Here is a 70,797-nt window from a genome sequence, read left to right on the forward strand (position 1 = left end):
CTAGCTGACAATACCTAGCTCATCCCATCTCTAGACTACTCACAATACACACTCCTGTTCTTGTGTAATAATAAAACCAATGTCAATCTGTTCTGCTTTCCTAAATACATTTTCACTCGGTAGCGAATTTCTCTCCATCTAATCTCAGGCTGTTGCATTTCCTTTTGTGTTTGATTGCAATTAATTATTGTGGCACATCAAATGGAAACCGACACCTAGAATAAGGCAGAAAAAGTGGTTGGACAGACACGGAGAAAAGGCTTCGCTATTTTTTCCGCTCCGTCACCAAACATTTTCAAATGAAATTACAGCCAGTGCTATTTTCCTCTGACATTTCCCTTATGCTTGTAAAATAAATTTATAATTCCCTGCTGCTGATCTGCCCGTATTTGGTCAAGAGTCAAGTGCTTCTGCAGTGGCTGTCGTGTATTTTGTAACGACACGCCGTATAAATACCTCGGTAAATGTTTGATACACGCGTCCCGTTTGCGCTCTGTGCCGAGATTCTTTTTTCTTCTTCTCGATTCCTTTTCATTTCGTTTTTACGATCAAACATCTCGTTCCGTAGATTTTTCTCTCTGTATAGCGCGTACTTTTATTATTCTACCTCCGCGGGCGTCCTCGTGACGGACGTAACAAATTGACCAAGTTATGTGCAATGACAAGCTCATCAAAAGAATGTCAGAGTTAAATTGTAAAATGCATTTTGATATTCTCTCCTAAGAACGAGGAGAAGAGAGACTCAGACTTGTTTTTAAAAGAGATTTCAAACTCGCAACTTTCGATTCAAATAAGCCAACTCGCAACAAGCGCCGTCGGTCGTTTGCGGTACAGTTGAATGGTCCCTGATAACAGGCGTCACACCGGCGCTGCTAACGAGTCGTTTACTCGTTGCCATTTCTAAACCTGAAATGAGCCGACCACCAAACTTTACAACCATTTTTAATATTCAAATTTTTTGAAGTAAGAGGGGGAAATGATACGGCAACTGGTGGTCGATATGAAACTAACTCGTAAACTTGTCTAAAAGACGAAAAATATTCTTCTCCGTTCATTTTTATGTTCGAAAATATAAAGTGGCAGAGTAAATTGATTCGACCTCGTCCAAGTCCTAGCCCGTCACCGCCAATTCTTCTTGCTGGTAAAAAGAAGAAGAGTGTAATCGGGTAATCCAGGTAGTCTTGCCCATCAAACCCAAATATGGTCAGACTATGCTAATGCGAACAAACGCACAAGTTCGTCTCCTTCTCTTTCATGCGGTTTAAAATTTAGCATCGAAGCGGAAGCCATCCAAGGAATCCCGTTACCAGTTGATGAAAAATTTGTTCTGGGTCCTTGTCTTATTCCCGCAAGAAGAAGAGAAAACAAACCCGAAATGATGGAGTCGTGCTGGGTCATCGTCGGACATTACCTTTATACAATGTCAAGACTTTGTTTTTCTCATTTCTCTGTCGTCTCTACAAGGAACTGGATTTTATTTTAATTTCGTTATCCCAACTTTCAAAAAAATGTACGACGTGCTGTGGCATACGTAACAAGATCGGCTGCGCTCACCATGCACCACTCTGCTGATGTCGGAAGGTGTTGCTTTTCATGCCAAGTAATTCTTCCGACTTGGAACTAATCCATTTTTTATTATACGAACGAGTGAGCGAGCGAGTGACTGAGTGAGGGGAATAAAACGTTGAAGAAGAAAAAGAAAAAGAAGAAGAAAGAAAAAAGAAGAAAGAATATATAAGAAACATGCGTTTCATTTTGTTTTTGTTTTTTTTAAGGACGTGTTTCGAGGGGGGAATTAAGTTTTGGATGTCTCACAGGTGCTGACTGTTGGGGTCCTGCTGGCTTGCGTTCCAGCTCCTTTTGCTGGACAGGCAGACGATGGGAATGAAGTACAAGCGAAGGAGAAAGATTTCTTCTTTCACCCCTCTCATTTTTCTCGTGAATAAATTATGTATGAGCCATCAGGCAGCCAGGGTTGAAAAGTGAGCTTGATGTATGCCAATGTCGGCCGGCCGGCCAGTAATATTCTATATACTCGTGTGGCAGACTGGTAGTCAGTGAAAAGGAGTCGACGAGGTGCCCCATCTTACGCGTGTCAGAATGCATGAACGCCCGAGCGCGTTCAGTCGGATAGATTTTTTTTCTTTTTCTTGCCTTTGCCCCGTTACACCGGTACCTCCCCAAATGACTAGTGATTCATATAAGCAGTTGATTAATAGATATATGCAGCTGTATAAACATTTATTTCCTTGGCCTTAGTCCGCCTTAGTCTCTTTAGGTGGCTCCAGGGCTGGCTGACTGGGCAACAGCAACACACTCGTACACGCACAGTGAAGCCGACACGCACAGACGCGCGCGGAACTCATCAGACGGCAACCCAAAAGACTCGAGTCAAAATTTCTGATCAGTCAGAAACCAAACCGATGCTCTGAGCTCTGGGGGTACGAAGTAACTATGCAAATGTCATTCATTCCCATTCGGCGTTCGGTTCTTCTTGGCTGCAGAGGAACGTTGTATCATTTCCCCGACGAAATGAACATTCGTAAGCTGACATGATTGTTGCCTTGAACGGCGAATCGCAATGAATATTCAGCAGTGCATACAGGAAATCGGTGAAGACCCAAATTATGGATAAATTTTTAAAGATACATGATTTCTGTAACCCCAAATTATTTTTTAAAATATCGAAATTTTATTCAGTAGTTTTTATTTTGGGTCAGAATCAAATTTTGTTAAAAACTTCGACAGTTGAAAATTGTCAAACAATTCCCTTTCCAACGCAGATAAAACACGATGACCAAATTACAATAAAACAACAAAGAAAGAATAAGTAAAGAACATGTCGAACACACGTACGGTGGAAGTGCTGCACTTGCCATCGACCAGACATGGCGCGAGCCGATACACTCAGCCTCACTCGCATCACCGACCAGCTGCTGGGCACGGGAGAAATGAATGAGAGCGGAGCACTGCGCTGCTTCCATCAAGTGATGGGAGACATCAGTCAAGTCGATGGAACAACATCCTGAGTGGAGATTTCTTGCGGGAGACCAGCACAGCCACTGCTCTGTCTCTTGTTCTTCCTTTTTGGCACGAGAGATGAGGAGAGAAGCGATGGACCGAAACGGTCGGCGGTCTCTTGCCAGTCAGTGCCGTGTAGCGGGGGCTAGACGCCCCGTCGACCCATCAACGAGGTCCCTGCCAAAAGTTTTTTTTTTCTTTTTTTTTCCAGTTTGGGAAGGAAAGAATATGAAAGAATGGTGAGTAGAAATGAGCAGAAGAAGAAGACTGGCTGCTGTCAAGACATTTTCTTTCGTATAAGGGAGGAAAACGAAACCGCGCCCCACCCAATATGGTTTGCCTTTTGCCTTCGCTTTTTTAACCAAAGGAGCGAGAAGATCCCCTTTTTCCGACCTGTCACAGCAGCACCGCAGCGGAGAGCCAAGCCGCAGCCCAAGAGGAACCCAAAAGACCCCCAAGTTAGACAAGAACTCTGCCGTGCAACACCTAACCGGCCTATACCTTATGGTACGTGGCAGAACGGCAGATCGAATCGGGCAAGTCGTAGTCTTCGGGGGTGAGGGCCAGCAGCGAGTGTCAATAAATGAACGAGGAAAGAAAGAAAAGAAGAAATCCGCAGGGAAGCCATCAACACCTTCCGAGAAAGCAATAACATTCTTTTGACTTTTTCTCTTTTTATTCCATTCACTAGTAACTTGGGCCCGGTCGAGACCGGGGAACTTAGGTCTAGCTTAAATTTGAACTCATTTGCTTTTCACCTTTTTTAAAGGAAATGAACGTAAGGGAACGTGAGTGTCGAACGTAAAGAACAAAAACGATGGATGCAACTTTCACTAATAAAATGATCAGCAATTTTCACTTGTGTTCCTAATTTCTATAGTAAACATAAAAGTAGTCCCGTTGACCACCTGCCCTGTTAATTTTTCTCGTGAAAATCTGCCCCTGCCCAGTCAATAGATATTTTGGTCTTGCGTGGAGGCTTTTCTTCAAATATAATCTTTTTTGGCAACGTCCGTTTCTTCATAGGTAGTTGCCTTGTGATAGCAATTCGTATTACTTAACCATGTAATTTGATTGCGACTAATTAATTTCCTATGATTATTTCCCAGGTTGTTAAGCAAAATGGGTAAATTATAAATATGGATCATTTACTACTAAATTCTCATGGGCCGTTGCCCATCTGCCCGTGCCAATGTTATCGTAGAAATCTGCCCCTTCCCAGACAAAAGAAATTTTTTTCATGCGTAGTGACAGGCTCTTCTATTGTTGTGATTTCGATAATTATTCGTTTTCTGCCTGGTGCCTGCCGATTGGAATTCAGTTGATTTCTTTTTATAAGACAGATATGTCCGTTTACCATCTGCCCGCCAATTTTTCTCGTTGAAAAATCTGCCCGTGCCAAGTCAACAGATTGTCATTTTCTACCTATATTTTTAAATTTTAAATCATTCCGTGGATATCTCGCCCAAAGTTATTCTGCCCGTGGGTTCCTATTCGTTATTCTACCCGCCAATAACTACATTTTTGCGTGATAAAAAATTGCATTAATTGCTTAACTTTAAATAAGACGTGACTTGATCTGAGGGGAAATCTATGGGGGGAGGGGGGCGGAAAACAGTATTTTTCGAACAGAAATGCCGATTTGAATTTGGTGCTATTTGACATATCGATATTTGCCGCGTAGAAATCGATGCACGTACTGCGTTGTGAGTGTGAGCCAGTACGTACCCACCCTTCTATTTGCAACGGCGCGGAAATTTACCCCATTGTCTTTCCCCCCTTTCCCCTTTGCAGCAACCCCCCCTATTTGACCATCAGCAAGGAGGGTGAAAACCTGCGGCGGTTTTCACCCCTCTTGATGGGCGACTGGACTGACCAATCACAGCGTGTACGCATTGGCACAGACACAGGCTCCTCCTCAAAAAGCTTGTTCTTTTATTATATATGGATTCCTCATTCTCTTTTTTTCCTTTTTTTAAAACATTTACCCACCAGCAACTAACCCTCCGCCCCCCACTTCCAACCAGAAATTTCGTTTCGTGGTGGTTCGTGGCAATGGGAGGACATTACACTTGAAAAAATTTCAGCATAAAACACAATATACACCTGCTGGTCTTGTCAGGTACTGTAAGAAGACGTACGTGACTGTACAACAGATCCCCCTCCCTCCCCCGAAAAAAAATGCATAAAAAGTCAAAATGGAAATAGGAATGAAAAGTAAAGGAGAGAAAATGACTTAAAGAACACAATAGGTTGAAAAACGGTCGTTGGACTAAATGGGCTATGTAACCCATCCATTGACGGACACAAAAGCACAGCAAGTGTGGCGTTGATTAGAGTTGCGGCAGAGGTTCACTTCATTCTCCGATTCTTCTTGACCCCCCGTGAAGGCGAAATATTGGGTCCGGGTGATGAATGTCGTCGGTCTATCCCTGGTCCCTTCTTTTAGCACACACGTGCCCTTATTGCGTCAGCCGGGCGCTTTGTCTCGTTGAAGGGCAGCACCTTCTCCCTTTTTCTTTTCCTTGGCTCTTTGCGATATGGAACCACGTCAATCGTCTCTTTTACGGAGAAATGAAAAAGAATGGGGTCGAAACCAAAAAAGAAAATAGGAAAAAGGGGGGCGAGGAATTATTGGGGGAGAAGCCCGTCATTAATCAGCCGCGATGTCTCGGGCTCTCAGCGTCCACACCGAAATCTACTCACCTAATGAAAGCATTTGGCTGCAAATGGTTCGATCGTTGTTATTCTTTCCCCCTATAGTCTCGGCAATCGAAAGAAATGAAGATCGCCTCGATGGTTGGCTCATCGTTTCAGTTAGCGGCTCGGCGAGGCAGTCGATCACCGCTGATCCACGGCAGCAAACAGCGACGGACGCGGACCAAACGCCGAGGGGAGTCGTCGTCGATTACGAGCCCAAAATCACCGTGGCTCACCGAGTTGAAGCAGAAAGCCAAAGAAGAAGCAGAGGAAGAATCAAGCAACTCTTTTTCTCCATATGCTAGGCCGATTTTTTGGTGTTGCGCGATATCTATAATCGATCGGGCATGTCCTTTTTGTTTTTCTTGTATATAAGAGACGAGGCAAACAGCCGAGTCCACAGTAAAGGAATCTGCCGTTATACCTGCTGCCTTTACCTGATAAAGGAAATAAAACGTTTGGTGGAGATGCCCAGGTATTTATATCGCCGTCTGACGTATTAAATCTACTGGGCCCCGACAGGTTTTATACACTTTGACTGTCAGTCATGTTTGCGTCGTCCAATGTTTCTCTTCTCCGCTTCTTTATTTGCGCCATGTTTAGATTTATTCCCCGACTGTATACATGCGAGCTTATAGTCGTCGAGGCATAAGGTTTACACAATCAACGGGAAGTTTTGGACATGAGCCCAATGCCCACAACACATGTGCAACTGGCCGTCTCTCTTATTTTCTTGTTTTCTTATTTTCTTATTTTCGGATCGCTTTGGGTTTCGGTCGTCCGTTCTGTTTGTTGTTCTTCTCTTCTTTTTTTCTTTCTTTCCTTTTTCTTATTGTTTTTTCATTTCCTTTTGTTGTGGGTGGTGTCGTTTCCTTGACTTTTTCATTCCCCCCCAATCGAACCGCTTCTGCTGGTAGACGTTGCACCAAGAGTCGGATCGAGTCCATCACATCGTCCATATCTGTACATCATCCAATAACGTTTAGGCGGGTAGACGTTATTTCTTTACGTGTAGGCCTATACATAACAAATGGAGAAGAAAGGAAGTCAAGAAGAGAACGAGAGAGAGAAAACTCGCCCGGTCTATGATGGCCGTCGAACCCACCCGGTGCAATCGATATCGAATAATACTTTTGCCCTTCTTTTCTTGTCTTGATATTTTCCCATAAGATTCCCTTACTCTTCTTTCGTCTCTCGGCGTCTCCCCGCTTATTCTCTCCCGGTCGTTTCGCTTTTCTCCGATGAGCTGCGCCCACTCTGGCGCACACAACGCGAGTCAACGACGGCGATATTTCTCCTCGATTATTATTATTATTATTATTTATATTTCTGGATTTTTTACGGGGCTCGCTCGCTCATCGCTGCGGGCCATTGACGAAGGAGAGAAAACGACTCGAGCCCATGGCTTCCCTCTTCGACTATGCGAGTCCCGAGTCGATGCTGTGCGCGCACACACACAACACACACACAAGGAGGCCTTCTCGTGTTGTTAACCCAACCGTCTGCACAGCAAAGGACGTCAGTAGGGCGGCAGCAGTCGAGCTGTTCACAACGTACGTCTCACGTCTCTCTGCTTCGTATCTCGTCGTTTGCAAAGTTTTCCAAGTTTCGGGTTTTTTGGGGCCAAAACAAAATAACAAACAAAACAGACAGTCACTTTCTTTTTCTGTTGTCTTATTCGAGTTGAATATTTCACCGTGTTTTGTGCCGTTTCCTATCAAAGTGCCGATCCGAGTGAGTGAAATCCGCCAGTGCAAATTGAAATATTGGAAAGAGTTGCGCGACGGCTGTTGTGAGAAGAGAAAACCGAAAATCAAGGAAAGATAAAGAGAGTGTCCAAGTGACCCCGACTTTCAATTAAATTTGATTGAATGGCTGATTTCGCAGCATGAAGAGAGAGAGTCCAAGTCAACTGTCAATCCAATTGAATCCTTTCCACTTGGCAGTCCAAGTTGAATGATCAATTGATAATCTATTCGAATTAAGGACACAGTCGAAAAAAGGAAAAACAAAGGTCTTGTTGTCCTTTTCCCGGTCACTTTGCGGATCAATTTCGACCGTCGTGTCGTTTTCCTGTTTTCCGCCCGTGTTTTTGCCCGTGTCTGGTTCCTCGCCAAATTGGTTCGTTGGTGCATCGACAGATCGGATTAACTAACATCAGTGTGTGTCGGACGTGATCTCTGGTTGGATTTTCTGTCATCGAGTCTCCGGACCGGTCGACCGTCACACCCATCGTGATCACCTTGGTTTCCTTTTTGATTTGCCAAAAGACGTTGGAAATAATCGTCACCAACTTCGGAACCAAATCAACTAGAACAACCGACATCAGATTTTGAATAAAAGGTGAGTCACCGGGACTATTTTGTAACGTCGGCTTTCATTGTCATCTACAATGCTACGTGCTTAGAGAGAGAGAGAGAGTTGATGCAGTCCCTGTCAGCTGATTTTCCAAATAAAAAAAAAAACTAAAAATTCCAAGTGAAAACGAAAGAAACGAAAATGAGCTTAACACTGTGATGGATTGTATAATGACCGTTTTGGTCAGTTGGGTTGTGTCCTGTTTTGTCCTTTTGTGGTTCTTTCCTGGAAAACAATTGCACTGTCCGGCTCTGTCCAATTTTTTTTATGATTTCCAATTTTCCAGGGACGCAACAAAAAATCGCTAATCTCTGCGTTAGGCAGTCGAAGGACTTTTAACTCATGGAATTGTGTAGCCAACAACTTGCAACAATAAGAAGAACGACAATAGCAAACAAATGTCCCGCATTCTGTGGGAATGAAAGTATCCGATTTCTGATTGAGAGATGTCGCGGCCACGCGAAGGGCGCGCATGTGAAATGTAATGGCCATCGTCGGCTTCATTCTCTTCATCTTTTGTTTTCTTTGACGACGAGGTGTTAGTGCGACATAAAACCAAGAGACTGTCGTAAAAGCCGTGCGACTATATGCAGCTGTCATGGCATTTGCTTCACATAAGTAAAAACTGAAAAGAGAGAAGAGACCGTGACACGTCGGGAAAGAGAAAAGGTGAGACTGTGAGAGGTACACTGGGAGGGAACCCTGTTTGTTGTACAAGAACCCAGGTAGTCTGTGGTGTTCCTCTTCTTCCAAATGAAAGGCGAGAGACCGTGCGAGGAGTAGTTGAGGGATTCGTACGAGTCAGAGGGTTACACCACCAAGTTTAGAACCCATCGTCGTCTTCTACTTCTCATTCTAATAAGGAAAATCACATGAATTACGAGCTGGGGTGGGTTGGGGGGCTGCGACTTGTGACGACATCGTCCGTATTTCTAGTTAAAACTTTGTAAATCAAAGTCAGCTTTCCATCGGCTGACACTTTTAAACCGTTTTCTTTTCCCAAAAAGGCAAAAGCTGAAACATAAAACAAAAAAAAGAAACTGACGGAAAGAATCTGCTGTAAGCGCGGTTCGCCCTTGTGAGGCTCTGACGCCATCGGGACATGTGCTCCACATATTATCACTAGCCTTGTCGTCTGATTAGTCAGTCCTCCCCCCTCTCGCATCAATGTGACTTGAGGATCTTTTCAAGAAAAGAGAAAGGGACAGCGCGTCTACATGCCTCGTTCAATTTATTTTTGAACCATTTTTTGAGAGCAACGAATTTTTTTTCCGTTTTGACTGGTTGTATAATTAATTTCCGTTCGCCGTTTTTCCCCGAGACTCTGGTGATTCCATGGTTTGTCGTGGCAGCGCCAACTACTTGCTTTTTCTTGGTTGCAGCCATGCAGCCATGCTTTGGTCTCCGTTCATTAAGGGCTCATCATCGCTTTCCTAATTCCCTTCTCTCGGTAACGAGCCCAAGACTGGGTCCCCAGCAGCACCGCTGATTGGAAATGAATGACCTTTTCTTCTTTTTATTTTTTTTAAATTTTCCCTTTCAAGTTTTTCTCTTTTCATCTTTTTTGTCTCCTAGCTGCTCTTGTTCTCTCGCTCCCCTTGACTTTTCTTTTGTTTAGTCGACTCGGGGTCGTTTCGTTGTCTGGTGATGATGGCCTTCCTATGCAATTGGTTACATCATCACATACACAATCGCGGCAGTGTGTAAAAGACTTGTAGTTATATGTTATTCTATTCAACGAAAACTCAATAGAAATGCTCCGAAATTAATTAATTGCAATTTTCTAGCTCATCCCCAGAAAGGGAAATATCCTGCGGTCAACAAGAAACGATGTGAATAATTAGCAGATAATAAAATTGTCTCTTGTAAGTTTCCTCCTGTACATCCAAGAGGATATTATGTCAGGGTCGACAATCGGGTAACTCATCTGATGTTGTTTGAAACGAACGAGCGGACAAAAGAAAAATATAAAGAAAAAAGTTTTGAAGCCAAAACAAAAGAACAAAAATACGGAACCCATCTCGCACTCGGAGCTCACACTTTCTATATCCACAACAATTGTTGTTGTTGTTGCTGTTTGTCGTTTATATTTATATCTGCCATACGCGTTCCACACAGACAAAGTACAGACGGGCTCAGCGATGCCTGACCGCCAGAGCCGAGAGAGAAAAAGAGATGCGGTACACTGCGGGTCATTTCCAGTCGACTGATGGGCGATGGATGGTGTGTATATTGGTACACATGGTAGTTTTGTAGTACTAGTGGTAGTCAAAGTACCACACTCTACTCTACCCTCTAGTCATGGCTAGAAAAGAATTAGATTCCACAGCGAGGAGAAAAACAGAGAGAATGGGGGTTGTAGTGGGACAGACATTTCGCCGACCGACAGAGAAGAGGAACGTCAGGAACCGAAAAGAGGGAAAAAACCCGATCCATCTTCGTCTTTTTTTCTTTTTCGTCTTCTATTCCGCCGTGCCGCGCGCGCGCCCGATGAACCTCTCGCTCTGTCCGTTTTTTCTCTTTTATTCTTTGATTCTTTGATTCTTTTTCCCCTCATCTTTCAGTCAAACTCCGATCTCGTGAGAGTGGGACCCTGGTGAGGAGAAATCAGTGCCCCATCAGACTCGACACATCACCGAAACAAGCTCTCCTCCTCCTCGTTCTCTTCTTCTTCTTTTTGAATCTTCTTTCATGGACACCCTTACACACAAGTACACGAAAATACTGGGAAATTCATTTCAACCTGAAAAGAAAGGAAGGAAGGAGAGGAAAAAAAACAAATAGGGAAAACGAATGAAAATGCTGCGTGCAGTAAATGCACGTACGTATTGAGTCGGTGCAATGGAGGAGAAGAAGAAGAACCCGCCGTGTTTGTAACAAGATCCGATGAAAAATTTCCCCTTTTGCTTTTCTTTCTTTTCCTTTTGATTTGATGATGAAGGGAATTTTGTTTTTCAGTCTGTGGAATTCAGGAGGGCCAGTTAGAAGCGGGTTGGAATCCATTACACCCACTACACACATTGGAATTGTATATGCGCGTTGTGAAATTAGATGAGTTTGACGCTGAGATCGTCACGTCTCGGAGAAAATATTTTCTTGGCATTTTGAAAAGCGGACGGAACATTTCATCTTTTAGTGCTTGGTTGAAATTAACTGGAAGCTTTTGTTCTTTTTCCTTCGCTTTTGTTGGTTTTCCTTTTTCATGCAATCCGTGTTGATGTTTTTCGGTGGTGAAGCGGTCGTGTATTAATAGGCAGGAAGTAGCAGCAGCTTATGGATCTGTACCCACACGGCGAGGGGAGACGAGAACTCTTCAAAAAAGGCGAGACCCGCTGTTCTCTTATTTGATGTTTTACAGCTCGAAAGGTCCACTGTTCCGTCTAGCTGCTGCTGGTCTGTCGAGGGATGATGGAAAAATATCTTTTTCCATCGTTTTCTTCACCTCGCATTCATATTATTTCTCGCCATTTATTTGTTTTCGTGAGGATACGTTTTCCACACGGTCGTAATATATCTTCACATTTCCGGTAAATTTTAGTTTATTTTTATTTTTTTTAATATCAATTATTTAAATTTCAAATCGTTGATTTGGTTACTTTCGTTCGGTCTATCAAACCGTTCCGTAACGAAATCTAACCATTGCCGTGTAAAATCCAAGTCGATAATTTACACGACAAAATAATCACACAAAATGAAAATGTTTCCAAGTTACGATTTTACGGGGTTAGACCACTAGAGAAATATCCCGTTGATCGTCATCAACTTCACCAGTCAAATCTATCACTATCGGATAAAACGAAACGCAGTGTCTCATTTCTTTCTTTATTGAATTTTCTTAAAAGTAACCAGAAAAATACAAAAAGAAATAAAAGAAAAGAACATGACGTCAAAGGGGTGACTGATCCTTCTCGAATAGCTCACGATAAAACAAATTTCTTTTCAGACAAAAAAAACCTTTTGTAACCGTGGATCTCTGTTGAAACTCCAACGCGGGAATTTTAAAAACATTCTGAAAAAAAAGAAAAAAGTAAAAGAAGAACTTTGGTGAAAGAGAACAGATATCGCAGAAGACATTCTTGGTTGGTTAGTCTCATAGCTCAACGGGTTCCAGAACGTCGACTTCAAACCGAAAAAATCTCCAACAGCAGCAGCCAGGCGCACTTGGCGGTACGAGCGACGCCACACGACGCCAATGTATTTAGTAAAGACTAAGGAACGCAAAACAAAAGAATAAGAGAAAAACCTGACCAAAAAAGTTGGCTAACGATAATACAATCTGAGATCTGACACACATGGTCAGCGTGTGTCTGTTTGTGTGTGTTTAGCACAGGACACAACAGAGCGAGCCGAGGGATGGAAGCTGGAACTTGGAAGGGCGAAAAAGATCATGTCACTTTGGCCGGGCCATATGTGACTCCTCCCAGAAGCAGCTCTCCTCTTCCTTATTCCATTTCTCCTTTTGGTTGCCCCTCTGTTTCTCTCTTGAGCCTCGCCGTTGGTTTCGCGTGTCAAGTCGCCATGTAGTACGTGGATTGTCACAAGGGATGGAAAGAGGCGCGCAACTAAACAAACCGAAAAAGGGAAAGAAATAAAGAGAACCCGAGAGAACCCATCTCCTACTCTATGGCTTGCACATGTTACGCGCATTCACCACCGCACACAGACAACACGACAGCACAGGCAAAAAAGTGGATGGAAGGAACAAAACCACAACGAGGTGGTCGACCGTTAATCCCGAAACCGCCCGACCGCTGCGCAATCATCACCGGCACAATGCAACAATCAAATATGGAAGAAAAAGAAACGAATCTGCTTGTACACACATTCAAGTACATCCGAGTACATCCATTAACAAAGGGGGAATATGAATAACGACACAACACGCATACGCCGCTCAGGTTCTTTCTGCTATTTTGCTCCTTTTCAACTTGAAATCGCATTCATCTTTGAACGCAACACAAACAGCGCGCCTGTGGCGGGGTTAGTCCAACCTTCTCATTTCGTTCGTTCGTTCTTTTTGTTGGCCGTGATGGACCTTTTCCATCTCTTGCGTTCAGTTGCTCTACTGTAATTTCCTCCTTGCTTCGTATAATTGAAACGGTTCAAATTAGAGGGTCTCTCCTTCTCCCTTTGACTCTTCTTATTTCTGGCTGGGATGTTCATTTTAATTGAGTGCGGTTGAATCACGAAGGAGAGAAACTCAAAATATTCACAAGACAATTTGATTACCGGTCTAGATATAGGATTTCTTGGTAGAACCAGCGGCCATTGGGAAACCGTTTGTCTTCATGTCAAATTCCAAATTGTGAACGAAGTGGGTCGACTGGGTGTTTCCTTTAATATTTTATATCGCGTTCACGCTAACCGCTAAAGAGCCAAATCCAGAGAGAAGCGTAAATAAATAATTCAGAGGAACTCAAAATCAGGTGAAACTCGTATTTCAATGGAATACGGAAAGTCATTAGCTCGAATTTGTGGATGGAGCAGTTGACCGCCCTCGGTGAAGCGAAAACAAAAGAAAGAAAAAAAAAGTAAACAAATAAAATAAAATAAATGAAAATCAAAGTCGATGAACACGTCACATCAGTCCTGGTGTGCCTGAAGAGGTTTCGTTTGGGTTCCTCCGCCAGTTCGTTAGCACTACCACGTGAGCGAGTCGTCCTGTGTGAATAGCGGCAATCAGGGCCGTGCCGAATTCGTCATCCCGTACTTGATCACGGCCAACCGCACGACAGATCCATCTGTGCGATAGCCATGTGAGGGGGAAACTGCCGTTGTCGTGGTGAACGGCCCGACTGTGTGATCATCCATCAGTCAACGGGTGAACGGTCACGGTGGCGTGAGCGGCGCAGAAAAAAACCGAAAAAACTCCGAGCGGCTATCATAAATCAAATTTCATCCATCTCTTTTCTTTCTTTCTTTCTTTCTTTCTCTTTCTCACTGTCTCACATCCCATTCCAATTCCATCTATCTCTCATTCCTTCATTCTTTGCCTCTCAAAACAGCTAGGCGTTAGGTGCGTAGAATAATGGATTTTTACATCTTGTTCGTGACATTGTCTTTTATTTTTTGTTTGTCTGAGTGCCGTTTCTTTTTCTTTCTCCTTTCGGAATTTGATAAAATAAAGTAAAAGCCGGTTCAAACATTTCTCTCCATTTTAGCTAGTAGTAGTAGTAGATGACGTTTTATAGGGAACGCCTCTAATGATAACAAAAATGGCAGATTTTTAAATCAATTTTTTTTAAGGCTAAAGAGCAAAGGGATTGACATAATCCCTGTGCCACTTTGCTCCGAGATTGACTTCGACGCAATCACTTTGCCTTAAAGAGCTCAATGTGCGCATCATAGATGAAGGCCGTCATGGCAGGGCCGTCAGATTGTCGCTGTCGTCGCTTGTTTCTTAAGAATAAGAGATCCATCGGCTATCCGGGGAGCAGATGGCACGTCTTTTTTGCTTTCAGATGCTGCTGTGTCCTCTTTAGCGTCACATAGCCTCTTCTCTGTTCCCAGCAGAGAGAGACTCTACACGCCAGTCGTCTCTCATCAGTTAAATTCCGCCGCCCATCTTTGCGTCCTCTACCATTACCGTTAGGGACCCCTCGTTCTGATTTCTGACGTTGTTCTCTGTACTCTGGGGCTGCTGTTTGTGTTGTTGTTGTCTCACACGAACGGAGGCCACCGACATTGCCTCGTTCACCCCTCCAGTCTTCTGATACAACCGATTGGAATTGTTTACTAAATAATCCAATACCTCCCCAGAGTTTTAAAAGTGGTTGGGTGGTAACTCGCAAGCCACAATCCAGTCACAAATATTTACACTACTTTTCCTGAACTCGGTTCAGAAACGCGGCAGAAATGAATTTTCTAAATGATCAAAAATTTGGTCATTTCCAGTCGGTTTTAATATAAGACCCCACGATTCTGGAACAAGAGAAGCACATTTACCATAATTCTCATAGCAGGGCAGGTATAATAGAATGCAGCATAATTTTAAGTGTTATTCAATACCGTTTTCCCATTTTTTCTCCTTGTTTCACTTCTTCTCCCCGTTCTCCCCCCCTTTCACTTCATTATCCCTCGACCCCACCGACTATCGCCTCCCTCTCGTATGTGTTTGTGTGCGGGTCGGATGACGAGAGGATTCTCCGCTGTGGCTTTTATTGTTCGTCCGATGCAACGTGAAGGTTTTGTCTCTGTGCTCCCTCACACCGACCAGACAGGCAGACACACAAACATCCTGCTGGTGTTGCCTTGCCTGGTCCCCCTTCTTCTTATTCTCTGTCCACTTTGAAACTGCAACACTAAGAGGGAGGAGTAGCCCAGCAGAGCCCCGAAAAGGTTTCCGAATATATGATTACTTTTTATCTGGTATTTCTGGTTCTCTTATAATTCCTCCTATGGCTGGTTCGAACAAAAAAAAAACAAAAAAAAAAACGACCTGCTGGCGAGGGTGGACATTTCATTTTGTATGGCTGCTTAATTAAATCCCACCTACGCAACCCATCCACTCCCTTCGTCCGCCATCGCTCTTGTGTTGCGCCTCGTCCTGTCCCGATGCGCACGTTCGTGACGCTCGTCGGTGCAAAATAACAAACACACGACGGGCAATGCCGGCAATGATTGTGCAGCCCAAACAGACACAGAGAGCGAAGGCAATATAACGCAGGAAAAAAAAAGACCCCACAAGAAGTTAACACCACCACCGAATGGGCAACGCGTTTAACACGATAATAATGTCCGAAGTTTGAAACTCTCCAACCCTACTGGATAGGAGGTCACTGCGCTTCTGGTCCGCTCCTTCTCAATTCTCATGTGCACACACACAAGACACAGACGACCGCCGAGGAGGTAAAACAAACAAAACAAGAGATGATGAAGTTACTGGGTGCAACCGCACCTTTAACGACTTTGCCTTCTCTTCTTTGGCTCTGCAAGGAAAAAAGAAAAGATAAAAGTTGTCCTCTCTTATTTCGTCTCAAGACTCACTTGACTCCCCTTGGTGGACTAATCTCAAAAGTCGGGAAAAGTCGCAAGAAGCTGAGAGACACTATGCAAGAGAGGAATTTCCAGAAGAAGCGCAGCAGCAGTGGAGATGAGGACGTGGGTGTCTGTTTCATTCACCATTCTTAATTCTAAACTGAGCCTCGTCTTCTTTTGTTTTTGGAAACTTCAAACTCTCCTTCCCATTCTTCAAACTTTCCTCTTCTTGATTTCAATATTTTTCAAAAAGTCAAATCGTCCCCGACAATGAAAAGCTTTTGAATATTATTAATAGGTCTAAATTTGGGTTCGAATAAGTGTTCGCTCTATTCTGAGACTGTTGAAATATTAGGCCACTGACGAGAATGCGATCAATAGCGACTGCATAAATTTAAAAAAAGGCCCGAAAAAAGGAACTGAAGTCTTTAAAATGACGCAAGGTAGAAACAGCATTAAAAAGAATTAAAAGCGGATCTTTGCCTCCTGCATACTTATTAATGAGACTCGGTTGCATTTCCCCCCTCCCGGGTAGAAGCTTAATGAACCCTAAGCGAACTTCACTGGGGAAGAAGAGATGGACACACAATAGATTTAGAAAATTCATTCCAGCCGATGAAAAATGGGTCGTCGTGGACCTTTTCTCCTTTATTTTATTTTTTGTGGGGGTTTTTCTCGCTCGGTTTCTGTTCTTTGGCTTCAGATCGACTCCGCCCCTTCGTTGTCTCCTGTGTCTATGTGTCGATCATTGCCGCCGCTCCTGCTGTTGCCGCCTCTTTCTCGACTGCAGTTGAAAACAGGAAAAGACCCAAAACTCGTCCGTGTACTATAAGCTTCTCTCCATCCATCCCCGATCCTTTCCATAGACGGTACGGTATCATGCTACACACTGGATGGAATAATATATCGTTCCAGTTCCAGTTGCCTAATGAACCCTCTACGCCTTTTTGTTTCTGCCTCTCGCTCTCTTACGAAAAACAAAATCTTTTATTTATTTTTCCTTAAAGGAGGATATTACCAGGTCGTTGAGGAGGTTGTTCCATTTCTCCCTCTCTTGTTCGCTCCTTCTCGACTCACAGTCGAATCAAAGTCTAATAAATTTCGATATGGACGTCATAAATCCTCGCATTGAGAGAACCCCAAAAAGCCAAACATTTCTCTCTCTCTCTCAGTTTCACTTGCTCTCTGCTGGGTCTCCCCCTTTTATTCTTTTCCGTCTTCTTCCCGGCCGGAGCTGCTGTGTGTCTCCATCTCCTAGCACTTATACACGAAGAAACAACTCCCTTTCCATCTCTCATCTTGGCGACCTTAAAAGCTCTCTCTCTCTTCTCTTATTCTCTTTTCTTCCATGTCTCTGCCCTCTTCTGCTCTCTTATTTATTCCCCTACCAGCACCACAACATGGCCAGCGATGGCCAAGACTCTGCAGTCAGTCCACATGAAGCGCCCACGAAAGGTCGTGTATATTATTTCAAGACTTGTCTCTCTCTTCGTAGGGTCGGAATATAATATCTCATCGTTGGGGTCGGCTATTATCTCTCCTCTCCCAGAGTCTCCGCGTTGTTGTTACACGCTCCTTTAAGCGACAGCCACATACCAGCAGCAGCACCACCGTCAATTCTTTTCTCCTCTTGGGTCTCTTGCTGGACAAGGGGGGAGTGGAGCTAGCCAGGATGACCATCATCTCTTCCCTAGTTCCCTGTGAAACTTATTTGAACCCCGCAGTTGTCGTGGTGACTTTGATTCATCAGGAGAAACAATGGCTCGATATGAAACTCGTTGGCCGCCCCTTCTAGCAAACGACAACCCCATAATAGGGTGGCAGACTGACAGAAGAACTTGAGGATTCTAGGGCTGAAGTTTGTCACGACGTGGAATTGTGTATTGGACGGGCGCAGCTCCATCAGAGTTTTCATCGCTCCAGCGATGTGGATAACTGCCACCGGCCAGCGACTGTGATTTACGGCGGTCGACGACGACAACATTCTCCGTTCGTTTTTAGGGGGGCAACTGAGTATAAGGAAATTCAAACAAACAACAGTTGTCATAAAGGGAATCAATCGTGGCAGCGTCGGCGTTGAGTGGTGCCATCGAACCTTTTTAGGAGCGACCCCCTTCTACTACTCCTTACTCTATGCGCACACGTAAATTTTCTCTCTCTCTCCATGTGACTTTTTGTCGCATTGATCAATTTTCCAGTCGACTCGACACCATAAAGGATGATTTCAAAGAGAGTAGGAAAAAAAGGGGGAAAATAAAAAGAGTCACAAAAACGCAGCAGATGTTAAACTCGTGATGACTCTTTACTTCTCTTTTCTCTTCTCTTTGACTCGAATCATGATGCCATATACACCGGAATACAATATCAAATGGGTTTTGAATGTTGAGATTCGTTTCCCGGCTGTCATTCGAGACCCATTCGACAGAGAAAAAATTGTGACTTGATATGCGCTGCACTACGTGCACGTCAACCGAAACATCAAGTCTTGGTATCCGCACAGGCATCTCAAAATTCTTATCAGCCGAATCAATCGCGACGAGTGCTGTGCCTCATGCGCGTGTGGCTTTCTCCTGATTTGATCCATCGCCGCTCTTTGTGGAAAGATAAAAATCGAGTCAAAGTTGAGAGACAGAGATTGCATTCAACCAAGTCTCGCATAACTGCTAAATTTGGCATTGGAGTGTAAATGAGATAGCTACAACGGCCAATGCACCAGTGCGAAGCTGACTTTTTCACAAAAAATACAAATGATAACTGCGGCAAGGGGCCGGGACTGAAGTAACTAAAAACCGCATGGGCCCGGTTCAATGTTGGTAATTTTCTATTCATTTATATTCTTGACGCATCCATTCATGGACCTATTGGACCCCTCAGTTTCTGTCTGCCGCCCGTCCGAGTCCGCCAGTTCATCCGCGCTCGTCTGCCATGTGTGGGACTATGTGAACTGTGGAGGTATTTAATGTCGCGCTATAGATCTCTCTGAGAGGTTATATAGCGAGGCGAGGAGCGCACAGAAAAGACTCAAGAGGGAAATGTGGGGTTTGCAGCGCTCAAACTACTGGGAACTGCTATGGGAAGAGACGAGAAAATGGAGAAAAGGACGTCGACGAAATCATACGTGGAGGGAGACGAGAGAGTCTTCCACTCTATTCCTCCATACAACAGCTAAAAGCATAAAAGTAGTCGTAGTATGTGTACATATATCTCATGTCTACGTGAATTATGATTCGAGTCAAAGGACTGAGAGTCCATCCGGGTTGAAATAGAGAAATTGTAGATTCAGTTAGACTGTGGGACTCGTGTGTGTGAGGGGCTGGAAAAAAAAATGAAATGGTTTTCACTCCTTTTCTTCTTTTTCTATTCCTTTCAGCTTCTCCTTTTTGTTGTGTTTGTGTCTGTGCATATTTTTACCTTTGCTCGTCGACACGAAAGGAAAAGAAAACGGGCCAGAAAAAGTCTTCGAGGGGGGAGCCAAAGTCAGTCGGAGAGAAAAGCGGAGAAAAGAAGAAGAAGAGACTAGGCGATGAAAACGGAACAGAACAGAACGCTCTTGAAGCTCAATGCTGTTGTAGCCTGTCTACCCCGTCCGCCACTCTCTTTTCTGCCTCTCTATGGCCTATGCGTATCCATATAAATAAATGGTGGATGTTGAAGGATGCGTCCATTTCTTTTGCTTCCGTCTCTCTTAAGAGAGTGAGAGAGGAAAAGGCGGAGAATGACAATTTCGCACTCGATGGACTCGATGGCTGCTGCTTCGGTGCCCTTTTGAAAATGGAATTGACGGAAAAACAGCAGGGCAGAGTGGACGACCAGAACTTTTTTTCAGGCCGAATAAATAAACGAGTACGCGCTTTCGTATTATTTTTTACCCTTTTCACCGCTTTTCACTGCGTTTAATGGAGAAATGTGTCATACGATTAAAGCTGACCGCATCCAGCTCTTAACATCGTCAAACGGTTCGCGATAGGAGAGAGCGGAAGACAGCCGGAATACTTTGATGCTCTTTCGGATGCATAGAGTCCCGGTGGGAAAACTTTGTTGCGCATTCATTAGTCGCTTGGTTTAACGACCTATTAAAATGAGGGAGGCTCGACTGTATAAGCGAAGGGAATAAAGGACCACAGTGGAGCAAAGTTACTGTACGTCTGTCCGGTACACGTCGGAGCAAAGGAGCGAAGGAGGGATGGAGGGAAGGAGGGAGCGGTTTTGAATCGACCATCTCTCTTCCAGCTCTCTTCAGTCTCTTGACATCATGTCGATCAAGTTTAACGTCAAATGAGAGAGAAAACGACCGTCGTCGAGTGTTTCGACTGCGGGGGTTACGGAAAATGGGAACCGGAGACGCAGGGGGAAAACGGTCCAGGAGTAATAGCGACTGGCCGGTCATAGGCCAGGATCTAAACAGCCCAGGGAGGAAAGAAAAAAAAAGGGGAATAACTTTACCGATTATGTAAAAAGTTTATGTATAAATGCTGGAATATTCATTGGCACGTCATCGAAAGATACGACGACACACGGTGGAAAAGTCGGACAAAAACCAAATAAAAATAAAATACCTCGCGGGTCACGGATCCATGGAGACGACCATGGCCCTCCTCTCCGTCTCTCCCTCGACCGCAAAAAGGGGTCCAGCCTCAGGAATGAAAGGAGAAAAGACGAGAAAAGACTAAGAGGACACGGCGACTATTTATCCCGACTGCATCTTTTAGCTGACACGGGTCGCGCGCGTTTCAATTTCCATCGACCGCCACCAAGTGCCGGCCAGGTAACAGCAACCGACGACGAAAATGAGGGGGGACAGATGCACCACCACCACCACCACCAAAAGGAGGGAGACTCTTTCTGGTCGAAGGTGCACAACACAAGGCCGTGCATAGACTTATAGATGCATATACGTGGAATAAATTATGAGAAGTCAGCCAAGGGAAACGATGAACAGGGACAGGCGATAGAAATCTCCGGCGACGTTCTCTTGTTCGGATTTTTCCAGGATTTTTCTTTCCCCTTTTCCCACTTTTATTGAAAAAAAGGGGCGATTGTGAGTTTCTGTGTGTTAAGGTGCGCGCGCGCGCGCATGGATCAATCAAGGGAGGCTCGACTCGTCCGAGTAACACGAGAATGTCCATCGTCTCTCCGCCTTGGCGTCAATAAATAATGACCAGTCAGAAAATTCTTGGCCCGTTGATATTTTTCCAGAAAAGATTTTCAGAGATGACGAGGAATATTTCAGAGAGAAACTGGACAATTACAATCGTGAAATCCGACCGCCGCCAAGTTGTGTCGTTATTTGACAAAAAAAAAAAAAAAAATATTTCTCCTCCAATTTTTTGCCGAAATGATTAGGTTCATCTTATCGAAACTTATTCGTCTTTTTCTTTTCATTTCTTGAGCCGACTGATCCGCTCTCCCGTGGCTCTCACATTTTCCTTCGGCTAGAAATCGGATGTTATAGCCCATAATAGAAATAAGAAGGATCCCGTTGCTCCTTTGTACTATTCTAGCGAAACTACGTGAATAGGATTCCAACTAGTTTGGATTTTTTCTTCTATTCGTTTTTCATCTTTTTCTCGTGGTCGTCGGTTTGTTGTCGAGGATAAATGGCGAGATTCAGCACCTCGGGGATGGCTGTCGGTTGGGCAGCCCACTGTTATTTATTATGTCTGTGCTGTATTAGATCGCGGGAAACTCTGGTCCATTCCACGCACTGCATCCAGCGCGGCATAGTCGGTCCACCGTCACGTGGATGGCGCAATTGGTGCATATCCAGGGGGTGGGTGGGTGGATTGATGGAAAGGGACGCGGCGACAATAAGAGAATAAGCGGAGGGATTGCTGCTCTGCTGCTGTACGATCCATCTATAAAAATCGGGCTTTCCGCTTTCCCTAGCACGTCAGATGTCGTGGATCCCATGCGGGCTCTTTGGATTCTCGCCTCTTTATTTCCTTTCGTATTTTCTTATTTCTTTAACGCGAATGGATACGACCGTGCCCTATACATACGCACGTCTACTATCCAGAAATATACGGCATCTAAATCCATCCTCTCGAATAACACACGCAAGTAAATGTGCTGCGACGTATAGATCCAGGCAAAGGCCGTGCGATGAGGGGGGAATGTACTACTGAACGGAGAACCTTTACACTCGTTTCTATTCAGCACAGTTCCCGTGTGTAACGAGGGATCAGTTCTTTTCGTCTTTTTCTCTACTTATTTTCAGAGAGGGAAAGATATCCTCGGGTTTCACCCATCAAGCCTCGTCGTATCTCTCATTTAAAATCGTAAAAAAAGAGAAACCATAGACGCAAATTGTCAGCTGAAACAGACGGGGAAATTCAAGCCATAACCAACCGACGTCTGCTCCCCCGTTTCTCGAGTCTATCTGGATTCGATTGCGGCGGCGGTTTCAATAATACACTCCGCCGCGTATCTCTTTATCCGAAAACACATGGGCAATTAAAAGTTTGTTGGTCGCTGCTTCATCTTGGTTCTGTGCAGGAAATACTAGTCCTTTTCATACTGGATAATGACCTGGATGAATAGAAGACGAGACTCACTAGTAGCGGACGGGTACTAGATGTAATCCGCTTCCTCCGTGGCCTCTTTCAGCGCTGCTACTCCGTGCTGTATCTATTTGTTCACCGCCACCACAGTGCACATATATACATCGGCAGATGCATAATATATATGTAATTACGCATACATGTACCAGAAACGATCCAACCGTGTGCACACATCTCTCTCTCTCTCTTGAGAGGGAACCCTTCTGCACCGCTTCTCTTTTCTTCTCTGGTGTACAAGTACAGAAGGTTCTTTGCGCCAGCGCACTATTGAAACGGACTTGTATCTTTGTGAATTCCCCTCTGCATCCGTCCGCATCTGCGACGACGAGAAAAAGCTGCTGCCATGTACATTGAGCTGTGCATCCAGCCCCTTCAACTCTCCTTCAACTCTCGATCCTATTCAAAAGTCAGCGGTCCGCGTTTTCATGCAACCCGTTAAATGACCCGGTTGATATGAAGCCCTCTACACTTTTTTCTCCCGTTTAAGAGAATAGCCTAGGCGCCTTCTCCCCTCCGATTTTTTCCCCATTGATATTCTCCAAACTCAGCGCGATGAGAGTTTTGAAGTTCTCGTTCAGGCGTTCGCCCCCGTCCGTGATGGCGGTTCGATATAACACAAGGACTTGGGGACGGGAGTCAGGTCCTGTTCGTCTCGCTCTTGATATCGATATCAAAGTATAAATCAAAAGTGGAAAACTTCCAACTTGGCATAGGAGCCCTTCTGACAAAGTTGTTCTGTTCTGATGGAAGTTCTCCAACAAAAGAGACTCGAGAGAAAGACACAGAGAGAGGGTCTCAACAATACAGAATAAACACATCTGCCAGGCTGCATGTGTGGTAGCACCAAGGACACGAGTCCCAGCATCCAACTCCTATGGCAATAACCCGACAGAGGCCAGTACCAACGAGTTTCTCTTGTGGTATTGTTTTACATGCAAACTGTGTGTAGTATATCAGACAGTGTAGGGATATTCCATTATTGATCCCGCCATGGGGTATATAACGACTATGTATTCCCGTCTTTCCTTTCTTTGATTATAAATATTTTCATCTTAGCATAGACCTACCTAGTTTATTTGCATATGCAGAAAATCCAACGATGATTTCGTTTTTTTCAATTTCAAAATTGTATTATCCTTTTCCTTTCTTTGTTCTGTGTCTTCTTCATTGTACGTTCCGAACCCGATGTAACTATCCGTTGTGATTGGGTCATAGCTGCAGGAGGAAGAAGCAGTCTGGGGGCTCCGGCTCCCCCATTGTGATTAGGATCGATTGTTCTGATGATGGTTGTAGCCCAGCAGCGGCAGCACATTGTTAGCTCAGCGGTGCGACGGGCAACTTGAGACCAGAGTTACTATATAGGAAGAAGACGAAACGGCCAAAAGCAGCGGAAGCTGTGCGTGGCCCATCGACCAACAGGAGCAGCGATCTCACAGACTCACTTTTTTTTCCGCTTTTTCATATTCGTGTTTCTGTAGAACCCTGTTCATCTTTCTCACGGGCAGTACCTCTGCCAGCTGAGTCGTCTCTGCTCTATCTCGTCATCTGACTTTCTGTTTATTCTCTGTAAAGGCGCGCACTTTGAATTTCGATTCAGATCCGACTGCAAATCAGACGTGCACCGCCAACTTGATAATGAATGCCGTGGCATATAAATAGATCGTATTTGAAGTTAACGGCGGGAAACTCATTCTCGATTGCTCCGTCGGGCGGTTCTATCATAAAGCTCCTCCTATTCAAAGAAAAGATCAGAGGAGAGAGTTCCTTTTGCATACCGATTGCCTTTTGCGTTCGTTATGAATATATACCTCTCGACGACTGCGATGGGCCTTCCTCTGCAAAGTTCATCCTGTTTGATGGAAACAACGGGACTAGCGTGCAGTAATTAATCTCAAAATCTTTTGTTCTCTTTTGTTTTAAATTTCCAGAAGTCGTTTGGGGCAGGAGAGACGTGCTCTGTCTACTTCGAGACTGACGACGGAAGAAAGTCGGTAGGCGTCGGACCAAGACATGGAGTGCGCCGCACCAACATCACGGCGTCGTCGAGATTGCAGAGTGGGAAGCGTCGCAGCGCTCGCCATCGTCGTAATGATGGCCACGACCGTCGTCCTTCCAGCAGCCGCACTCGACACGAGTACGTACAACACTTTGCAATTCAGACTCAACAAAGGATCCCCATTTTCGAAATTTGTTTAAATCTTATTATTTGATGCGTCAGTTGACTCGTCATGTAACACGGCAATTTACTTGTTAAAAGACCGTTTTTAAATGGCGCTTTGCCCTAATTTACTCGTGGAATCAGGAAAAGTTGGACGTGACAACTCATTGTGACGTACGTCCGCGTACGTCAAAGATTCAAGAGCAAGAAAAGATGAGGGGCTGTGTACAAAAAAATATGGCGACGAAGAAGAAAATAAAGAAAGGAAATAATACGTAAGAGAATGTAATGTGCTGTTGGATGGGTGTCTTTTTCATTAGATGAGGCGCTGTGTGTTGCCCATCTCTTGGGTGTCGATTAATTTGTACTCGGATCTTGACTCTCGAGTGCCGGACGAAGAGCCCGAGGAGGTCCAGTTGTACAACAGCGCAGACTCTCTCCCTTGTTGGCTGACAGACTCTTCTTGATGCTGGCTGTTGTATCAAGCTTTTTCAATTAACATTGATTGCGTTTTCCCTTGGACTATTTCGAGTGTGCCCCCGAGTGCCGGTACTCGACTCGACGAAAGAAATTTAATGAAATAGACACAACAAAATTTTGGAAAACAAAAGAAAGCAACAACTACGTTCTATTGTCAGCGGAGGCTGAATTCTTAATGGGGCAGAATCCGGCTTTTGTTTTCATAAAAGAAAATGTGTCGGCCGCCTTTCTTTATGACACAAACTGTATAAAACATATCCACTAGTAAATTAGACTAGACTATACAATTTCTTCTTTAAACATTTGTTATTTCATGTTTCTTTTTCCTCTCTCTCTACAGCGCCATATATTTATTAATTCACTTCTTTTGTCTTTTGGTTGTCGTCGGGTTCCTGTCGTCTCCTTTTCGCATCTCGCACGAACGACTCAATTAGGTCAATGCGTCGGCGCCTTGGGCATGGAATCGGGAGCCATACGCGACGAAGACATCGCCGCCAGCTCGTCGTTTGACGGCGCCAGCGTCGGACCGCACAACGCCAGGTACTACATTTCACTTTTCAATGTGTGAATTTCTCCCTCTGCTGAATTATTCATGGATCAGCCAAGTATCCTCCGAAGCTGAATGAATGAAATTCGCTAAGAGATGAGAGTGAAAAGATTTCAGATTCCAAATCTGTTGGAAATAAGACGAAAACGTTAGTAACTGGTCGAGTGAACGCGAATCTCATCTTACAATTTTTAGTCTTCCATTTTTTCTTCAATACTGGTGACAGGATTCGTTCTGCTAGGAAATAAGCTCAAGCTGGAAAAAGTTGATGGGTGACGGGTAACTTCTTCGCTGTCATTTGACGTCATCTCTCGAAGATTTGGAGGTTATTGGAATCGATCAAAACCGGAAGAATACACAAGTAGAAGGGCAGTGTAGCGTTGCACATTCCACTACAGCGATGACAACATGTCAAACTCGATATCGTTCGACAGCGAGCCACTCTCTACATCATTCGACGCTGACGTTCAAGCTGTGAACAGATAGAGAAACGCTAATTTTGTATGACTATTCCAATCTTTCCGTTTGGACTCCATTTCCAACTTTCAACTTTAAAAGACTCTTCTATATCTTCTTCGATATCATATCGGTTTTTGCAAAGCTTTTACTCACTTTAAAATTGATTTTTGAAAAGGACGACGCTATTGATCGCTAATTGGCAGCTCACACTAACCAGATGTTGTGGGTCGAATAGTAAGTCTCGAGTTACGATCCTGCTCCAGGGACAAGAGTGACTGCGACACAAACAACCAAACATGTAACTCAGCCCCGGTGGAAGAAAACCGCTAAATTTAGTTTTCTCCTTTTCTTTTGAATAGAATTAAATTTAAAAAAAAAATATTTAACCAATTCCGTGGAAATACAAAATAACCCAAGTCGGAAAATTGTATAAAAGTAAACAATCAGCATGAGAGGAAAGCAGAAAAACTGGGAATGAACCGAGTCATGTAGCTAAAACCAACATCAGAGACACGTCGATGAAGACGACGGGAATTCCAACAGAATTAATGCCATTGGTCTCCTGGTTTTTCTTGTCGCTTTTGCATTCAACACCATCAGAATCAAGTGATGTTGCCCTTGCCGGTCTCACGATTCCATTCTATGGTCAAGCCAGCGCCTTTATTCCCGATCCTTTTATTCTTTCTCGAGTTTCGGCTGACTCGGCGCAATTTTCATCTGTGAACGATCACGAAAATGAAGTCATCGAAGCAGACCCCACTTTTTTGTGTTGTACACATCATCGTGTAGACACGACGAAAGGACCAGAAAGACTTGATAAATCGAGTGCATAATAGTGGTGGACCAGTGACTGATGGCGTCCATCAACAGGCAGAAATAAACTAGGAGGAATTCGGTAGACTGTTGGGCCGCCAACTGTTTTGATTTGTGATGATTCCCGTCACGATCAGTCGGCCATCACAAGAAATAAATATCCAACAAAATATAAACGCAAACAAACACGACTAATGCCAATAATTTGTTTCTGTTTTCTCTTCTTTTCTTGTTGATTTCCTTATTATGTGCAGAGTGCGCGTGGAGAGGAACGGAGGCGCGTGGTGTCCTCGCCAACAGGCCACTCATCAGCCACGAGACTGGCTCGAGATCGACTTGAAGACGGACCACGTCATCACGGCTGTCGAGACCCAAGGTAAGGGCAAAGAGGGAATAATTAGAAGCTGCTGCTGGGAACTAGTAAACCTGAAAAGTTGGTTTGTACGAGTTTGTAATTTTGCATTGGGGCCACTGTTTTATTTTTACGGCAGCAGAACAATAACGAAAATCAAGGTATAGTGACTAAGTAGAGAAAGAGAGTAGGTGAAGGGAAACAATCCTCACACAAATTAATGTTTGACGAGTCTTCTTTTTTTTAATGTGGTTCGTTATTTAATTCGGTTTTCCTTTCTTTCGATAGGACGATTCGGCAACGGCCAAGGACAAGAATTCGCTGAACACTTTCTACTTGAATATTGGAGGGAATCGTTGGCCAAATGGGTTCGCTACAAGGACATTAAAGGCGAAGAGGTATGCTTCTTATTGCGCAGTCTGCTTTCCATTACTTTGCAGCCGTTCCTATTCTATCTTTTCTTTATTGCCAACCAACTTCCCAAGTCTGAACCAGGAGAGAAGTATAGGGGGAAATTCAATTGAATATCAGACTATAAACTGATTTTTTAATAATCATTTATTATATACGGTACTGGCTTAAGTGCTGCAACATAAGGGCACGATATTCCCCGGCCACGCAGTGTGTAGATCCCAATCTATTTTTCTATATTTTATCTATAAATTTATTTTTGATCGTTACGGTCTGTATGTAAAGGGCCGTGGAACTTCCCCCCTCTCTCTTTACCGTCACATCTCCTCCCATTTCCTCTTTGACTAGTGGCAGTGGCACAGTACTCCGCCGAAACGGCCCTTTCTCCTTCCCGGCTGCTGCAACTCTCACAGACTGTGAGATGATAAAGGTCCACGATGACATAGAAGGACACAGAAGAAAGAAAAAAAAAAGCGAATGAAAGAAAAGAAGGAATAGAAAGAGGAAAAGAGCAGAGAATCAGAATGGAGCACGAAGCCGCTACGTGATTATATAGATGAGAAGTCACGTCAAGTCAACACTACACAACACATGATGAGGGTGTGAGGAAATCTCGATTGGGAAGAGCCAAAAGGGCACCAACTCCTTTCTTTTCCATTTTCTCGCACAGTCTCTCCTTCCGCCGTCGTATTCGTCGCCCTTTACTTGATTCTTCTTCTGCAATCTTGATTGTTATCCCTCGGCTCTCTCTCATTCGCGTGGAAAGAAAGAAAAGTTGGATGTCCTCGTTTGACTTCTTTGATTTCCAACGGATGACGCACAGAAGCAGCTGGCCCGAGTCCCTTCTTTTCACGCCCGCTGTACGTATAACAACCCGTAATTATCTCACGCGGATTACACTGCAGACGCCGGGAGGAGATTGAAGATCGACGGGGGGGTTGCGAGTTAAACGGATGATGGTTTATCTACGTCCGTTGCAAGTTTGCCGACACTTGCGTGTTCCATCGTCGCCATCCCATGGATTGCGTTCGTGCTTTCCCAACTTTTGATGGTTGTCTTGTTTTTCTTTCCAGTGTTGGGTTGTTAACTTGTTTTGTATTTTATCTAAAGAGCCGATCCCTACGCTACTAAAAAAAGAAAGAAAAGTAGGGCGGGATCAGGAGCGGAAATGATTAAAGGGCGATCATCTTCTTCTTATATCCAGACGACAATCTCTTCTTGAAGCCACCCCTTTTTGGGGGTTGACACTCCTAACTCTCATCTTCTAACTACAAGTAAATTATTAGAACTTAAAAAAAAATTTGTCCAGCCGAATATTGCCGTTAAATGCGGTAATCATCGCGAGACAATATTTTATTTTCTAAAATGGAATAACATATTCCAGATAAGTAATCGATAATTGGGAAGCTAGACGCCGTTCAAAACCGCACCTTCAACTCTCGCACGGGATTCCTTGTTCAACGTGCGAGTCCAGTATCTCTCGTGAGAACGGCTTCTCCTGCACTGTATTGTGACAGTTGGCAGTAGGACACAGAAACGACAGCTCCTTATTGTTGTCGTCTCTTATTATGCGGTGTGCAGCTCTGACTGAATCACAGTTTCTCTAACCGAAAAAGAATAGAATGGAAAAAGAAAATGTTAATAACAGCATGGATGTGTACGGTTGTTGTCGGTCGGACGTTCATGCAGCGTTTCGTTCCCTCATTCTCACCGTCGAAACGGGCAATCAGTTCATTTCCTTTTTCTGATTTTCTCACAACTGATTGAAGTGCCTATTATAGCGTAAGGAATTGGGGAATAGTTTAAAATCAAATCAAATCGCCCCGTCATGTCTCAAACTGCTTTGGCTTGTTCACTCATCGTTTGGATTTTTTTAAAATATTTTCAGTTCCGTAAATTATTAAAAATTCAAAACTAAAAATAGAGACGTCCAAACATGTTCAAGATGAAGTGGACAAACTAGCGCAAGAGCCCATCCTCGACGCTAAATCGTTTAGACATTTCACTGTTGACTGTCTAATGTATTGGCCTTCAGTCCGTCGCATCCCGCTGGACATCATCGATCACAGTCCCAACGTCACCGTCTGTTTTCCACTTGTCTTATCATGACCGTTGGTGGATGACTCGACTGATCGAGTAGATGCCCTTAACAAGCAAGTAGCTCTTTCCCGTCTCCGCTGCCATTGTGCACCAAAATCTAACCACTGCACCGACTGTCCGCCCTCTTCACCGTCTACTGTTCCACACCTGGCTTGATCGTATTAGTCATTCTGCTCTCACCATGACGGTCGTGAAATCTTTTCAGGTAGCCAAGCACGTCTAATTACCTTTTTCGGTCGCTTGAACATGCGAATGTTTCGACTTTTGGCCAAGCTCAGCCAAGCTCAGCCAAGGATGTACACAGGGTAGAAAGAATATTTTTAAAAATATTGAAAAAGGTTCAAGTGAAGAAAAGGAAGTTGAAGGTTGTTGATGAGCTTCACTTTCCTGCTGCAGTCATTATCAGCAGGTGGGTTAGTAACCATCACTTGTGTGCGCCGGTCTTTCAAGTAGCCACGCACAGTCGTACACGTTAGACTCTCAATTATTTCTCGTCTCTTCCCAAACACGATGGAAAGGAAGGGAAAAAGAAACAAACACAAAAAGAAAACAACAACAGAAAAGAATACCAAAGTGATTCTGGGGTGTTTTTTTTTTAATTTTTTAAACAAGACGATGGAGACAACTAGAGGAAGAGGGAAAACTACCGGAAGCTTCAAATCATTCTCCATTCTATTTTGGTGGGGTGTAGAAAATAGTACTGTGAGTTTGAAGGGGGGAAACAACAACAACCACAATGTCACCTCGAAATTGTTTCCACGATGACAAAAGATGAACAAAAAAAGGGACAGAATAAACCCGCAGGAAAAAACAGGGAATCAAAATGTGATTTAGAAAAATTGGATAATGAATCATGCAATTCAGAAGTTCCTTTTCACTCAGGTTTCTTTTCCATATCAACTTGATCGCGCAGTTATTTCTGTTTTTCCAAGAAGACCAAGAACTAATAAAATCGAATAATGAGAATGGGGCATTTGGCTATTAGCTGATTACAATTATGCGTCTTACAAAATTGTTTGAAGAGGAAAGGTTGACGTACAGAAAAAAAAAAAAACTTTTCCCAAACAATAGTTGTGTTGAAAACATTGACACGAGTCGTGAAATTCGGTGAAATTGAAATCCCTCTTGGGGTTCGTTGAGCATTTGAGAGTTTCAAAGGTTTTCAATGACGCAGCAATGCAGCCGTCCTTTTCTTGCACGACGACTAATCTATTCCGCGATTCCCGCCGAGCGTTCGCCGAGAAGTGGCTGCTCGATGCCAGCCGCAGCGAGATCTATTAGGGATTGCTGCCGTTCCTTTTACATCGCATAGATGTGTTTACAGTCAAACTCTAGTCGGAATAGTTAGAAGTGACGGGACGTCAACGACGAATGTCTCGCACTCTCGCTCTTTCTGACTTTCTCCTTCTCCGACTCTGCCATCCAGCCATCCAGGGGAATGAGAGCTGGATGACAGGGTGACTGGCAGAGCGAGTGGATTGTGGATAGCCCACATGCGTATGGGGACGTTTATTATATGGAGGGGGGCAAGACAAGCTGGCTAATGAATCAAAAGAACGGCCTTCATTTCTCTCCCTAGACGTATGTGCTGCATAGATGGCCAATCAACTCTGTCGGAATTCCCAACGCTCGCCGGAGCCAACGTGGAAGAAAGGAGAGGGGAATTCTGCGTTGAACAGACCAAGACGGACGGAGAAATACGAGGCGCAGGGAGCGAGAGAAAAGCTGCGCTCTGTATGAGCGACACGTCATCCCTCCATCCCTTTAACCGACGCTCTAGATTATTAACGAAATACTCGGCGCGCGCCCTGGTACCGAGGTTCACGGGAATAAGTTGCCCGCCATCGATCCTACCCAGAAAACACGGACTACTTCCACCACCGAAATCCATCACGAAAACCTGGAACTCCTATAAAAAAAGAAACAGAAAATGTTGACATGAACCTGAAAATGCGGCAACCAAAAATTCCACAGGATCTCACTGGGCGCGGCGGAGAGAATTTTATGGAAGGAACAATGAACTTTTTCTCTCGTCCCCCCGTCGCTCCTCGACTTCCCAACGTCGCCAACTTTTTTCTCACCGGCCTTGCTAGATTGATGACGGAAGAGTTGCGTGTGACTAGGTCCTAACTCAAGTGGCGTCGTATACCCGAACTTTGGCCGAGATTCACGGGATAATAATCCCAACAGATATCATCAACAACGAACAAAGTTGACTTTGATGGCGTCGTGCCTTTTCGACGGCGATGACGACGGCGATTGTTGTTCTCGTATACGTGTACAACACTCAACTTGGACGGTGGTAGGTATACGCACAAAAAGGATGAGCTGGAATTGAGGGTGAGGGATAAGTGTATTTTGCCGCTAATCAACAGAATAGAACGAGGCAAACTATAGCACGATTCGTGTAAACAATTGGCTCTAGCAGAGCCCAGCAATCCACGATCAATAATCGGACACAGCCTTGTTTTCCTTTCTCCAACGTCAACACGCCACTGCCTAAAGGCAAGTGGCTCAGGGAAGTTTCCCGAACGAAAAGCACACGGGAATTCTGCGTCAGAACTCATCGGCGTTTGATTTTCTTTCTTTTCTCTTGAGAAATTTTTTGAAACAAAGATGAAATATTGAAAATAGTATATTTTCTCCTCATATGAACGATTCAAACTGTCTGACAATAAAACATGTTGATTTGGAGAATAATAATTTTTAAATATTATGGTATTTGTTTAATTTAACAGGTAATTGCTGGAAATACAAACACGTACGTGGCCGAGAAACGCGAATTGGACCCGGTGCTAATCGCCCGCAAGTTGCGCTTCTTCCCTTACAGCCATCACCGACGGACCGTCTGCATGCGAGTCGAGATTTACGGATGCCCTTGGTTCGTAATATTTCCCTGTCGTCTCGCACGATATGCATTCGTTTTCGTTTTTTTATTTTATTTTATTTTTTACCAAGTTTTGAGTGTCTCCTTTAACTGCGCCATATAACATACCGTGCAGAATATACATCTAGCCTTCTCTCGTTTGTATATTCATGGCGTTTAATGTTTCATTTTGTTGTCGTTTTCCCCAATGAAGGTCTGAGGGAATTGCCAGCTATTTGATGCCGCAGGGAGACCAGCGAGGAGCCGGCTGGCAATTCTACGACGCTTCTTACGACGGCATCTGGGACGGCTCTTTATTGCGCCAAGGACTCGGTCAACTGACTGACGGCAAACTCGGTCCCGATAACTTCAAAGCCAGCTACTACGACCAAGATCGAGGTAAAGATAAGCGCAAAGTACCAGTTTACTTTCCCCGTCGTCCCCGTCATCTTTGACTCTTCGCTGTCGTCGTTTTAACTTTTATGATCCGGCCGTTGTAGGTTGGGTTGGATGGCGTAATGACTCGCGCAGCGGACAGCCCGTTGAGATCGTCTTCGAGTTCGACACGGTTCGCGACTTTACGTCGCTCAGTATCTTCGCCAATAATCAGTTTACCAAAGACGTTCAGGTAATAATTTTTTGTTTTTCGGTTGGTCCTTTCGTATCAGCAAAATAAATAACGGGACACTTTCAACACCATTTCTGGCCGTATCAGTTTCAAATCAATGTCAAATCAGTCACCATTTGAAACGGCCATCAAAATGAATCACGACACTTGAACCATCCACTCATTTAAATGTTATTAGATCTTTTCCGAGATGCAAGTGCATTTCAGCGTTGGGGGACAAGTCTACCCTGGTGAGCCAATCATCTACCGCCCTCCCGAGGATCGCATATTCGAGAATTCACGCAACATTAGCGTCAAGTTGCACCACCGAGTCGGTCGCTACGTGAAATTGCGCTTGTCCTTTCCGGCTCCTCCGGCTCGTTGGATTCTCATCAGTGAGGTGTCGTTTCGCTCCGAAATTGCCGCCAGGAATTACACGACTGAAGTGGACGGCAGTCCCGTCACTCCGCCAGCCGCCGCTCCCAATCCGCCCTTGTCAAATTTGCCACTCCCACCAACCGGTCACGATGTCGGGATCAACGCCGGATCATCTGATCAAACCAACGGTAACGAAAATATTTTATGAGCAAACATCAAACAAGGCGCGGTCTGGTTTTACACCATTTAGCGTTGATTTCACGATATTTGAATTAAATGAATTAGCTTACAAAATGAGAAATTATTTTTTAATATTTCGCCATCGTAACGGGAAAAATGATTAACATAGAAAAATATTACTGATGCTGTCCATATTCTGGCGATTGATGTGTTTACAACAAAGTAGACAGAGGAAATCCATGAATATGGAACGAAAGTAAACGATCCATTTTCTACCCTCTCGTGCCAAGCTTAGCTCCTTTTCCCCATTTTTTTTTTCTTAGTTTGAAATTGGTAAACACAGAGCGCGTGAACGGTAACGAAACAACCCCCTCCTCCACTCCCTCACTCCCTCCTAGTCATTTAAAAAACCATAACCGTTGGAAAAGTTTCCCTCGCATATGAATACGAGCCTCTACGTCAGAGAGCGGCGGAGAGCGGAACATTCATTTTTCGGGAAGGCGACATCCGGCCGCTTAGACTTTCTTACTCATTCTCGCCAAGGCAAAAGAATCCATCCCCGATGAGTTCACATCTGGGTCCCCATCTCTTTCTTGGCGCTGCTATTAAATCATCTCTGTGTTCATGACATTCCCGACTCGGTAAAAACCTTGCGGGAGCGCAGTAAAGAAAAAAAGAATTTCAACATAAATATGCGTGCAAGCGCAAACTACGGTATAGCAAAGGGTTTCTTTCTCTCTTTTATGTCAGCCAAGTTTTCACGAAAAACAGACGGAACTCGAAGACGACGATGAAGTTCATGAAAGTTCAAAGAGGCATATTTTCTCCGTCCGACCACCACCACCACCGTCAACTTTTGGTTTTTCTTTGTTTTGTTTTGTGGGTTTTTCACAAGCAATAACTCGGCCGGGTCTCTTTTCGAATATTATTGGCAATATAATAAGGAAAGGGGAAAAATGAGAAACAGTTTTGAATGGGTCGTTAAAGGAATAACAAAAAAGAAAAAACGGAAAACGCATGTAAGATCTGAAATAGTCCAAAGATCCAGAACAAAACCTAACGAAGCAGGCAGGGTCAGCGCATTGTTATTGCTAGTGACGTAAAACATAAACTGTTTTCTTTCTTCAGAGGACTGTTAAATTTTTGAACAAAATTTCCCAGCAGTGCTCTTGACTCCACCGATGTTCCTTTTAAAGGGTCAAAAGATTTTTTTGCAAAGTTTTAATGCAATAATGTTATAATTTATAAAGCAATTAAATTTCACAAAGTTTAATTTTCTTTTGTTTTCGATTGACAGAGACGAGTCCGCCGACCAGAGAAAACCAAACGTACATGGCCATCATCGTTGGTGTTCTGGTGGCCGTCAGTTTCTTGCTGGCAGCGGCCATCCTCTTTATGATGATGCGGCGGCGTCAACGCAAAAGTCTCTCCGGCAGTCCGTTGCCGGACAAGGCGAATTGGGCCTCCCAGGTCGGCAGTCAGCCCAGTCCGCGGCTATTGGACGGATCGGTCGGTGAACACCACGAGGATCAATTAATGCAACATCATCGGGGAAAGATCTACAACAAGAACAATTCTCTTCCGTATGGGAACATTGGCGCCGACTTGTCGCGCTCGGACGCCGCCTCGCAGTACTTGCTGCCTCACTCGCCGGCCAGCGCCCATTTGACAAGGACCGAATATCAGGAGCCTTATCACGCCCTGCGCTTCTCGCCCTATTATAGTTACAGCACTCTGTTGCTGGCCGGAACTGAGGGGCCAATGAAAAAGACCAACACATCCGCAGGTAATGACAAGAAAACAAAAGAACTCGGCGACTCAGAAAAGCCAAAGTTGCGTCATAAATCAAAAGCGCTGCTCTTTTATGAGTGCTCGCGGCATTTCTAAATGGGCCAGCAGCAGTATAACCATTTGGCCGTGAGTCCCACCGACGACGTCCGAAACTATTCTACGGACCCATTAATCTTACTTTGGAATAACCCGATGATCGATTTATGGTTTATAGTCTCAGACACGTACGACTACGCCGTGCCGGATATTAGCGGGATTAGCAGCTGCAGCGCCGCCCATCAGCCCCTACTGATCCAGCCAGCTTTACAGAAACAACAGCATCCGCATCAGCCCAAATTGCCTATCGCTTCCCCTCCATCGATGGCGATCGAAATCGACACTTTGGCCTCATCGTCTCATTCGACCACCACTAACGGCTCGGCGTCCTCGGCGTCGGTCCACCTCGGATCCGGCAAGAACAATAATCAGCAGATCGGGCACTATAACGGAATCAGCGAATCCAGCCCATTGAAAAAGGTGAGAGAGAAACAACAGGGCATCATTGCAGGCTCCCTCATTCCCAATGGCCGCGGGTCTCTTCGGCGGTATAATCCTCGTCCGATTCAGTCGATACAGAGTGTATAGTATAAGGTGGGGTTGCTGGGCCACATCCGGAGAATGAACGAATGAGCCGTCTAGCTTTATAGAGAGAGTTTAATGTCTTTCCTGTGCTTAGAGAGACAGCCACAGTCTCCCATTCTCTCAATATTGATTGACGGAAGCCCCACTGCTGATGGGTCTACATCCAAGTCACGCGATGCAGCACTCCACCTTCCATTCCCTGCTTCTAGGCACATAGCCGCATTATCAGCATAATAAATCGATTATCGTAATGGACTTTAAGAAGAAGAAAAAAGTGGCCACTACTGGAATCGTTTCTTTTAATGTTTTCGACGTGGTTTTCCAGTTGTGTTGGATTATTGACGAGAGACTCTCGGGGCTGGCGCTGGGTCTGCGTCAACTAAAGCGTCAATGCACGTGAAATTGGAATCCAACGGGCTTGGAACGAAATTAAAAAAAAAATACGTCAAGGCCTTAACTTGTGGTTTAAAATTCAATTTTTGAATTACAAAATCCTAGAAAAATACGGTAGAAAATGAAAAAAAAAAAATTACGAGCTGCTAGTTGATTGAGTCAAGAAGACCACGAGATTCCATGTTATGTCATGCACTGAAGAGTTTTCAGCTCAATTGGGATGGAAAGTCGACAGTTGCGGGAACATTTTTGATGTCCTTTTCAAAGTTTGCGGCTATCTATGATCTATTAGACATATATGGAGAATGGGATTTTAGTTTTTGAAATAAAAAAAAACTCATTAAGTTAGTTGGTTTAACGTTGACTCGCTTAGCGATTTCATTTGATTGCCTCTAACTTCTAACTCTAACTCTCTAACTTTTAACGAGTTGAATGAACAAAGTAGTCACACTTTTGTTTAAGTTGAAAAAAAATTCAAAAGAAACGAAACTCGAAACCAAAGCTGTTATAAGTCTTATAACATTACTTCAAAAAATGAAATAAAAATGTAGTCGTAAATGGGAGTAAAATCGCGACAGCAGTGATGAAGATGCGGGTTTAACGAACAGACAGAGAGGTGAGATTTTTGCCATTCAGTGTCGGAAACAAAGTCGTTGCGGACAGTTTCGAATCTCACAGTCAAAAGATCGGCGCCATTGATCGACAAGAAGAAATAACGACACTCTTCTCACTTGGACGTTTACAACCCCGTAAAATAGAAAAAGAGAAAAACTGGTTTTGAGTTTTTGACCCATCCTCTTTGCAACTTAAAAGATTCTCGGGATTCGCAGCGGTGCGGCGTGTAAGAAAACCTCCAATCGCTTCGGTTGTTTTTCACGACGGCGTATATTATACGGCTAACACGATTCATAGGCTTCGTTATTGTATATTTTGAACTTGGCATCAGTCGACTCGGGAATTACCGCATGAATAAAGAGAAATGTTAGTAATGTGCACCGAATCACCCTTTACCGGAAGAACCAATCGTGAGTGACGTGCGCTAGATACATAGCGCACAGATGACGATGGCGCCATCAAAAGTTCTTTTATTCAACAACTCTTCGCCTCAATTCTCTTTCTTGGGGTTGTTTGTTTTTCCACTGAAATTTTAATATCGTTTCACCATTTTTAAAAATGTGGTTTCGTTTTTGCTTCAATAAACCAGCCATTCCGATACGCCTTTAATTTCTCCAGTTTTTATTTTATCCGTTTGAGGGTGTCGTTACGAACGACCACGATCTGCATCAGCGGTTTGTTGTTGATTGGAAACCGCGACTTTGTGGCGTCCTTTTTTATTTCCACAGAGGTCTTCGGTCAACCGTTGGTTTCTGGTTACGTTAGACGCCTAGTTTGCCTTTCTGACTGGAACATTTTTTATTGACAAAAGCTAAGAAAGTCAAGTCACTTTGCCACCAACTGGAGACCCAAGTAACTGGGCCGGTAACGAAATAGTTCTCCCTTTTAATTGGATTACCGTCTAGACTCTAAACAAATCCGCATTTTTACGTTCCCTTCAGGGCCCACCTCCCTGCGTTATTCCGTGAAAAGTAAACAGTTGGCTCATTTCAATGCAAATTGTAGCAAATAAAACATCTCAATTTTGACATTTCTGCTGAATCCGCACCCTTTGAAGAAAGCTTATTATTTCCCTGTTTCCATTTCTAGAACCAAATTTAATAGTAATACCTAATTATAAATGTTCGAAAATTAATCCAATAATATAATTATTTTTTTTTTTTTATTACAGCCGGCGGACCGGGCAGAATTATTATCCGCCCTGAAATCGAGGGCCGAATCACTGATGATCCCAGAATTATCTCTCAGCAAACTGCATCTGGTCCAGCGGATCGCCAATGGGGCGTTCGGCACGGTATACAAAGCCGAAGCCGAGCACATCCCCGAGTACGGAAGTGCCGTCTACACTTCACGGCGACTGGTGGCCGCTAAATATCTTCCCAATACGTCGGAAAAAGACAAGTAAATCATATCTGTTTCCGTTTGATCAATTCATTCTCACATCATCTAACCGATCATTTCTACTTATTCCCTTCTCTCGCACAAATAATCAGGTCGGGATTCTACCAGGAAGTGAGGCTACTGGCCGCCTTGGACGATCCTCATTTATCGCGTGTTCTGGCCGTCTGCACGACGGAAGAGCCATTCTGTGTCGTCCTTGAGTATTTGGACTACGGCGATTTGAACCAATTCTTGAAGCTGCACCGATTCCGCCCGGATCAGCAAATTAATTTGTCTGATAGTCGCAACAACATTTCTAAACCGTTTTCTACTCCGGACGAAACATTAACGTACGAACAATCGCATTGGAGTTAAAATTCATTTCCCACTTAATTTACAAATTTTTTTCCCAATAGGATGGGAAGTCTGATATTTATTGCCAGTCAAATCGCATCTGGAATGCGCTACCTCGAGTCGCTAAATTTCGTTCATCGCGATTTGGCCGCCAGGTAATTTCATTCGAATGTTATAAAAATGCTGCAAATTATAACGCAATGTTATCAACAACAAAACCAACAGGAACTGCCTGGTAGGCAAAGGGCTTCAGATCAAAATCTGCGATTTTGGGACCGACAGTGACATATATGGATTGGATTATTATCGCTCCGAGAATCAAGCACTCGGCTTACCAGTCCGCTGGATGGCATGGGAATCCGTCATACAGGTATACCAAATAACAACAACAAATAACGCAAACATGTTATGGGGTTTCAATTCTAACGTCTGGAAATTATGGTGTGATCCAGGGGAAATATACGACCAAGAGTGACGTGTGGTCGTTTGCCGTCACCCTGTGGGAGATCCTCGTTCTTGCCCGTCAGCGTCCCTATCAAGAACTCAGCGACGAGGCCGTCATCGAAAATCTGCAACGGTTCGCGCAGGGGACTATCGCCAGCGCCCCACCGTGCGTTTCCCTGGCGAGACCACAGCACTGCCCTCGCGATATCTACGACCTGATGTGCGAATGCTGGCGGCGACTGCCCACCGAACGGCCTTCCTTCCGTGAAATCCACCTTTTCCTCCAGCGCAAGAACCTTGGCTACTCTCCCACTGCGTAGAAAAACCTTGTGCTACTGAAGCCATGCAAAAATGTATTGTATACTCTAACGACGAGCGTTTAGTTCATCATCTTTAGTTTTCGTCAACACGTATACAAGAAAATATTCAATTCCTGCATATCAACAGCGTCACAAATTCTCGGTGAGAAACGTAACGGTTGCTTCTGCTGTGATATGTTCCAATTTCGTATTATACATATATTCTAATATCTATCGTGTACAAAACCTTTTGCTGTTAGTTATTAGCTATTTCATTAACAATGTTCGGATGAGCTAGTCAATATTCGGCGCTTCAATTTTGTTTTGTTCAATGATTACTTGAAATGTGTCTTATTATAGTCTGGAACGATGGGGTAAATCTGGTTCTTTTGATTCTTTGGATAGAGTATACACTGCTGGTATTCAATTGAGAAGTAATCAAGTTAACGTGTATAAATGGTGATCAAATAATTTTTTACATTCACTTAATTTTGTATTATATCACTCTGTCCGTCGAAATTCTTTTGTATAAAATAACAATGATTGCTGGCCGCTTTATGAATGTAGTGTTAATACATTGGCCATAAATCGCTCTGTGGAATCCTACCGTTGTTATTCTCACTCATTTTTATCTTTCAGACTTTCACTTATACGTAGGTTATAGGTTTATATATATTATATACGTATAAAGCCTACATAGATTATTGTTTATTAGTTGCAGTTTTGTTTGTTTCGTTAGCGGTTACATAAATAAATTAAAATGAATTTTTTGTAATCAGCAATAGATTACAGTATAATGTTAAACCAAAAGCAAACGATTGTGGGTGTAGAATCATTATTTATAACTCAATTAAAAAAATAACTAGTAGTGAAAAACATCGAACCGAAACCGAAACATGCGTAGGCCTACTGAGTCGAGATAGTGCACTCTTTAGTTCTTTTACGAAATAGCTGTTACCCTCTCGATTTATCTAACCATGGATGTCGCATTTTTATAACAAAAACTTTCGCCAGTGATTAAATTTCGAGATTTCCGTTTTATTTATGAGCAATTACAGGCACATGTTTGTATATCCGTTACCCTCTAAATTTTTTTCATCTCCTGACATATTTGCACCGACTGAGCGGCGTCTAGTAAAATATTTTCGAACCCACATAACACAGGGCAGTCCTTCGGATGTCGTACTCGGATGTTCAAAACATCCGTCGGACATCCACTGGACCGCCATCTATGTTTCTTTCTTTATTCCATATTCATTTCTTACTCGAATTTTTTTTTTTACTTATAAAAATTTTTGACTCTTCGGGATTCGGACCCGGAGCGACTGGGTGGAATCCCAGTCCTTAACCGTCACGCCATTAGTTAGTTACAAGAATTGAGTCATTCTACGGACATATTCTTATAAGTCTTTGAAATCAGCCTTCGTTCAATTTCAATAAAAGCACATTTTCATGAGAATCTGAATAATTCTTTTTTAAATTTCAACAATGAAACGTTTACGGAATCAGTTTTTAACGTGTCTGATGTGAAATTTTTATGTTTAACTTAACCCGATTACGCAAATTTAATATTATTTTTAATTTTAATTTAAAAAATAAAGTTTCTTCTCATCCATACAATGTCTAGAGAAAAACAAAATTTTGAAAACAATTTTCTACCTAAAGGAATTTTTAAGTTTGCGGCTGATATTTTTTGTAAAAACACATAAAAATTCAACGTCTTCGAAGAAAATTACTTTATGCGATTAAATATCTATAGGCCTACTTGGATGTATTATGAATGTCAATAGGAGGTTGTTTTTGCTCATCCCATGGACAACCAATACGTATAGCCATTGGAAATCCATTTAACTTCCCGTACGGGACTTGGCTGTCAATCGGATATGCGGCTCTCATTCGGACATCCTGCGGATGAAGTGTGCTATGTGGGGAATAGGGTGTAAATATACACCGTACATACAGTATATATACACAGTGTGATCCGTAGTTAGAAACTGAACTTTGTCCTGAGATCGGAAACTTGGCACGCTAATGCAGCGCCAAGCGGCGTCGGTCGTCGGGCAGACCATGGTAAAAGAGGGGATGGTATGTTCACGTACTAGAAATTTCCCATAAGGCTAGATCCTCGGGTTTTCAGTTTTTTTTTCAAAGTCCTTTGCCACGATGTATGGTGCTGCCACCAAACGTTGCGTTCCTGAGTCGTATTTTGTTGAATTGTGCTTCCAAAAAGGGCTTATGATTAGCAATTTTTGAATTGTTTCAAGCAATTGGTAGCCAGTTTGAAGAACGTCCATCTCCCATTTGAGATGACGTAGGTTCAAATCAACAATAATTTATTTATTTTCCTTTTTTTCTATATTTTTAAAGCGAAATTGAAAGAATACCTTGATTCTGTAAAAAATGCGAGTTTTTTCACATTTTTAAAAACAAAATCCGAATTTGTTTTCTTTCGCAAGGACTTAGAAAAAAAATACGTGTTCAGATAGTTCTGGAGAAAATCCGCTTGGTGTCACTACCATTCATCGTGGCAACCTGGGATCCAGCCTTATGGGAAATTTCTAGTACGTGAACATACCGTCCCCTCTTTTACCATGCTCGAATAGGGTTTTCGCTATTGCACCGTCAGGCCGCTAGGGGCGCTCTGGCGGCTGGGGAATCCCGGCTGCTATCTAGTCTACGGCTAGATGTACCCTCCCCTTTTCTGACGGCTGAGGTTACCCTACCCCTTCTGACGGCTGGATGAACCCAGCGTTCCAGAACCGTCAGGCCACTAGAGGCGCTGTGACAAGCAAATGTTTACACGTTTTGTTTGCACATCGAAGCGAAACCTAACTAATTGCTGTCTCATAGAGGCAATTCACATCGCGGTTTGGCGTGTCAATTGTTTCGATGTCCGCCATTTTCTTTGGTTGTTTTGCGTTGTCTGTATTGGCTGAAAGTGTGTTTTCCCAATACAAAGTGGATTTTGTGTTTTAGTGTGCTATTTAAAAAAAAATTTTTTGTGTCAGATAATTGCTTCCGATTGCTACGTATCTTACCATACTTTCCTCATGCTTTCATTTTTTTAGAGATAGGGAAAAATGTACAGTGGGTACCGAAAGTATCCGTACGGCTGAGAGGATCAGTAGGGAAAACGCGTTTTTCAAAACGCTCCCAAAAATAGAATTCTCGGTGGAATTCAATAAAATTTTTTTCAAAGGTTAATATTAGGGCGGGGTATCATGTGATTTTTTTTTTTAATTTTTCAACAACGCGACATGTTGTTTTTATCGCGTTGCTTAAGTATCCGTACGGCCGAGAGGCCTAGTAGGGAATTGGCTTACTTTGGAGGCCTGTCATTTGGTATCTACGTAACATTATAGGATGGGAAACTTCTTAAAATACAGAGCTGCATTAGCTCTATTTGTGATCATAAGATCACATTTTTCAAGTTTCATTTATAGTAATGAAATTGAAAATGAAAACAAGAATTATAAGTTTTCCGTTTATTTCCCATCGATTCCCCCTCACCAGTGGTGCCATATCTCAAAATCTCTTTCTTCCCTTGGACGGAAGAGGGAGAAAGAGAAAGGGTAAATATTTTGGGAAATCGTTTAATTCTTATTTCTTTAATATCTAAGCAAATAACCATGAGATTTTCATAAAACTTATGACAGTTAATCATTACACTACCAAGAATAAACTGTAGAAAAATTGAATTTTTAAAATCATTTTTACTATTTTTACCGACCCTGTCCATTAGGGGAGAGTAGTACTAGTTGACGTTTTTTTTTTGTTTTTGCACTTCTTTATTTCTCAATATTTTTAATCCCCGCTAGGCTTAAAAAAGAGGAAAAAATCAGCTATCAAAAGCGTGTTTTTAGTTTATGACAATTTGCTTTGTTTAAAACCAAAAGCGCTTTGAAAATGCAGGAGGGTGGGTCGAGTTGGGGGCAACATGCTCATGTACGCGGGGTAGGACGGCCCATGTTATTCTAACGGGCTAAAAGAACACCTGGCGATGGCGTCATCAACTAAATTTTCCGAAAAATTTTCCCTCCCATATCTAACCCAGCCACACAAGTTGCCCCGAGAAAAAGGTTTCTTTGTTATTATTGCGTTTTCAAGCAGTAATTTTGTTAATAAAAATGAATAAAAATTGGTGTCTAAAAGAGGAAAGAATTTCCTTTCAGAAACTTATTTTTTATAAATTTTAAGTTAACTAGGGAAGTCCACAAAAGAAAAAAAGAAAACGAAATGGACGACACGATTTAAGGGCCAAAAAATTATTTTAGTTGTTGTTTCCATACTACATTGACTATTTCCGTAATTTTTTTTTAAAGATGCGCAAAAAAACTATAACTGGGAATTTTTTAAATGCAATCCCTCGATCGCAGGAGGACGAAAAACGGTGGGTGCCAACTTACACACTACCTCAATTGCCCCGTTCTCCCCTATGGCCCGGTGTCCCAAATGGGTTTGGTCTCACCTAGAATGCGTCTTGTTTCCGTACAAAATTTTGTTATTCATAAAAAATGAATGATTTTTGCGTAAATAATCAAAAGGGGTTATTTTATCGTTAAAATATGTAAATTCTTGAAGAACTTATTCCATTAATTTTGAGGATGCTCTTTGTAACGATAAAATACGGTTCAAGAATGAAGAATATGAGAAAAATATAGACGCAATTAATTTGCATTAAATACGCATATGTAGAACGGTTTCGCTGCAATGATCAATTGCATTTTTAAGGCGCGTTTTAAAAACCAAATACGGTATGACATGATGTAAAAAATCGTTCGTTATAACCGTATTTTTAAGCTCTTTATTTGCATTTAACAAGCAATCTCCCACTCAACCGGACCGAAATACCCCCTTTTTCCGGAGGTCGTATTCGGATCGTAATCTGGAAAGGGAATCTAAAAAAAGGACTAGGTCTATTCTGCTCAGAATCGCAAGGCGATTCCAACGGAATAAAGTCGGGATTTTTATCTTGTTTTGTTCCCGAGATAATCGGGATTGAAAATCGTGAAAAATCACGAAGACCCAAAGTCTCCCCCTCAAACTACATCGCTTTTAGCCGTATATTCAGCTCTTAAAAAAACTAATTCATACAAAATGTAGCCCTTTCATCCCTCTTTCAGAATTCAAAATGATTTTTGTTAATTCGTTGAGATGTCTGAGCTATCACGATTTTTGTGATATGGGGGATTTCGACACATTTTTCAGGCATTTTATTCGGCGTTGCCGATTGCCGTATATGTGCTTTTCGCTCCCTTTTCTGTCCACTACTTCAATTTTTCCCTGTTTCCTATGTATCAAGGACTTGAAGATCGATACAGATGGGACTTGATACATAGGAAACAATGAAAAGAGCGAAGGAGTGGGGGCGAACTCACATATACGGAGATTATCCAGGAATTGCATTTGTTTTCCTTTCTCTCATGCTTCTCGGCCAACTTGGAGAAGCAACTATAATGTGTCTCGATGCCACATTTCATGCAGTTCCGGGAATTTTCCCCCAGCTACCAACGATCCATTTGATAGCATATAACAAGGTAACAATAAAGATTCAAATCGAGTAAAAAAAATTATTTTACATACTTCTTTAGGCGTTTCCAAGTGTATTGGTGTTAATGACAAGGAAGACACGACTTCTCTACACTGCCGTTATGCGATTAATTCTCCGTGTGTATCAAGACCGGATTTGGACGCCCAAATAACAATAACAGACGTAGTTTCAGATTACGAGCTTGCCATTATGGGAGCTGTCCCGGATGTCATCCTGGAAGCGGAATCAAGGGGATATTGGATCCATTAAGGGCAGGCCATAATAAAGAAAACAGGGGATCTTGGCCTCAACATAATCTACCGGAATGGTGGCGTTGTAGCCCATATAGTCCAAGAAATTATCGGCCTTGCTCTTTTACCTCCAAATAGAATCTACGAAGGTTTTGAAGTAATTTGTCGTTAATCAACAAATCAAGAAATGGGGTTAAATGTTAAATTTCAATTTTGTAGGATATACGGCGTAGTCATCGTCGGCGTTTGCTGCGAGAATCTTGAGAAACTCAACACGCGATTGCCGAACTCTACGCCTACTGAACCGGCTATTGGATAGGTACTGTGATCCCGGAACGCTTCAGCTGCCATGGAAGGGAAAACCGGACAATCAATTTCGTGGAAGCTTGGCACCGGTGGTTCAATAAACGTTGTGTCACCTCCCACCTCAACGCTTGGGATTTAATTGGTAAGAGTGCAATTAATTATGTTGCTGTAATAATAGAAAAACTAAATTTTACCATCAACTGTTTTCATTAGATGAAATTAAAGAAGCAGAGGAGTCCAAATCCCGTGATTTTTAAGCCGCCGAGGCCGGAGAAGAGATTGAGTGAGAAGAGATTGGCCGTGGATCTACAAGGGCCCAGAGAAAACGAAACAGAAATATAGCCAGGAACGCTACTCTTCTTCAAAATGGCGAACTAACAATTCGGGAGTTGTTGTGACGTGGGGGTCGGTATAAGTACTTGTGAGCGTCCATGGGGCTGAGTTGCAGCAGCGACGAGTTTAATCGCCGAGCCGAAACCGCTTTCAGCCACCTATCCAACACCATGCACGTCGTGGACGACCTGTTGCGCTTCGATCGCTCCTTCCCTGCCCACGTGCAAGGCGTCTGCTCTGTGCTCCAAGCGGCACGCGACGCCGGCTTCACTTTTAATCCAAAAAATTCTTCTTTGCTCAGGAGCGCGTGAAATGGGTCGGCTACATCATCCAGCGCGGCGGCATCGGCGCGGATCCCGACAAATTAAAGGCAATCGCCGATTTTCCACGGCCACAGGACATCACCGGACTCCGCTCATTTTAAGGCCTGGTGGAACAGCCCGCCGGTTTTTCCAGCTCCATAAGCGGGTTGAAAGAACCGCTCCTCCCACTGCTACGCACGTCCAACCCATTCATCTGGACCCCAGACCACGAGGAAGCGTCCCAGGACGTAAAAAAGGCGCCTATCAGTCCTCACGCAGTTCGACCCGCAGCTGGAAACTATGCTGCAGACGGACGCGTCAATCAAAGACGGATTGGGCAACACCCTGCTGCAACGGCACGGCACAATCTGGAAGCTCGTCGAATGCAATTACCGTTGGTGCACCGATCCGGAGACACGCTACGCTATTGTCGAGCTTGAGTTGGCGGCCGTCGAATGGGCGGATAAACTACAATGACTATCGAGGGGAAATAAATCTTAAAAGATTACCTGATACCTAAGGAATGTAGTTATTTAATTAAGAATAGCAACTGAAGACGACTGAAATGGGAAAATTAAAAACTAAAACTGAAACGGGCGAAACTCCGTAAGCCGTCATGCAAGAACTGTTACTGGTTCGTGGCCAATCGATTTTTCACAATTTCATCGAACTGGCACCTTCGGACGTTAGACTACTCTATAATCAGCCGGCCACAACACACAAGGCAAGGGGAGTTTTCTGTTTAACTACCGTTTTCAAGGGGTAGCAAAATGGGGGGGTAGCCAGTGTTGGGTAGCCAGTGTTGGGGTAGCGAGTGTCGGCCGTATGGGTAGCCAGTGTGGGGTAGCCAGTGTTGAGGTAGCCAGTGTCGACCCCCCAGGTAGCCAGTGTCGAAGGTAGCAGGTGTCTCCACAGCAACACGTCGACAGCTACCTAGGCCATCGTGGCAGCCATGAGATGAATTCGTTAAGAATTTTTGCACGGGACGATAGGACACAGTAGATTGCGAAAAAACGCGATGCAGTTGTTCTGCTAAAGGTGGTCGCACCTTTCTATTGCGATGTGTAAGATCAAAGAAACGCAGATTAAAAACACTTACAGTACCTACTAAAGTTTGGGAACGCGCGAGAGAACCTTATGGAAAAAGGCGTTTTTCTCGGCGTTCACAAAAAATCCAATTTTCGTCGGATTGCGACGAATTTTTTTTTGGCCGTAGCCATTATGGGTAGCATTACGCCGATTTTTTTTCAAGATTTTTCCTATCAAGGGCAGGGTCACTTTTAACTCGAGCCCTAAGTTTGGGAACGCTCCGTAGAGCCATATGCAAATTAGGCTACGGGGGGGGGGGGGGGTTTAAGTTATTTTACAAAAAAAGGGACCCCCCAGAAATTGTAGTGTTTTTTCTGATTTTTGACATTAGTTTTCGGGCAAACCAGACCTTTAAAAAAATCTAATTGTTTAGAATAAAAGATTTTGTCCCCCTCCAGAGACATCTTGCCCCGTTTTTATTTTAAACGGTTATTAGCAGAGATATTGGCAATTGAAAATCTTGAAAATGTTTCCTCATTTTCTGAAGATTTTCGCCATTGACAGACGTCATTTCGCCACGCCATCTAGCGGCCGATTTTGAAAAAAAGCAATGGAGATCTATTTTTCTGGCCATTTGAATGGACTGGCCTGTTTATTGTGAATGAACGATAAAACACACAAACAAAAACTTGATACACTTTTAAAGATAATTGAATGGGCTTTTCATTGATATATAGTTTGACTAGATTTTCAATTTTTTAAATGTTAAAATTTGCAATGCAAGTAAAAAAATCAGAAAAATTGCTTTGGAAAAATCATATTTTCTTAAATAACTCTAGAACTTATTATTTTTTTTACCAAACTTGGCATACAAATACCTCACACGGTTATGCATCAGTTGGTAACAAATTATTTCCTTATTTGATTTCTAACAGGTCGAAAAGGCGGTTGTCCGAAATAGCCCCCGTCCGGAATAGCCCCGCTCCCCTCTACATCTATTTAAAAAAAAAGTTTGTTAGATTGGAATAATTAGCGAAACATGACAAAAGATTATTACCATACTAGAAACTGAGCACCTCCAACCCAATATCAAGAAACATAAGTAGGCTTACTCCTGGTCTATAACATGCTATAAGTCTCCTACAGATAAATAATTTGTTAAAACGATCTGTTTTATGATCCACTGGGACCACTGGGATGAAAAATATGTCCAAAGAAGTTTAAATCTGGTGTCATCCATAACCTTTAACATAAACAAAGTCCTAACGCTGGATTACCTTGATTTTTCTTCTAGTGCCAGTCGATACCGATTTAGTACATATTTATATATTTCACTTCATGCTTGCAGCATGTTTGCAAGTTGCACACACAGTCTTGCGTTAAGACGTTACGTTTGGTTTTGTTTATATTTTATAACGTGTCTTTATTGCAGCTTTGCAATTTTGCAGACAAGATTAGACGTGTTTTTAATAGCCAACGATAGATGTCGTTATTGAGCATGTTCACATGTCGTTTTATTCTGTTTCTGCCTTTCAGCGGCAATTTCGTAAAAAAATAACCAAATTAACACTTAGGTTAAAAGTTCCTAAGAATAAGTTGCAATGCGATAAAACCTCCAACAAAAAAAAATACTGTGAACAAAAAATTCCTCGATCCAAAAATTTGACTGGTGCATTCATTTGGAAGGCGTTTTTGGTTTTTCTTATTTAACACATCATCAATAAGGTCAAAGCAGAATAGTTTGGCTAGCCAGATTTGGGCCAAGAAACAGGTTTATTATCGACTATCTAGCGGCTACCTCCTTTTTGAATATTTTATTTAAGTTTAACACAGTTATTCTGTTAAAGAAAGAGATAAACGACATCTCTTTAAAAATGATGGATGATGTCTGATGTTAAAAACAATGGACATTAACTTGAAACAAGGAAGTTGGAAAAATGAAGATGAAAATGTACGAAAAGGGGTGGACGGGGAAGGAATCAAAGAAAATAAATGAAAAACCTGGAAATTGAATTCCTTTTCCACTCACTGGAACTAGTTCCTGGTCAAGATAAATCCAAAAAAACAGTTGGGAATATTTCATCAGCCACTCGTCTCTTCCAACTTCACACGCCATCACTAGTTCTCAATATGGAAATGTGAAGTAATATTTCTCACTTATTTTCTCAGCAATACACTTCAGTACATATTTCCACTAATGGGAATCAAAATATTAGAACCTGTTATAATAAGAACTTCAAAATTATTCTTTTTTTTATTGGCGCTTAAGTGCTACGGATTAATCGGTCAATCAATGTTGTGAATGTCAGGAAGTTATTAAAAAAAGTTGCTTCGTCAAGGCAGGCCACACATGATAGTGGCGACGGAATGCAGCACAGAAACAAGATCAAGCAAGTCACGAGAACTGCTAATGATACCTGAAGATGCATCGATTAGTGCACAACTCCTTTCGTCCTTTAAACGGAACAATCAAGTTGAACTTGAAACTCCGAATCAAGACACCAAGACAGCAAAATGAAGCTGATGATGACCATGAAGGTAAATCAACAACCTTAATGGGTTGATCAATGCGATATAATATCACATTGATTTCATTAATGCTTGAATTTAATATCGCCGATATTAAATTCGTTTAATTTAAAAAAAACTTTTATTGGATTCAATTCATAAAAAACTTGAATCCTAAATAATCATTGCATCAGATTTTGCACTTTGTTCCTTTTGTTCCCAGTCATGCAAGATAACCCAAAAAGGTTGGGAAGATTTCATCAGTCACTCGTCTCAGTCAACTTTACACGTGGTCGCTAGTTCTCAAAATGGAGTTGTATACCAATATCGTTGGCATTCTATTGGGAAAAGATATTCTTTTGGTTCATTTACTAACACCCTTGAGGATTAAGTTGAAAGTTAATTCATGATTCCTTTACGCTTTTATTGATTCTGCTCTCTATCTTGAAAATAGTATTCATCAGTACATCACTTCATTTGGACCTTATACAGAACAATCAAGCTGAATTTCACTGAATTTGAACACATTTGGTTACCTTTAAAGAAAAAATGGACATGGACACACAAAATAATTACTGAATAGGACATCAGTAAATCACTTTATCCATTTTACTTATTTTGCAAATTAGTTAGATGAGTAGGAGCGAAAAGACGAAATTCTTCACTTTCAGTTGGTCTATTTTCCATTTAAAAATGCAAATTACCCTGAGGCAACCGCACGGCAATGCAAGATCCGCACTATATAAAGCACGACCATTTCCTCAGTTTTCCATCATTCGTGACAAAATCTACGATCCAGTTCAAGCATCGTACTGTCGCAGCCATAGTAACCATGAAGCAAACGGTAAGTTACCTAATCATAGTTTATTTATTTTGCTGATCTTTTAATTGTTTGAATTGCCCATTAAATTTTCATTTAGATTATTTTAATCTTTGTGTCATTGACGGCCTACGGTTCAACGTCCTCTGCCCAGCAACCTACCACCTGGACCATCCCTTACTTTTACTACCATTACAACACCCCAGCACCGGCTCTGCCTACCCAGAAGGTCTCTGTTATGTACGAGTCATGAAAGGTGGCGTGTCGGTTCCTACCCTCCCTGACTAGAGTGGCCGGCAACGGCAGTCTGCTGTACGCTTCCCTTGGATAAGGTTGTTCCCTCCCGTGTCAGCCCTTCAATAAAATTACGGTGGCTTCATTCCACCGGGACGGAACCTAACAGTCTCGGCCCATGAAAAAGCAGGAAATCAGCAGCAGCTATTCACTAATTACAACGATCACAGTATCCAAAACACGCTAGGATCCCATGTCGTACTATTAACAACATGCCTAAGGGATTTGAAAAGTAAGTTCAAAATAAAATAGGCTGTAACGGTAATTCAAATCTAATGCGTGAAAAACTATTTTCAGCCACGAAAGCTGATTTGATACACACGCATACCGAGGTTGAAACTGTGAAAAAGGAGTTGAAAGAGTTGAAAGGTGATTTCTTATTAGGCCTACATATTCATTTATAAACAAAGAAGGATTAAAGATCTGAAATAACCCTATTGATTTTATAAGATAATTCCCAATTTAACTCGACATCAACTCAACTTTTGGCAAATGTTATGGCAACGGTTGAATATATGAAACAAGAGATGTCTGGTATGGTCACCAAAACCGATTTGGCGCAGACTACACAGCGCTTGGAAGAAACTCATACATCACGCGTTGAAAGTGTAAAGAACGAGTTAAAAGGTAATTTGCTGAAACATTTTGAAAAGATGAAATTATTAAAAAATTCGACGTTATTACATCAATTTCTCTATGCGCTTAATTAATAGCTACGCAAGCCGATGTGACACAAAAACACACTGCCGTAGAAAGAGTAAAAACTGAGTTGACACACGTTACGACTGCATATGAAAATTTGAAAATAGAGATGAATGGTATCGTAAAACAATGCAGAGTTTTTAAGACTGGTGAACAGGAAGATTGAAATTAATCATAATTTTTTTGCCAGCGAACGTTGTTTCTAGCGCTTCCACCATCGGTCGAATGCCCAAATCTTGTGACGATCTGCAGAAAATTGGCCACGGAAAAGCGGATTGTTCTCAGTCATGGGGAACAAAACAGTCGACAACGTCTACTGCGATTTCACGTAACCAACCAACAACACAGGTATGGCCCAGTTTGTTTTTTTCCATTCGCGCGTAATATAACTTGTAATTTCTGTTGTTAGGTTTTCAAAAGGTGATCGGCCACTTTGACGTTAAAACAACACCTGTTTATTTTCACGCCCAAAAATACTCCTTCCACGTCAGGATTCATACAATGGTTCCATTCGATTTGCTGAGATTGAACGTGGGGAATGCGATGAGCACTACCGGAATATTCGTCGCTCCCAAAACCGGAAAATACTTTTTCGCTCTTTCGGGTCTAACTGAAGAACATAAAGCTGCAAACGTCGAAATGCAAGTGAAAACTGCAACAGCGGATTGGTCAAGAGTGAGACAGGCGTATGGTACGCCCGGATATCAAACATATTCATTGCAAGCCACGTTAGATCTTGCTAAAGGCGATCAAATAAGATTACTGCTAGCAGCCGGAGCAATTCATGATACCACGATTCACTATATCAGTTTCGTTGGTCAGGTACTCGAGGAAGACATCCTTCATTAAGCTTAAACAATCAAAGCCAGAAACACTTAATTCTGAAAGGCAAATCAGTTTCAGTGCATTATGCATATGGCGAATGTTGTGTTAACTGGATTTGGAATAAAAACGGGATAAGCAAAGGTGTCATTGTTATTAATTATGACAAATTAATGATAATCATGAAAATAATAGTACTGTTAAGTTCAAAAACAAGTTGAACAGAACATTCCTCTCTTTCTTCACTACGTTTTCTTTCTCTTTTTGAACATTGCTTTCTTCGAACAATTTTGTAACGTAATGTTAAAGGAAAAGCGTAGGAAACAATAGGCTCACAGAGTCACGGAAATGAAAGATTAAAAAAGCCCCAATGAATATGCAGTCAAATTGATCCGAGATTATGTTTAAACGTGAACCGGTTCTTCCTCATATTTGGAGAAGACAATAGAACGGAGCGACGAGAAAATAAGGTAAATTATCAAAATGTAGATGGCAATAACGGACACTGTGAAAGACTCTACAATGCCAGAAACGAAATAATTTAACGGTAAATGACTTCATTATAAATAACTTATTGTCATACAGATAATGCAGAAAGTGGATTAAGACGCCACCTTGGCTTTGTGAAAAACATTATAGACATCAAGTTCAAATAAGGAGTTTGAAAAAAGCACAAGATGGAAATGAGCTAGTAGAGGGAAGGAAGATGGAATAACTATACCGTAAAAGGAGAACGAAAAGGAAAAGTTGTACGTAAATGACATTGGGTTAATCAGCGCGATATTGAATTCTTTGACTCTAAAAACATCTTTTTTTTGGTTTTAATTAATTCGGAAAGAACCTGAAATCTACAAACTCAACCACCTTCACTCAACAAGCATCAGCTCCTGCTCACACGGGGAATTAGTTCCCGGTAGAGATAACCCAAAAAGGTTGGAAATGTTTCAACATTTATTCGTCTCCATCAACTCCACACGCGATCACTAGTTCTCAATATGGAAGTGTACACCAATGTCGTTGATATCTCTTATCGAGAAAGATATCATTATAGTTCATTTACCGACGCCATTAAAAATTAGGAAAAAGGTATTTGTTGTTTCTTTAACACTTATTGATTCTACTGATACAACTCCGTATCTTCTAAATAGGCAAAACTCAACAAAACGACAAACTCCCACTATTAATAGATTAACCAAAACGAAAACTCTCCCCCTCCCAATTTTCCTGGCCTTCTTCTTCTTTATCCATCGTTATTGAAACTATTCGTACAGGGCACACAATATTTTCCATCAATGAGAATCTATGATCATGATACGAATTCAAAGAAAGTAATCCTCATCTAAATGGGCGCTCACCTGCTACTATATAGAAGCAAATAAATTTCATGACATTCAGCAGGTTATCCGAAAAAATAAAAAAAACAAGTTTATTCGTCAAGGCAATCAACAAATGATAGTGACGATATACTGAACAAAAACACGAAGATCAGACAGGTCACGAAGACTGCAGATGACACTAGAAGATGTATCGACCAGTACACAACTTCATGCGTCCCTTAAAAGGACCGATTCAGTTAAATTTAAATAACTTTCGTTCCATATAAAATAAATCGGGTGTGGACAAATTCAAGAGTTATTGAATGCACAAGGGCATCAGTAAATCAATAAATTTTTCCATTTTATTTTGCAAATGAGTTGAATGAGTACGAGCAAAAACGCAAACTTTTTCACCTTCAGTTGATCTGATTTCCCGATTAAATAGAAAATTACCCGGAGGCAACCACAAGGCAATGCAAAATCTGCACTATTTAAAGGACGACCGTTTACTCAGTTTCCATCATTCGTCGCCATAAAAACTACGATCCACTACAAAAATCGCAGCGATGAAGCAAACGGTAATTAAAAAATTAATCATCGATTTGTTATGCTATCCTAATTCTATTCGTACATGCCGTTGTTTGAATTGATCACTCAATTCACCTTTTAGATTATTTTGATCTTTGTCTCCTTGACGGCCTACGGTTTGTCTGCCTCTGACCAGCAACCAACCACCTGGACCAACCCTTACTTCTACTACCATTACAACACTCCCCTGGACCTGCCTACCCAGAAGGTCTCGACTGATGAAAAAGCAGGAAATCAGCAGCAGCTATTCACTAATTACAACGATCACAGTATGCAAAACACGCTAGGATCTCATGTCGTACTTTTGACAACATGCCTAAGGGATTTGAAAAGTAAGTTCAAAAACATAACAAAACAGTCAATAATGGTAATTCGGATAAATTACGCTATAAACTATTTTCAGCCACCAAAGCCGATTTGGTACACACACATTCCGAAGTCGAAACTGTGAAAAAGGAACTGAATAAATTGAAAGGTGATTTTTTATCATTTTCACTAATAAAACGAAGAATAACTGAAAATTTGAAATACCTCCATTGTTTTCTTAGAGAATTCACAATTTAATTCAACATCAATTCAAATTTTGGCAAATGCTATGGCCACGGTCGAAAATTTGAAAAAAGAGATGATCACTAAAACCGATTTGGCACACACTACGCAGCGTTTGGACGAAACACATGCATCACGCGTCGAAAGCCTAAAGAAAGAATTGAAATGTAAAGATTAACGTTAGCGACAATGAAAGAATAGCTAATAGAATATGAAATATAATTATATTAATTTTTCAATGCACAAAATGCGTTAACAGCTTCACAAGCCAAAATGGAAACCATGCTTAATGTCGTCGAAAGCGTAAAGACTGAGTTTACCCATGTGTTGTCCTCATTCGAAGCTATGAAAAAAGAGTTGAATGGTAACGAAAATCAATGGTAACGCACTTTTCACTTTATTCAACTAAATTTTGACTTCTTTGCCAGCCAACGCTGCCTCCAGCATCGGTCGAATGCCCAAATCTTGTGACGATCTTCAGAAAATTGGCCACCGGAAAAGCGGATTGTTCTCAGTCATGGGAGACAAAACAGTCGATAACGTCTACTGCGATTTCACAAAAACAATCAACGATACAGGTGCATAGGAAAATAGTAGCTATTTCACGCAAGTGAAAAATAAAACAGTTAATTTTTACGCAATAACTTGCAATTTCTGTGGTTAGGTTTTCAAAAAGTGATTGGCCACGTCGACGTTAAAACATCGTCTGTTTATTTTCACGCCCAAAGAAGCTCTCCCTACACCACCCGTAATACCGTTATTCCATTCGATTTGTTGAGATTGAACGTGGGGAATGCCATGAGCGTTACCGGAATATTCGTCACTCCTAAACCCGGCAAATACTTGTTTATTTATTCGGGTATTGGCGAGATACATGTAGTTGCAAGAGTCGAGATGCAATTGAAAACTGCAACAGTAGATTGGTCAAGGATAGGGCAAGCATATGGAGGAATAACGCACCAGACATTTTCACTGCAAGCCAATTTGGAACTTGCAAAAGGAGACCAAATTAGACTGATGTTACTGGAAGGAGCAATTCTTGATAACGAAAATCATTATACCAATTTTATTGGCCAGCTACTAGAGGAAGAAATCCTTCCATAGTTTGTAACGAACGAAACAAGAACCGAAGAATTAAAAACTTTGAAAAGACGACCCAGTTTTTACACTTTTTCTTGTGAAACAATATCGGGGTACCGAAGAGGACTTTATGTTTTTGGCAAATGGTGAATATTGTGTTCAAATTGAATTGGGATTGATTACAAAATAAAGCAATGTGTCGCTAAGTGCCTGATTTATTATACAGAGCCCTATCCCCTGTGCTCTTATCTTCCAGTAGAAGGAACGGCCCTGTGCAAATTTGATCAAAAAAGCACAGGACAAAAAAGAAAAAGCACAAACGTCCCTCTCGTTGCTGGTGGTACAGAGAAAATAGTTCTTCAATGCATGAAGCAAAAGGACACATTTCCTTACAAAGGAAAGTGATCAGAAAAAAAACAATTATAATAATTAAGATCATATTTCCTGTCCTGCCGAACTGCTTAAAAAAGGAATCTGGTCTTGACGTCTTGTCCGGAAACAAAACCGGTTCACGGGACGTATTTTAAATATTTAAGGTTACAAATTATGAAAACTGTCTATCCACTTGTCTGCTCATTTGATCCAAGTTCGACGCCAAATTTCGAATCTTGAAAAAACAAGAAGCAAACAAACGTTGAAACTTCCATAAGTTTGTTCAATAATTGTTTGACCATGAAATTAAAATGAATAATAAACTCGACAGAAGCTTAATTCTTTTTACGTCAGTAATACCGTAAAAAGTGACGTAAAAAAGACCAGATAAAAAAGTAGAGAAAGCTTACAAATGTGTACTAATCAACCACGCTACAATAATTCCCTAACTAAAGTAGTTAAGTGGTTAAGTATGCATAGAAACATTGTCTGTTCGAAATTCGAACTTCCGTCTTACCTCCGTTTCCGGTCCCCAGTGGATTTGCGTGCGTTACTCCCCGACGGAGTACCCACGACGAAATCCTTTACAGTTGGTACCTATCAACACTTCGACATTGCCTAGGCCATCGTGACAGCCATGTGAGATTAATCCGGTCAGAATTTATACACGGGACGATTGGACACAGTTGACTGGAAGTAACGCGCTGCAGTTGTTCTGCTACAGATTGTTACACTTTCTAACTGTCGATGTTGTAACGAAGCGTCGCTCCGCAACAGCGGAAGATACTGCAACCTGACGCCGTCCGGCGCCAGTAATATTATAACCACTTTAGAATTAGAGCCACCCATAAATTGTGTGTTAATGTGTTAGTTCCCATAGTGTTAGGCCTACCCCAGAATAATATTGACAAGTGATCGTTTCACACGTCAACGTATTTGGGGGTACCCTTTACACAGGGCGATTATTAGTGAATAATGTGCCTTTGTCGCTGGACCAGATGGGCCCAGCTGTATGCAAAGTTTCGTCGCAAATGTGCGACGAACAGTTAGTTAGTCTCGTTCGACTCTCCGACCAGTTCGTAGAGCTCTTCCTAATTTCTGATTAGCTAGTTACTTATCGACTCCTTTCATTTTTCCCCATTCTTCTTCAGTTAACCCAGTTCAGTGCCAATTACGAGTTATCTTTCCCTATTTCTATTTCTTTACCTCCGTGTCTGTTTGTGTGCTTATTTGCGCTTATTGTGCCGTGTGTGTACGCACGTCTGCCGCCGTGCAATTATCGTCCGTGTATTCTTTGTGCCGTGTTCTCACTCTACTACCTTTCCCTTCCGGTGTCATCAGCTTCCGGCAGTATAGGTATGTCCTGCGTTTAACTCTTTATCTCGTTTATGTACTCTTAGCTTAGAAATCCAGAATACATTCAGCAATTGTGGGTAGCCCCGAGTGTCATTTATTCGCTTGTGTTATTTGTACAACCCGCTCTCCGCGAGATGGAGAGGTCGTTACAATGTCTATCAAAGACAAGCAGATAAAAACACGTACATGACATCGACTCACTTGAAATTTTAAGACAGTTCTCATCACAACAATGGCATGAATCAAACTAAATTCTTAAGCCCCGAAAACTTCAGAATACAAATTTAACCTTGAAGTAATACTTTTTTTAACGCAACAGGAAGGGATAGGCGTAAATTTTATTTTTGATTACCCATCCCAATTCACGAAAGAATCAAAAGGGGACGAAGTTATAAATGAAATCAACAAAACAGTAGACAGAATAAAAGAACAAAGAACATACCATTCCCGGCTCCAACGGAAAAATCGCAACCATTTTGAATTGTTCTTTTCTACTTTTGACCTTATTATTTTTTCGTTCTTTTGTGAAATCAGCTGTTAGAGAGTCCCAGCCAAACGGATAAGGATCGGATGGAAAAACCAAGTTGCGGCATGGGTTGTGATTATTGCGAAATCCTTCAGCTATGGATGTCACCCTGGTTTAAAAATTGAAAGGCGATAGTAGTTTTTGAAAGTTTTCAGTAACCACTTCATCACACATAACGACCTAATCGAGCAGTCTAACAGCTCAACAAGCTAAGCCAGAAATAAAGAGGTGGCACACTCACTTTATATTACAGGATCGAACAGGATAACCTGTGATGGCGAATTTTTGTGCTTGATAACTGGAATGTGATGCATGGTGGGTCTGTGAAATCCTGTGATAAATTTTAAAAAGATCACTTTCATTCTAGGCAAAAAATTTCGAAGTTCCCAGTCAAAACGCACATCTTGATTTCTGAGACTTGTTTAACAAAATCATATTAGGTATTGCTCAAATGCTGGTCTTATTAACTTTGGTCTATCCAATATACTCGCTTATACAGCCAAAACTCGAAATTGAAGATCAAAAAAGAATTACATCGCAAGCTAATTGCCATAAATGTAAATTGCTAGACTAACAAACTAAAATTACTATTATTGTGTCCCACAACCGAAAGAAACTGTGAGGGAAAAATGTATCCAATAGGTTGTGAAACGAAAGGCCCTTTGCTGTTTCCCAATGACGTCATTGCTTCGCTGTGCTTTTGCCAATTAGATTAATTGTAGTAAATATAAACCGTGCACAAGCTAAAGTTCTATTAGGCGGTCTGTAAATGAAGCACTGTTGTAATTATCAATCAAATAAACAGCTCAATATCTTTCGATATCCATCTTGAACGCCGGTTAAAATTTATTGCTGCCAACTGATTAATTAATTTAAACCATGTTACCTAAGCTAGAGAGGGCAGATGGTTTGATTGTGTGGTTGAAAGGAATACAAACAATTCGACTTCCCATATGAGAGAACTATGGAGCTACTGCAGAACCCAGGAATAACCCAGTTCTGAGAATGAGCTATCAGCAGTCAAAGTCCAAACAACAACTAACATCCTTCTTCACTGCACTGTGAGAAAAACCACATGTGATGTAATTATTTTAATGCCAGGATATTAACAAGAACAGCAAAAGTTGTCAACCTAACTAGAAGCTGACACTCTACCTTCATTGGGAACAGTTTCCATATACCTGACTTTTGAAAATGTTTAGAAATTTGTTTCTCTTACTGTGAATACAAGGTTAAAATCATTCGTGTCAGAACAAAGTTCTAAAATAAGCCAGGAAACGAAAGATAACAAATGAGAAAAAGGAATGTCAATTAACGGACTACCTGTTTACAGCTATCAAGACTGCATAATGGTAATTCTGATGCTCCAAACATGGCTCTTATAGGTGAGATGTCAAGGAAAACATGTAACACCAACCACCATATTGAAGTTCAATGGCATAAATCTACTTTTCAAAAGATGTTTGTTATGTTAGGCCAGGGTTAGGCCACAAACCACAAAGTGGTTACGCAAATATACCAGTGATGAAACTGGTAAATGAAAAGGGAATATTTTCATGTATTTTTATTTTTTTTTGAATCCACATTTTTTTTAAAATAAATTTATGAAATGTGTTGTTTACGTTTTCAAAGTGTTTTTATTGTCACAGTCCCGATATGCAAGAAATAGATTTGTCTGCATATGCGTTGGGATTACCCCTGAAAGAGAAGTTATCTTATTTAAAAGTTGCGAAGTGTTGGTCTGATACAGTGCCCTTTCAAAACCCAGCCGCAATTTTAAACTAAAAAGAAGGAAGACTTCAAGAGTCTTGTGAAACAGACAGATAGAAATGATCTCATTTTCTTTCTCATATACAAACCAAATAGTGCAAAGAGTCCAAGTGCAACAGAAAAACCAATAGAAAGTTTCAAAACTTGGAATCCTACACAAAATATATCGATGGATACTTAAGGGACACCTGTGCAATGAAGTTAGCGAATGGAAAAAGTGTTGTGAAAAGAATGGTGCGTAGGCCTATTTTACCCACTCCTGTTTGATGTAATATTTTATTGTCAACCGCTATGAAAACCGATTACGACTTTTATAAGTACATATGGCACGTCACGCACACAGCCTAAGTAACAGTGTAACAGTTCGTTTTATTTTTTAAAAAACATAAATTGTGGAGAAGAAGCTAAAAAAGTTTAACTCATTGTTTAAGAAAATACCTCGATATTGAACAAAAGAGACACTTCCTTCATTATATTGTGTTTCACACTTTCTCGATTATTCATTACCTTACCTTACTGCAACAGGGTATGTGTCATATAAAAATTCGCAAAAAACTAGTCAACCGTAGTCAACTAAAAAGGAGATCGGAAAATTCCCCAGAATTTCGATTTTGGAATAATGCCAATAGATATACGATAGGGCTGAAAATATATCAAATCAAAAGGTGTTAAGAGAAAATTTAAGCTTTTTTGGAAATGAAAGTCCGCCCTACAGAACTGCACGTTCCACCGACTTGTTGTATTCCTGACCAAGAAAGGGAGGATACCTTAAGTAATCCACACGTACCAAACGACCCAATGGACCATGCAACAGAAATAAACAAACCATGCTAATTTCCAAGTCTGATACAACAAACTGATATCCGGCAACAAATGGTGGTTCCACCCTTATTATATCCCATATTTAGCCATCTAACTCTTCAAATATGCGTCAGAATTGTGAAGAGCTACGTTTTCAACTAAAACAAGGACCATTATCTCAACTGATATCTGTTGGTCTCGTTATTAAAGCGATCCAGCCAGAAGAATACGGTAGGAAGAAGACAGAGGGAGAAGTCAATTTAAGAATTAGAGGGGGGTGTCATCGCCGATACGAGTTAATAGACTTTCCTTATTGCCCCCAAAATCGATTTGCATGACTAGTATGAGTATCAGCACAAAAATAAATAAAAATTAATGACAAACGAAAAGACTCAAACAAACAAAAACGAAGTGATATTCCATATCCAAATAAAGTATCACATCCACCTCAACAGAGAAGCTATCGCCAAAATGACACGATATTTTATTAATCACAGCACCGTGCTTCGTGCCATACAAACCCTCATCTCTTCTCTTTTGATTGTTTACCATACAACAAATTTAGCACGAAGTAACACACTCAATAAGGAGGTAAGAATACTACCAGAACGGGAATTATCTTGAATACATAATCTAATGGATGGTGGTTGATTATTAAATTTTAAAAATAAAGAAACAAAAATTTAACGAGTAGCTTTGCTTTTTTTTTTAAATGACTGAAATACTCAATCGTCAGCTTTTGTTTATCCACAGCGACATTGCGACAAGTTTTATGCCAGATAACCAAAAATTGCAAGCGAATACATTACGTTTGGTAACATTCGCCTTCGGCGAATATACACCTTTATTTAAAAAAAAATACAATGCAAATTAACTATAGAAGTGCACATTTGAATAAATTCCTCTTCCTAATCGAGAAAAATATAATTTTGAAGCCCGCACCATTACTTTTTCTTTTTTACATGCCCGTGCAAATTAAATTTTAAAGCGGTTAATATGCCCTTTACACAGACTGGTCACAAACCTGGCACATTTTACAATAAGGACAAACTAACATTATACTAGGTAACATTTATTCTAAAGCAAACTCCGGTTAGATGGAATAATCCACCATAACAAATCTCACGATCCTCTTAATTACTTCCCGCTTCCCTCCGACCAAAGTTTCAATGTTTCGTCATAAAAAACCATCAAACCAATCAGCACGATTTTTTAACTTACACATTAGTAACCATAATCCGTAAATTTTCTATTAATAAAACGAAATAAATTTTGTAAACATCTACATTATAATAATTAAGTTTGAAAAACAAATAAACTTATAACAGAAGCCTTAAAATTTATTATAAATCGCTTCTGCATTAGCGTTGCTGATTCAGAGCTTGATAAGATTTCGTGAATTTAAAAAAAAATATCCAAAACGGGAAAGAGGTGTTTTGTCAAGACCGACGACGAATAACATAATAAGGTTGGCGACACGTTTGAACATATTATCAGATTATAAGAACCAGATCCGATCAATGAAAAAAAAACAGCCAAATTTGTTTATTCAACTACTGAAGATATTTTAAAGCACAACTTAGTCAGTCCCTTGAAAAATCCTGCAAGTTCGAGAACAGCAGTTTCCTACCATATTTTGCACATTGGGTGTGGACTGTCAGTTCATGAGCACAAGGCCACGAGTTTTTAACCGGTAAACCAAACGTTTCCACAAGTCAATATTTGAAAAAATAAATAAATAAATAGTCATCTAAGACACGTATCTTCACGGTCACCCATAAAATAATAAATGAATCCTTCATCCATGTTGGGTGGACGACTTTCAGCTGATTTTCATTTTCTATAGCAAAAGAAAAATTACTTGTTCGGTCAACGAAGCAAAATCCACACTATATAAAGGACGACCCATCTTTTTCGATTATCAAGCATTCGTCGCTTATTCTTCAATCCCGACACAAGCATCGTCAATCACCATGAAGCACTCAGTAAGTCAAAATTCGTCGCTTTCTTACATACTAATAACCCAAATGAATTCGTAATATCCTTGAAATGTGTTATTCGTGTTACTAACTGAATCGTATGTGTAGATTGCTATGATCTTTGTCTCCTTGACGGCCTACGTTTTGATGGCCTCTGCTCAGCTACCCCCTACCTGGACCAACCCTTACTATTTCTACTCCAACATCAACACTCCACCAATCGTAGCTCCCCAAAAGATTTCGGCCGACGAGACGGAAATCAATTCGAAGACATTCACTAATTACGATGATCACAGTATCCAAAACACATTAAGCTCTCATGTCGTACTCCTAACAACATGCCTGAGAGATCTGAAAAGTAAGTTGTACTTTTTAAAAGTATTGAAAAGGAATCAAATAACTTCAGTATAAATTTTCAGCTACAAAAGCCGATTTGGCCGTAACGCATACTACCGTCGATACGTAAAGAATGAGCTGAAAGGTAATGCTTAACTTTTGCAAAGAAAAAATCATAGAAAGTTTGACTAAATCCATCAATTTTCGAATGCGTTATGAAACGATTTACAGATACGAAAGATGATTTGGCTAAAACACACGCCGAGGTCGAAAGCGTCAAGAAGGAGTTGAATGCGTTGAAAGGTAATGCTTAAAGTTTGAAAACAGTCAAAGTTGATGAACAAAATTCTTTACAAATTGAGCTTAGGTGCAAAAGACGAACTGGCTCAAACACACGCTACTTTCGAAAGCCTAAAGAAGGAGTTGGCCAATGTAATAACTACAGTCGAAAATATGAAAAAGGACACTAGTGGTAAAAACTCAAATCTAAAATTTCCCTATGTAACTGAAAAAATTGAAAGACATTTTAAATTTGTATTACAAGTGGATGCTGCTTCCAGTATCGGTCGAATGCCCAAATCTTGTGATGATCTCCAGAAAATTGGACACAGGAAAAGCGGATTGTTTTCAGTTATGGGCAACAAAACAGTTGACAACGTCTACTGCGATTTCACGAAACCAACCAATGACACAGGTATGGTCCAGTTTGTTTTTTGCCATTCACGACTAATATAACTTGCAATTTCTGTTGTTAGGTTTTCAAAAAGTGATCGGCCACTTTGACATTAAAACAACACCTGTTTATTTTCACGCCCAGAAATCCTCTTCCCACGTCAGCATTCATACCATGGTTCCATTTGATTTGCTGAGATTGAACGTGGGGAATGCGATGAGCACTACCGAAATATTTGTCGCTCCCAAAACCGGAAAATACTTTTTCGCTCTTTCGGGTCTAACTGAAGAACATAAAGCTGCAAACGTCGAAATGCAAGTGAAAACTGCAACAGCGGATTGGTCAAGAGTGGGACAGGCGTATGGTACGCCCGGATATCAAACATATTCACTGCAAGCCACGTTAGATCTTGCTAAAGGCGATCAAATGAGATTACTGCTAGCAGCCGGAGCAATTCATGATACCACCATTCACTATACCAGTTTCGTTGGTCAGCTACTCGAGGAAGACATCCTTCATTAAGTTTAAACAACCAAAGCCAGAAACACTTAATTCTGAAAGGCAAATCAGTTTCAGTGCATTATGCATATGGTGAATGTTGTGTTAGACTGGATTGGAAATAAAAACGGGATAAGCAAAGGTGTCATTGTTATTAATTATGACAAATTAATGATAATCATGAAAAGAAGTAGTACTATTAAGTTCAAAAACAAGTTGAACAGAACATTCCTCTCTTTGTTCACTACGTTTTTCTTTCTCTTTTTGAACATTGCTTTCTTCGAACAATTTTGCAACGTAATGTTAAAGGAAAAGCGTAGGAAACAATAGGCTCACAGAGTCACGGAAATGAAAGATTAAAAAAGCCCCAATGAATATTCAGTCAAATTGATCCGAGATTATGTTTAAACGTGAACCGGTTCTTTCTCATATTTGGAGAAGACAATAGAACGGAGCGACGAGAAAATAGGGTAAATTATCACAATGTAGATGCGGCAATAACGGACACTGTGAAAGACTCTACAATGCCAGAAACGAAATAATTTAACGGTAAATGACTTCATTATAAATAACTTATTGTCATACAGATAATGCAGAAAGTGGATTTAGACGCCACCTTGGCTTTGTGAAAAACATTAGACATCAAGTTCAAATAAGGAGTTTGAAAAAAGCACAAGATGGAAATGAGCTAGTAGAGTGAAGGAAGATGGAATAACTATACCGTAAAAGGAGAACGAAAAGGAAAAGTTGTACGTGAATGACATTGGGTTAATCAGCGCGATATTGAATTCTTTGACTCTAAAAACATCTTTTTTTGGTTTTAATTAATTCGGAAAGAACCTGAAATCTACAAACTCAACCACCTTCACTCAACAAGCATCAGCTCCTGCTCACACGGGGAATGAGTTCCCGGTAGAGATAACCCAAAAAGGTTGGAAATGTTTCAACATTTATTCGTCTCCATCAACTCCACACGTGATCACTAGTTCTCAATATGGAAGTGTACACCAATGTCGTTGATATCTCTTATCGAGAAAGATATCATTATAGTTCATTTACCGACGTCATTAAAAATTAGGAAAAAGGTATTTCTTGTTTCTTTAACACTTATTGATTCTACTGATACAACTCCGTATCTTCTAAATAGGCAAAACTCAACAAAACGACAAACTCCCACTGTTAATAGATTAACAAAAACGAAAACTCTCCCCCTCCCAATTTCCCTGGCCTTCTTCTTCTTTATCCATCGTTATTGAAACTATTCGTACAGGGCACACAATATTTTCCATCAATGAGAATCTATGATCATGATACGAATTCAAAGAAAGTAATCCTCATCTAAATGGGCGCTCACCTGCTACTATATAGAAGCAAATAAATTTCATGACATTCAGCAGGTTATCCGAAAAGGGAAAAAACAAGTTTATTCGTCAAGGCAATCAACAAGTGATAGTGACAATATACTGAACAAAAACACGAAGATCAGACAGGTCACGAAGACTGCAGATGACACTAGAAGATGTATCGACCAGTACACAACTTCATGCGTCCCTTAAAAGGACCGATTCAGTTAAATTTGAATAACTTTCGTTCCATATAAAATAAATTGGGTGTGGACAAATTCAAGAGTTATTGAATGCACAAGGGCATCAGTAAATCAATAAATTTTTCCATTTTATTTTGCAAATGAGTTGAATGAGTACGAGCAAAAACGCAAACTTTTTCACCTTCAGTTGATCTGATTTCCCGATTAAATAGAAAATTACCCGGAGGCAACCACAAGGCAATGCAAAATCTGCACTATTTAAAGGACGACCGTTTACTCAGTTTTCCATCATTCGTCGCCAAAAAACTACGATCGACTACAAACATCGCAGCGATGAAGCAAACTGTAATTAAAAAATTAATCATCGATTTGTTATGCTATCCTAATTCTATTCGTACATGCCATTGTTTAAATTGATCACTCAATTCACCTTTTAGATTATTTTGATCTTTGTCTCCTTGATGGCCTACCGTTTGTCTGCCTCTGACCAGCAACCAACCACCTGGACCAACCCTTACTTCTACTACCATTACAACACTCCCCTGGACCTGCCTACCCAGAAGGTCTCGGCTGATGAAAAAGCTGGAAATCAGCAGCAGCTATTCACTAATTACAACGATCACAGTATGCAAAACACGCTAGGATCTCATGTCGTACTGTTAACAACATGTCTAAGAGATTTGAAAAGTAAGTAAAAAAAAAATTTGTTTGTAATGGTAATTCGGATAAATTATTTTATAAAATATTTTCAGCCACGAAAGCCGATTTGGTGCACACGCATACCGAGGTCGAAAACGTTAAGAAAGAGTTGCATCAGTTGAAAGGTAAATTGTTCTTACTAATTTTTATGGATCAAAGAATAACTGACTTGAAATAATTCCACCAATGTCTCAGAGAATTCCCAATTGAACTCAACATCAGCTAACCTTTTGGCAAATGTTATGGCCACGTTTGAAAATATGAAGACCACGGTTGATAACATTAAAAAAGAGATGACCGGCTTAATCACCAAAGCGGATTTAGTACAGATAACGCAGCGTTTGGACGAAACGCATACATCTCGCGTCGAGAGTGTAAAGAAAGAATTGGCCAATGTAATGACTACAGTTGAATCTATGAAAAAAGATACAAATAATGGCAAGTCCAATCTACATTTTAAGTTTTCTTAAGATTCGAAAAAGAGGTTGAATTTTTATTTTTATTTTTGCTTTTCCAGCAAGTGCTGCTGCTAGCATCGGTCGAATGCCCAAATCTTGTGACGATCTCCAGAAAATTGGACACCGAAAAAGTGGATTGTTTTCAGTTATAGGCAACAAAACAGTCGACAACGTGTACTGCGACTTTACGAAATCAATCAACGATGCAGGCATGAATTAAAAAGTTCATTTCCATTCACAAAAAATAATTTTACATTTTTGTTGTTAGGTTTTCAAAAAGTGATCGGCTACGTCGACGTTAAAACGTCGCCCATTCATTTTCACGCTCAAAGACGCACATCCCACTATGGCCTTAACACCGTTATTTCATTTGAGTTGCTAAAATTGAACGTGGGAAATGCCATGAGCACCTCCGGAATATTTGTGGCCCCTAAACCCGGCAGATACTTTTTCACTTTTTCGGGTCTTAGCGAGCACAATACAAATGTAAGAATAGAGTTGCAAGTAAAGACTGAAACCTCGGACTGGTTAAAGGTGGGAACGGCATACGGACATGTGATTAATCATACATTTTCGATGCATGCCACTGTGGAACTTGTCAAAGGCAACCAAGTTAGACTTCTGTTAGTAGAAGGATCACTTCATGACAATGAAACGAACTATACTAATTATGTTGGCCAGCTACTCGAGGAGGATATTCTTTCATAAATTTCGAGCATTCTAAGCAAGCTCCGAATTCCATTTAAAAGAACAATTACAGACTAAATTGTTAAACAAAGTTATAGATTTATTTTACAGACTAGCTATTAAGCCTACCTATTCTTGGAATCATAAATGATACACATTGTGAAGGTTGTGTTTTAAAAGATTGGGAATAAAAAAGAAATTAAGTAAGGTTGTCATCTTTGTTTCACTTATTGATTACACAAACACAACTGAAATGTTGAAATTTTCAAAGTATCAGTATTGCCAATTGAATCGTAAAACATTCTTTTGGATGTAATTGTTCGTTAGTCAAAACGAATCATCTAAAATATTCAATCTAAAATGTGCAATTCAACCATGAATCAATCGACTTCAATTCAAAATCACATGGCACTTTCTGCGTATTGCTCAGGGTGATATAAGCAAGCATCATGGTAATATAAGCAAGCCAATTTAAATAATTAAGAAATAAGAAAGTCGAAAGAATATTTTTGTAACAGAACGCTCGGCCGACTCCCGTTTTTCTGTTACTTTCCCTTTCTACAAGACAATCTCTAACGTTTTAAATCCCCATCGATAGATGTCGAGTTTGTTTTGTTTGTTTTTTTCTTTGAGCGGCAATTTGAAAAATTCAAAAATAATAAAAAGAAAATAGCTTTACGGTCTGTGTAAATCAAAATTTTTTGTTTCATTCAATCAATGCTTTGATGAAGATGCTTCATTGCTTGATTATGGCTTGCCGAGGATTGTCAAGGCCACTTGGAGTCTGAGGCGTTGTCAACGAGTTCCTTTAAACTCGTTACAATTTTACGTAACCAACACAAATGCAAATAAAACTTACTTCTGATATCATCTCGACTTCTCATACATGTTCCTGCCATTGCCCGTCCTCCGTTTGTGCGAAGTCAAGGAGGTAGGTGGATTGCTGTTACTGCTCCTTTGCATCTGAAAAAGAATACAAGAACAATCAACGCGTGTCACAATTGTGGAAAGCTCTGCTTTTAACAAAAAACAAGGATAACAAATTCAACTCAATATCTGGTTGGTCTCTTTTAGTTAGCCATCTGGCCAGAAGAACCCAGAAGAGCCCGGAAGATAAAAAGATTAAGAGTGAGATTTCCGTATTTCCGTATTGTAAAAAAAACTTGTCAGAGAATTACGAGAATCAGCCAGTTTTGGGAATAGTACTTGATGACCGTTGACATCTTTTGGCTAACTTAAATAAGCAATCAGTAGCTGTCGATGAACACGAACACGAAATAAATGATCACATATTTCGTGATTACATATTCTGCGTCCTGTCTATTCAGAGAGACTAGTTCCTCTTCAGATGAACCGAAATGGTTGTAGGGCGAGGACTTTTAGATTTTCACACTACATGTGCGATGGTTTTATTTTCTTCTGATGTGATTCCCGTATATAACTGTGTTCCATATAAGTCCGAGGAAAGGACATCCCAAAACATTATTTTGAATAAATAATTACGACCGATTACGAATTCTTGCGCTTCTGCAACATCGCGTGTGCCATATAAAAATCGCAACAAAGTAGTCAACCGCAGTCAACTAAAAAAGGAAGTCGGAAAATTCTTCAGAATTTCAATTTTGGAATAATGCTAATAGATATACGATAGAGCTGAAAATATATCAAATCAAAAGGTGTTACGAGTAAGCTTAAGCTTTTATGGAAATGAAAGTTCTCCCTGCAGAACTGCACGTTCCACCAACTTGTTGTATTCCTGACAAAGAAAGAACGATACCTTATTTGATCCACACGTACCAAACGACCCAACGGACCATGCAACAAAAACAAACAAACAAACTATGCTAATTTCCAAGTCTGATAGAACGAACTGATATACGGCAACAACTGGTGGTTCCACCCTTATCATATTTAGCCGTCTAACTGACTTCAAATATGCGCCAGAATTGTGAAGAGCTACGTTTTCAACAAAAACAAGGATCATAATCTCAACCGATATCTGTTGGTCTCGTTCATACCATGGTTCCATTCGATTTGCTGAGATTGAACGTGGGGAATGCGATGAGCACTAACGGAATATTCGTCACTCCCAAAACCGGAAAATATCTTTTCGCTCTTTCGGGTCTAACTGAAGAACATAAAAGTGCAAACGTGGAGATGCAAGTGAAAACTGCAACAGCGGATTGGGACAGGCGTATGGTACGCCCGGATATCAAACATATTTAATGCAAGCCACGTTAGATCTCGCTAAAGGCGATCAAATTAGATTACTGCAAGCAGACGGAGCAATTCATGATACCACGATTCACTATACCAGTTTCGTTGGTCAGCTACTCGAGGAAGACATCCTTCATTAAGGTAATAGAATCAAAGCAAGAAACACTTAATTCTGAAAGGAAAATCAGTTTCAGTACATTATGCATATGGTGAATGTTGTGTTAGACTGGATTGGAAATAAAAACGGGATAAGCAAAGGTGTCATTGTTATTTTAAATTATGACAAGTTAATTATTAGTCATGAAAATAATAATACTGTTAGTTGAACAGCACATTCCCCTTTTAGTTCGCGAAGTTTTTCTTTCTTTCTTCGAATATTGCTCAACACCCTATTCCCTTGCTGAAAGATCGAAACACAATCGAATCGAATACACACACTTAAATAGTTGGATTGAGTGTCGAGTTTAGTCGATCATTGAAATGGGGCAAAAGCTTAAGCTAAACCAACTTAGGCTCGACAATCGTAAAAAAAAGGTTGATACACTTACTTGTGGCTTGATCTGTGATGACTCGAATTGTGATGAG

General features: G+C 41.4%; 6 protein-coding genes and 1 long non-coding RNA gene across 7 annotated transcripts; all 7 read left to right on the forward strand.

The window, feature by feature from the left end:
• Positions 1-7,227: 7,227 nt before the first annotated feature.
• Positions 7,228-40,470, forward strand: LOC124196664 (discoidin domain-containing receptor 2-like). The gene is made up of 16 exons (XM_046591820.1): positions 7,228-8,064; positions 24,545-24,750; positions 25,689-25,794; positions 27,328-27,449; positions 27,714-27,823; positions 32,675-32,817; positions 33,017-33,201; positions 33,303-33,430; positions 33,609-33,975; positions 35,265-35,753; positions 35,973-36,274; positions 38,559-38,788; positions 38,881-39,117; positions 39,184-39,276; positions 39,347-39,491; positions 39,574-40,470. Exons 2-16 carry the CDS (start codon positions 24,627-24,629, stop codon positions 39,883-39,885), a joined length of 3,093 nt encoding a protein of 1,030 aa, XP_046447776.1. The 5' UTR covers positions 7,228-8,064; positions 24,545-24,626; the 3' UTR covers positions 39,886-40,470.
• A 3,723-nt stretch (positions 40,471-44,193) lies between these two features.
• Positions 44,194-47,478, forward strand: LOC124197437. The gene is made up of 4 exons (XR_006876142.1): positions 44,194-45,401; positions 45,456-45,802; positions 45,865-46,093; positions 46,165-47,478. It is a non-coding gene; the product is annotated as an uncharacterized LOC124197437 (long non-coding RNA).
• A 3,845-nt stretch (positions 47,479-51,323) lies between these two features.
• Positions 51,324-52,881, forward strand: LOC124198172. Its single transcript, XM_046593876.1, has 6 exons — positions 51,324-51,469; positions 51,535-51,606; positions 51,688-51,864; positions 51,951-52,055; positions 52,130-52,287; positions 52,349-52,881. Exons 3-6 carry the CDS (start codon positions 51,735-51,737, stop codon positions 52,361-52,363), a joined length of 408 nt encoding a protein of 135 aa, XP_046449832.1. The 5' UTR covers positions 51,324-51,469; positions 51,535-51,606; positions 51,688-51,734; the 3' UTR covers positions 52,364-52,881.
• LOC124197766 lies at positions 52,441-52,788 on the forward strand. Its single transcript, XM_046593310.1, has one exon. It carries the CDS (start codon positions 52,441-52,443, stop codon positions 52,786-52,788), a length of 348 nt encoding a protein of 115 aa, XP_046449266.1.
• Positions 52,882-54,596: 1,715 nt separating the features above from the next.
• Positions 54,597-56,515, forward strand: LOC124198171. The gene is made up of 7 exons (XM_046593874.1): positions 54,597-54,655; positions 54,748-54,997; positions 55,069-55,140; positions 55,214-55,381; positions 55,474-55,578; positions 55,643-55,792; positions 55,879-56,515. Exons 1-7 carry the CDS (start codon positions 54,644-54,646, stop codon positions 56,316-56,318), a joined length of 1,197 nt encoding a protein of 398 aa, XP_046449830.1. The 5' UTR covers positions 54,597-54,643; the 3' UTR covers positions 56,319-56,515.
• A 6,532-nt stretch (positions 56,516-63,047) lies between these two features.
• Positions 63,048-64,729, forward strand: LOC124197582. Its single transcript, XM_046593097.1, has 7 exons — positions 63,048-63,104; positions 63,207-63,456; positions 63,518-63,579; positions 63,666-63,737; positions 63,802-63,906; positions 63,979-64,128; positions 64,190-64,729. Exons 2-7 carry the CDS (start codon positions 63,437-63,439, stop codon positions 64,627-64,629), a joined length of 849 nt encoding a protein of 282 aa, XP_046449053.1. The 5' UTR covers positions 63,048-63,104; positions 63,207-63,436; the 3' UTR covers positions 64,630-64,729.
• Positions 64,730-66,444: 1,715 nt separating this feature from the next.
• On the forward strand, positions 66,445-68,200 carry LOC124196759. The gene is made up of 6 exons (XM_046591969.1): positions 66,445-66,496; positions 66,589-66,838; positions 66,904-66,975; positions 67,046-67,288; positions 67,368-67,517; positions 67,577-68,200. Exons 1-6 carry the CDS (start codon positions 66,485-66,487, stop codon positions 68,014-68,016), a joined length of 1,167 nt encoding a protein of 388 aa, XP_046447925.1. The 5' UTR covers positions 66,445-66,484; the 3' UTR covers positions 68,017-68,200.
• Positions 68,201-70,797: the final 2,597 nt, after the last annotated feature.

The sequence above is a fragment of the Daphnia pulex genome, chromosome 7 (genome assembly GCF_021134715.1).
Source record: "Daphnia pulex isolate KAP4 chromosome 7, ASM2113471v1".
Lineage (NCBI taxonomy): Eukaryota > Metazoa > Arthropoda > Branchiopoda > Diplostraca > Daphniidae > Daphnia > Daphnia pulex.

Coding starts and splice junctions, on each gene's coding strand:
- LOC124196664 (XM_046591820.1), top strand. CDS start 24,627: ATGGAGTGCGCCGCACCAACATCACGGCGTCGTCGAGATTGCAGAGTG. Junction 39,118..39,183: donor ACTCCGGACGAAACATTAAC/GTACGAACAATC, acceptor TTTTCCCAATAG/GATGGGAAGTCTGATATTTA. Junction 39,277..39,346: donor CATCGCGATTTGGCCGCCAG/GTAATTTCATTC, acceptor CAAAACCAACAG/GAACTGCCTGGTAGGCAAAG.
- LOC124198172 (XM_046593876.1), top strand. CDS start 51,735: ATGGCAACGGTTGAATATATGAAACAAGAGATGTCTGGTATGGTCACC. Junction 51,865..51,950: donor TGTAAAGAACGAGTTAAAAG/GTAATTTGCTGA, acceptor CTTAATTAATAG/CTACGCAAGCCGATGTGACA. Junction 52,056..52,129: donor TTTGAAAATAGAGATGAATG/GTATCGTAAAAC, acceptor TTTTTTTGCCAG/CGAACGTTGTTTCTAGCGCT.
- LOC124197766 (XM_046593310.1), top strand. CDS start 52,441: ATGGTTCCATTCGATTTGCTGAGATTGAACGTGGGGAATGCGATGAGC.
- LOC124198171 (XM_046593874.1), top strand. Junction 55,382..55,473: donor CCTAAAGAAAGAATTGAAAT/GTAAAGATTAAC, acceptor ATGCGTTAACAG/CTTCACAAGCCAAAATGGAA. Junction 55,793..55,878: donor AAAAACAATCAACGATACAG/GTGCATAGGAAA, acceptor TTCTGTGGTTAG/GTTTTCAAAAAGTGATTGGC.
- LOC124197582 (XM_046593097.1), top strand. CDS start 63,437: ATGCCTGAGAGATCTGAAAA. Junction 63,457..63,517: donor ATGCCTGAGAGATCTGAAAA/GTAAGTTGTACT, acceptor ATAAATTTTCAG/CTACAAAAGCCGATTTGGCC. Junction 64,129..64,189: donor GAAACCAACCAATGACACAG/GTATGGTCCAGT, acceptor TTCTGTTGTTAG/GTTTTCAAAAAGTGATCGGC.
- LOC124196759 (XM_046591969.1), top strand. Junction 67,289..67,367: donor GAAAAAAGATACAAATAATG/GCAAGTCCAATC, acceptor TTGCTTTTCCAG/CAAGTGCTGCTGCTAGCATC. Junction 67,518..67,576: donor GAAATCAATCAACGATGCAG/GCATGAATTAAA, acceptor TTTTGTTGTTAG/GTTTTCAAAAAGTGATCGGC.